Genomic DNA, 72,089 nt, shown 5'->3' with positions numbered 1-72,089 from the left:
GATGGTTGCTTGGAGGAGAATAGACTAGTTCTACAAGAAAGATCTATGACCTTTTCCCTTGAAGTATTTTCAGCTGAGGTAGATCTGGGGGAGAGACTGACTCTGCCTCTGATCCACTGGAATACAACCCACTGACTTCCAGAGAAAAAACTCATGTGGCTTTTTAGCTCATTTATAATGAGCTCATGGAAATTCTGTCTGATTTTTTTTTTTTTTTACATGCAGCTCTTAAAAAACAAACCAAATGAAACAACAAACACCAAATATGAATGTTAGGGGAAAAATTTTAAAAGTAGACCTAAAGTTAGGTTTCTAGGTCAAGCTGTCCTTGGATACGTCTAATTAAGGAGCCTACCGAAGGCCACTGTCCCATCTCTTTTGCTGTTCGTTTGATCTTTTAAAATAAAGCATATTGCATTTGCAGGCTTTCTATGAACTAAAAGTGCTTTTTTTTCTCCACTTTTGCTGTTTTAAGTTTTGCTGTGGCTCTTTTGGTGACTGTGTGATTAGGTTTGAAGTTAATGACATGAATGACACGATTTTTATGATTCCTTCCAATGGTCACCCTGTCTGTGGTTCACGGATGATTACTAATGAGGATCAGCTGAATATACATCTGACATCATCATCATCACATGTTAGACTTTGAGATTCCCCAAACCGGGTAGAGTTTAATGAATGTGGTGTGGCGAATCTATTTAGCAGATTCAAAAGCCTGTTAAAGTGGTTGTGATTCAAGCATTTTATTTGTTCGGCAGATTTCTTGTGCAGCTCCTATGTGCAAATCCCGTTGTTAGGATAGAGCAGTGAGAAAACAGTCCTGTCCCTAAGAAGTTAAGTTTTAATTGGGGAGGGGGGAGTCAATTTAAATAAGCAGGTAATCGAGTATGATGGGTAGAAGAGGCTAGGGAGAAAATAAGAGAGGGTAAGGGGAGCAGAAAATAACAAGCGTCAACAAGAATGAGGGGGATGCAAAGTGGCACAGCTTCCATGGAAAATGGAATGGTGGGTCCTCAAAAAAGCTGAACATAGATTACCGTGGAATGTGGCACTTTCACTCGTAGGTGTGTATCTAAAAGAATTGAAAACCAGGGAGTTGAGCAGGTATCTGCACACCCTTGTTGACAGGAGTCTTATTCTTGTAGTCAAAGGTTGGAATAACCTGAGTGTCTCTTGATGGAGGAATGGATGAACAAAGCACGTGTGGGTGCAGTGGAAGATTATTTAACCTTAAAAAAGAAGCAAATTCTGACACGTGCTACAACATGGATGTAACTTAAAGACATAATGCTTTGGTGAATTCAGTCAGACACACAAGGACCCATACACATAACTCTATGATCCTGCTTACCTGGGGTACCTAGTAAGGTAGGAATCACAAAGCCAGAATATATTTTGCTGATTGGGGCAAAGGGTGGGATGGTTAGCAGAAAGGAGGGAGTTTGTTCAGTGGATACAGAGTATCAGTTTGGAAAAATGATACAGTTGTGGAAGTGAGTGGCAGTGACGGTTGTACGGTGAGTGCCCCACAGAATTGTGATCCTTAAAAGAAATTATGTGTGCTTTACCACAATAAAAAATAATAATAGCAACAACACAGGGAAAGGTGGGGCCAGCTAAAGGAGTACTTAGGTAGGGGTTGAGATCAGAAAGGGCTACTTACTGTGGTGATGTGTGAGCAAGAGATTTGTTGAAGAAGGTCAACCAGTTAGTCGCGGAGCTATCTTGGAAAAAGGATACCTGTTAAGTCTAGGCAGCCCGTGCAAAGGCCCTGCAGTGGGAGCAAGTGGGACCTGTTGAAGGCAGTGCAAGGGGCCAGGGTGACCACGGCTCAGGGATAGTGACAGGAGTTGGGACAGGCAGGAGAGTCGAAGTCCCCTGGTAAAAGGGCCAGATTCCTCAGGCCACCAGTGATTTCCTGAGGAATTCTAGCCCTGACAGAATTCTCAGTGTGGTTTTTCAACATGACTGGATTCCATCATCCTTTCCAAAGAGCCTCTGGAGAGGCCAGCAAGATCCTGTATCAGATGGGAACTCTCTAGGTGGGAAACCCAGACTTCAAGACTTTCTGGTTACTTACATGACTTACCTGGGATTGAAATTCAGTTTTGTAGGAAAAGAATCTTTGTCGATAAATAGGGAAACCTGAATTTGGTTTGCACTTCAATTTTTTTTTTTTTTACTTTTTATTAATTTTTTTTTGTAGTTGTCGATAGACAGATGCCTTTATTTTATTCATTTATTTTTATGTGGTGCTGAGGATCTAACCCAGTGCCTCATGCTCGCTAGGCAAGTGCTCTACCACTGAGACACAACCCCAGCCCTTGCACCTCAGATTCCAAGGATCTAATGGTAACACGGGGGTTTAGCATAAGCCATCTCTGCCCTCCTGCCACCCTGCCTTCTGTCCAGGCTCATTTTAAGTTTACAAGATGAAGACCATCATTGTTCTCTCCAACATTCCTGGGGAATAAGAAACCCCATATCAGTGACTCTTCCTTGTAACCCAAGCGGATATCTTCATAGGTGCAGACCTCAGACTGAGTTATTAGGGAAGAGACACACACACATATTTATTGTAGTGAAACATTAGGAAGATAAGCAATGGGATAGCAACAGTTCCAACCACCCAAGACTAGGTTCCTGGCTTTCTCCTTATTATACATATGTAAAAATTATGTGTGTATTTAAATTTCATAATGAGGGACTCAATTCAGTAGCTTCCATATGGAAACTTATTTTCTGCACCCAGAACATCTTGAATACCTTCTTAATAGACATCTGTGACTTCATTTTTCTGAAAGTTGTCTGTCCTGCTGATGGGATTTCATCTGAGTGATGGCAGGTATGAAATCCCTAAGGTGAGAAAAAAAAATACATCATTCAGATCCGTCACCACCAAGTGCAGCTTTTCTCACTTGGTTTATTCTGTTCTTTTCAGAAAAATAATTGGAAGATAAAACATTACTCATATGTTACTCTCTTATCACAGAGGTCAAGGCTGTATTAAGTATCACATTTCTCGTTTGTTCAAGTAAATTAATTCTGTGAGGTGTTACCAGGGACTCTTTCCTGTTTTCTTGCAACTAAAAGGAAAACTTGACCATAGGAAATTTTAAGACATGTGCCAGTAGCGAGTGGTCTCAGTATAATGAACCCTTTTTATTCATTATGCATCCTGTACCCTCAGCCATGATCAATGGATGACCCGTCTTGTTATCTTCAGACTTCTCTTGAGTCTTGGATTGCTTTGAAGCACACCCCAGATACAGCAGTTCATCTGTATTTTAGTAGGTAACTTTGAGATTCTTTATGTAGACAGAAAGAAATACTTAACAAAACCTACAGTTGTTCTCTCATCCAAATGCTAACCAGACCCCGCCTTGCTTAGCTTCCTAGATTTCAAAACCAATTTTAACTTTACTTGTAATTTAGTTAAAGCCACATTTAATTTTAAATCAGATTTCTTGAGATTATATGCACATAGGTATAAAACACACACAAATAGTAAGAATGCATATAATTTAAGCACACACCAGTCTGAATTAATATCTAAGTAAATACACTTCAAATGGTTATCTCAGTTCATGTGTTTCCACTGCACCTCTTTTTTCCTATGCAGTTTGTGGTTGTGGATGAATAGACTGGGTTTTGTATTTCCTATGGTTTAGATTTTGCCGACTTCATTAGTATGATTTAGCTGTGTTCCTCTGTTCCCTATGTTTGTCGGCATTTGGTAGTTAGATGTGTAGTCCTAATCAGAGTCAGGTCTTGTTTCTTTCTAAGTCTGCTTGGTGAGGTTTACTCGGGAATGATGTCACATTCACTCATAATGAATGTCTCCTATTTTGATGTTGGTGTCTGCTCATTGCCTTAATCCACCAGTTTGTTTCAACTTATAAAACTCCTCATTCTTACTTTTCCTGTTTTCTTTATTAGTTAAAATACTTTGCCTGGCACGCTGGCGCACGCCTGTAATCCCAGGCTGAGGCAGGAGGATCACGAGTTCAAAGCCATCCTCAGCAAAAGCTAGGCACTATGCAACTCAGTGAGACCCTGTTTCTAAATAAAATGCAAAATAGTGCCCCTGAGGCATTAAAAAAAAAAGGTTTTATAAGAATAAATTTTCATGGATACAATGGCACACACCTGTGATCACAGCAGCTCAAGAGGCTGAAGTAGGAGGATTGTGAGTTCAAAGGCAGCCTTAGCCACTCAGGAAGACCCTGTCTCTAAAGAAAATATTTTTTAAAAGGGCTGGGGTTGTGGCTCATTGTTTAAACACTCCTTGGATTCAATCAATCCCTGCTAACAACAAAAATAATAATAATAGTAAATTTAAAAAAAATTTCCACTGAGTTTTTGGTTATTGCAGGATAGAGTTCATATAGGAAAGATATGACCACTGCTAAATCTCTCTTTTTAATATATATATCTTTATTTTTATGTGGTGCTGAGGATCGAATCCTGGGTCTCACAGGTGGTAGGCAGGCACTCTACCATTGAGCCAAAACCCCAGCCACTTTTTTTTAATGTATTTTTTAATTGTCCATGGACTTTTATTTTATTAATTTATTTATATGTGGTGCTGAGAATCGAATCCAGTGCCTCACACATGCCAGGCAAGTGCTCTATCACTGAGCCACAACCCTAGCCCTGCTGAATCTCTTTATTTTAACAATTTGAAAGATACTGTGAAACCGCCCCCCCCCCTTTTTTTTTGGTACCGGCAGTTGAACCCAGGGGTGCTTTACCACTGAGCTACATCCCTGAACCTTTTTATTTTGAGATAGCATCTTACTAAGTTGCCCAGGCTGTCTGTGAACTTGTGATCCTCTTGCCTCACCTCCCGAGTCTCTGGGATTATAGGTGTGCACCACCACACCCAGTAGGATATCGTTAATTTTTAATGGAAACTGTAGCATGGACCCCTGAATCCGTAGCATCTTCATGACTCTGGTTCCCAACTGAGGCTCATCTGGCAATATCTGGGAAGATATTTGGTAGTCACAGAAGATCTAGGCCGAGGATGCTGCTGGCATTTTATGTTTAGAGGCCTGGGTAGCTACTGGATAGCAGACTGGTCAGCGTTTCCCATTCCACAGGATCAGTAGTGCCACCGTTGAGAACCCTGCACTGAGGTGGCCAATGCACATGGTTATTTGTGAACATCGTGTGAACCATGCATTTAAACATGTGTTCTATGCTTTACTTTGTGTAGTTTCCCCCCACCACCACCCCACTTCCGAGTACCAGGGTTCAACTCAGGGTTAATCACTGAGCCACATCCCAGCCCTTTTTTATTTATTATTTTGAGACAGGGTCTCACTAAGTGGCTTAGGGCCTTGGTAAGTTGCTGAGGCTGGCCTCCAACTTCCGATTGTCCAGCCTCAGTCTCCCGAGCGGCTGGGATTACACTGTGTCATTATCTTGATTAACACTGTGTCATTATCTTGATTGAAGTTCACATTATTTGTCCTTGGTTAAGGAGAGGGATGTCACTCAAATTGGTTCCTGAGACTTTGGATACAGCCCTAAAGGTCTTCAGTATCATTCTTGCGTTGTATATGACAAGATATTCCAAGTTTATCTTCTGTACTTCTCAAATCAGCCATTTCATTAATGGGCCCTCATTGTTTAAGAGAGAAATGGTATTTAGAGACTTCTGCTTATTCAAGAGTACAGACTCAAAGAAGTATACACCTAGTAGTGGTTCACTGATGAGGTTATAAGGCAAAGTAAAACTCTGACTGGGCATCTGGTGTATACATGGAATCCTGATGGCTCAGGAGACTAAGGCAGGAGGATCCCAAGTTTGAGGCCAGCCTCAGCAACTTAATGAGGCCCTAAGTAACTTAGACTCTGAAAATAAATTAATTAATAATTGAAGAAAAACCTGAATTGTTTTTCTTTGTAACTCCCGGGCTCAAGTGATCCTCTTTCCTTAGCCTCCCAGGTAGTGGGGACTATTGGCATGTTCCAATACGCTGTCAAACACCTAAACAGTTTTTTTTCTTTAATTCTTTTTAGTTGTAGATGAACATGATACCTTTATTTATTTTTATGTGGTGCTCAGGATCGAGTCCAGTGCCTCACGCATGCTAGGCAAGTGCTCTACCACTGAGCTAAACCCCAGCCCTACCTAAACATTTTTAATGAAAGCATTTCCACAGAAAATTTGGTACACCTTTGCCTGTTAGAATTCTGACATAATCTCAACTTCCTTAGTAATTGGCCTGAGTTTTAGTAGGAATGTTACCTTTTTCCACATGCTTGTTTTTCTAATTGTGTGACACTTTGCTAAGAAGTAGGGAAATCGATTTCATGGGCCTTGATTGACTTTTTAAAGTGGATTAAGTAGAATAGAAAGTATCAAAGAGTGTTGTGTTGATACAGGTTGAATATTCTTTACCTGAAATGCTTGGAACCCGAAGTGTTTTAGATTTCTGATTCTGGAGTACTCGTATACGTGTAATGAGATGTATTGGGATGGGACCTATGTCTTAAAATGAAATTCATTTAATTTCACATGCTCCTTATACACACAGCCTGAAGGTAATTTTATACAATATTTTAAATAATTTTGTGCGTGAAACTTTGTTACAGCAGTGTGGAATTTTCCAGACCCGGCATCACATCATTGCTTGAACAACTTTGAATTCTGTAGCATTTCAGATTCGGGCTTAAGCGTGCTCAACCTGTACTCAAAAAGAATGGTGTATGTGGGGCTGGGTTGTGGCTCAGTGGTAGAGTGCTTGCCCAGCACGTGTGAGGCACTGGGTTTGATCCTCAGCACCACATTAAAGTAAATAAATAAAATAAAGGTTAAAAAAAAAGGAATGCTTTACCTTTGGGGGAAAAAAATGAATGGTATATGTTGCAACAAAATATTCTCCCCCCTCCCTCTTCTCTCTCACCCACAGTGAACGTGGGGTTGTGATTTTAATATTTTTTTCTTACTGTGGGTTGCACCCAAGAGTTCCAACAACACTGTGCTGCATCTGTGCTCCCCACTGTGCAATCCCAGGCCGCCGTTCCTGGCTTTCACCTAGGAACTTGTCAGCAGCTGCAGACTCTTCAGGCCCCACTGAGTCAGAACTGGAGGTTTCCGTACTATCTCCAGGTGATGAGCTCACCCTTGAGATGCTGTGCTGGGGGATGCTTGCTTGCTTGCCAGGTGCTTTTCTAGTACTGTCTTTTTATAGTTCCCTTGTTTTTCAGGGTTGCCTCTCACCTGTTGAGACTGACCTTTGAACTTCCCCAGCAGCCTTCTCCTTTTCAGTGAAGTGGAAAGGGAGCCCAAAGCACAGCCACGAGAGGAGACTGAGCAGGGTGGTCATGTTCCTCCCTGACCAAAATGGAAACTTCATACGTTTAGTGATGCTTTCATTGGCTGTTCAGGTAGCTGTGGAAAGATACGGCCACCTGGGGAACCTACGAGGGCTGCGAGATCTCTCTCTCTCTCTCTCTCTCTCTCTCACACACACACACACACAACAACAACAACAACAACAACAACAACAACAGCAAAACAGCTGCATTTCAACCTGCTGTTTTCAGATACTGTGAGGAATGGACAAATTATGTTTTAGGACCCGTCTCGTCAGCCAGATTCATGGACTCAGTACTGTTAATTACTACTCATCAGGAAAATCTGAACATACGAGAAAATGATCACTAGCCTCCAAGTTCCTTGGTGGTTATTGGTTATTTGCATTTCAAGAAGAGCTTTTTGTCTAGGAAGTGATTTTTGTTTTGCAAAAACAGCCAAGAAGCATGCCAGGCACCTATTTTCTGAACAGAAAAACCTGATAGGACACCCAGACTGAGGGAGGTCCATCTCTTTGCCTTGTGGTGTGTCTGTGCACATTCTGCCTGTTTCTCTCTGCCCGCTGTGTTCTTCCACACCCTCTCTGGGTGCCCTTTGCCATGTCCTTCTGTTCCTTAGCATGCTGCCCAAATAATTTCTCCTCTAAGAAGTTTCCTGATACTTGAAACTCTATTATTTGGAATTCCACAGCACTTGCACTTGATCTCTGTTTTTCTCAAGGACCTTCAAAAAAATCCACAAGTGTACCTCGTACATAGAAAGTACTCATAAAATATTTGTTGAAAGAAGTTTTTTTTTTTTAATACTGAGGATTGAACTCAGGGGTACTTTATTACTGAGCTACATCCTCAGCCCTTTCTTAAATTTTGAGACAGGGCCTCACTAAGTTGCTCAGGACCTTGCTAAGTTTCTCACGCTGGCCTCAAACATGCTATCCTCCTGCCTCAGCCTCCACTGCTGGACAATGAAGTCATCTATATACATGTTTTTTCTCCTTTTGAAGATTGTAGGCTGTTTCTCAGAAGAATCTAATTTTTTCTCTCTCTGCTGATGAAATGTTTCTTTTGTTGGCATTGGCTTTCAAAAGCCCCTTTGCTATGGATAGCAACGTGGGGACCAGGTAGAGTGGTGTTAAGCTGTTCTTTTTGATGTGTTTTGAGATGTTGCTCAGTACCACTCTCTAGGGCATGTGTGGCTTTGGGGAATTGTCAGTGTTAATAACAGGGGAAGGAATGAGTGCCGGGCTGCAGGACATATACTCCTGGGCCCCCATTGTCGGCTGCTTTGAAGGTACAGGCAAAACCAGAACATCTGTGTGCCTGTTTCCTTTTCTGTAGATGAGGTACAAAAATACCTGCTTCAGGTCATTGGTGCCAAGATGTCTAGTGATAAATGTTTGCAAAAGATCTTAGAGGAAAAAAACAAAGAAAGCTAAATCTGTGTGCCACATCAGTGGCTCTCCACCAGGGCGGTGGTTCTGCCCTCCAGGGGACATTTGGCATTGTCAGGGGACTTTCTGTGGCCCTATCCGGGGTACTAGGTGGAGTGCTGCTGGCATCCAGTAGATAGAGGCCAGGGAGGCTGCTCAGCACACTTCAGTAAACAGAAGTTTCCCCACGACCAAGAACTAGGGCTCCAAAGTGTCAATAGTGGCAGGGTTGAGAAACAGTCCTGGAGTCGATTTTTATCTTTCTGAGGACATTGACCTAATTGGATTTACTGGCTTTTTGTGGTTTAGGCAGAAGGGTATCTTCTTAGGCTGAGATGGACTTAAACTTTCTTTCCTTTTTCTTTTTTTTTTTTGTGGTTTTGGGGATTAAACCTAGGAGTGCTCTACCACTGAGCAACATCCCTGACCCTTTTTATTTATTTATTTTTTTTGTTTTGAGATGGTCTCTCACTAAGATCCTGAGGCTGGCCTCAAACTTGCCATCCTCCATCTTCAGCCTCCCAAATAGCTGAGACTGTACACATGAGCCACTGTACCTTGCTTTTTTTTTTAAAGAAGCTCTCTATCTCTATTTAAAAAAAAATTAGTTGTTGATGGACATTTGTTTATTTATTTATATGTGGTGCTGAGAATCGAACCCAGTGCCTCACACATGCTAGGCAAGCGGTCTACACTGAGCCCCAGCCACAGCTCCCTGTATCTTGCTTTTTAAACAAAAAAATAAACATCCTCTTCCCACCTCCTACAAGCACTGGTCTTGGTGTGGGGAGCCCTGTGGTACTGGACTAGCTCTCACCGCTAACGGACCGTGTGACCTGTAAGAAATCACTGGACCTCAACTTGGTTGGTTAGTTGGTTTTTCCACCTATAAAATGAGGAATTTTGGCTCAATGCTGTCTACCCACCAAATCTTAAGGTTGTCTTAGTGGCTAGTTTTGAGCTTTTGATTGACTTCTCTTACTTTGGTTCTGAGAAGTTAAGAGCAGATGTCGGTTTGGGCATCTTTTTCAAGGAATAACTTCTGGCAGGAGGTGTCATCTGTTATGAGAACAGACTACTTAGCAGACGTGTATGTGAATAAAAGTAGCTTTGTGTGTCTGGGTGTGTGAGCATGTGTGTGTGTTTATAAGGAGCAACACTGAAGGTAGAGAATTGCTCTGAACTTGAGATTTACAGTGGCTGTTTCTGAGATTGTCGTAAAGGGCCCTGCTTGAAGCCGAAACTTCTGACTTCCTTTCCGACTGGCTGAAAATGAAAGCAGAATATGATGTGTGCTCTGAGAGAAGCGGTTTTTCACCATAGAACCAGTTATGTCGTGGTGGGGACGGGCTGTGTTTCTCAGGATGGTCTGATTGGCAGCTAATGGGACAAGAAGGCCCAGGAGGGGATTGAGTGTGGGTGTGTCTGGTGGGAAGAGGGTGGCACCGTGTCCAGCCCAAAAACGTCCTGCTGCCGATCCTCATTTCATAAAGCAGATGATATTGCCCAAGCATCTCTACTCAAAAGGAAGTTCTGAAAATTAACCCCGAGGGAGCCTAGCAGCAGAAGCCAATGCTATCAAAAGGAAAACCTTTTTCTCCCTCTTGAATGAGTCCAGCATAAATGTGCAGGGTTTGCGCTACCCTGTATTTACAGCTTATGCCCATATATGTACCTGGGCGAGGGCGACTTAAGGAGACTTGTGCTCCTCCAGAGAGGGAGCTTCCTTGGCCCCTTCCCCGGAGGTTGGTCAGACGCCAGTGGCTCTTCCTTCTCATGGGCATGCCTTTCCTTTCTCTTTGACAGACTTCATGGTTTGTCTGCTCTGCCCGTCACGAACCTGCCCCAGTGGCAGATGCTCCACCCCAAAGTGAAGTGGCACCTTTTAGTGTGGGTCCTTATCTGCAGTTCTCAGGGGCCAGCTGCCTGACAACCTTCACGCCTGAGCCCCTGTCTGTGATCGCTGATGTTAAAGAACCTTTTTGATTTTGTTATTTTTAAAGCAAGCAGTAATCAAAACCAGCACTAAAGGACTTTCCCAGGGGCCCTTAGTGTTTCAGAGGATGCGTTAGAATGGAGAGGCCAAGACAGAACAGGGAAGCTGATGGACCTTTACTAGATACATGTTTCCATAGAAGAAAGACCGTCCACCTGCAGGGTGCTTGAGGCCAGGTGGCAGAGCAGTGCTCCCTGAGTGGGATGCAGGCTCCTGTTCCTCACCTGGCTGTGCTTTGGTGGCTCTGGTTATGTTAGGAGGAGAACATTCCAGCTTAATGCATCTTATAATGGGTCCCTTTTCTACTTTCACCCACTTGGACTGGCTGTTGGGTAGGGATGATCCTCAGCTGACTGTGAACCCTGAGATGTTTGGAAAGAGTAGTTTGTGAGAACAGAAGACAGAGCAGGTGAGAAGGCAGAGTGACGGCGACCAGGAGAAACTTGCTCTTTTGGACTTCTGTGTGCTGAATGTGCACGTCACCTTCTCTCGTTTAACCCTCAGCATAACTCCAGGAGGCAGCCCCTCGTCATCTCCATTTCATAGCAGAGAAGTTGCAGGCCAGAAAGGAAGTACCTCGGTCAAGGCTACGAACTGTCCATCTCTCTCTTAGAATAAAAGGAAACCTGTGTTCAGCATGCACAAGGCACTGAACACCATCTCCAACACAAAGCAATAAAATAAGGCGGCAAACATTTCAGGCCTTTGTAAGTTGTCTGGTGAAGTCCTCTGGCCCCAGCTTTCCTCTTCTCTGACCTTACTTTGTACCTTCTTGCTTTCTTCATCAATTCTGCAGACTCTGTGGCCAGTCGTCTTTCTTGAACTTGCCAAGATCTTGCAAAGCCTCTGCCTTTGGGTCTTTGGACTAGCTGTATCGTCTGTTCACAATGCTCTTTTGCCTGAATTTTTTAAAAAAATTTTTTTTGCATAACTTTCTTTGTTTTGACCTTCAGATCTTAGCCTAAATGTCTCATCTAGTTTTTGTTTCTTCCTCCTGACCAGCCAAAATTAAGTTGGTGCTCAATCGTATCACCCCGTTTTAATTTTTTGTATCTACTTCTCATATCTGATCTGCCTTGCTTGTTTTAGCTGGTCTATTTGCTGTCTATCTGTCTTCCATAGTATCAGGAGGGCAGGGACCTTTTCTGGTTTTGTCCTGTACCCCCAGCTACTGCAACAGTGACAGCACTTGGCAGAGATCACTATGTGTGTTGGATGAAACAGAAGATGTAAGTTTCATATTGAGGGTCCCACTCTCTAAACCCCTGACTGTTTAGTGTTTTATGTTTTGTATTTTCCTATACCTAATTTTTCCTATTTGATCAGTATGAGTCCTAAGCACTCAGCCATTGCTAGAGCAAATCCCAGAGGAAAGTTCATAGCAGTGTTTTTCAAATGTTTGGATCTCAGGATGTCTTCACATAATTAAAAACTACTGAGGAACCTCAAAAAAATGTTAATTTTTACATTAGAAATTAACAACACTGTAACTGAGAAAACCCCTGACCAGTTAACTTAGTAACATTTCTCATGAAAAATAATATTTAAAGAAAGTTTTGAGATGAATGACATCATTTTACATTTTTGCAAATCGTCATAAGGTCTGGCTTAATCAGGGATTCGCTCAGTGCATATCTGTACTGCTTTTCGTGTGTCATAACATAGTCTTGCAACCCCTGGAAAAAGCTCCACTGTATGTGTGTAAGACACTGAACAAAAAGGCAGATACCGTCTCGGTGTTTTTAGGAAAAGAGTTTTGACCTTGAAATTCCCCTGAAGGAGTCCCAGGAAGCTTATTGAGAGCCACTGGCTCTTGGGATCCATGAGTCATTAGAAGGCTGGATGGCGGCATGGAACGGGTGAGAGGGAGAAGCTGAAGGCTTTAGTGGCAGGGTGCAGCTGAATGTCCCTGTGTCTGGATATTGTATCAGATCTTTCTGTTCAGGAATACATGTACAAGCAATGCTTTTTAGCTATTTTTTGCAAAATTAAAAAAAAAAAAACTTCCCAGCTAAATCTCCCCTAAAATATAAAGGAACACAGAGAACTTGAATGCCGATGATACTGGTCTCGTGTTCATCTCTTTCCCACAGCAAGATCATATCAAGCAGCCTAGGTGTTCTGCAATGGGAGGGGACATGAGAAAATGATGGAGCATGGGTTCCTCGCTGTGAGAATAGCAGCTTCAAGTGTAAATTCCTTGATGGCTGTTACTCTGCTGTCCCTCCAAAGTTCTTCTTAGAGATTTTGGTCTCAGGTGAGGTGGGTCCTTCTTCTGAAATGAGGTCATCTCACAGCTGCTTTGCACTTGGGTGTCTGTTACAACCAGTGTGGTAGGAATCCAGGTGAAAACTCTATAACAGAGGACATAGCCAAATGAGCCACCTTGACTGTTTAAGAGGGGTCAATGATTCCCATTTGGGCCTCTGGAGACTATGTCTTGGCTGAGATACGACTTTCTCTGGTCATAGGGCCCTAAAGCACCCATGATAAGCTTGGTAGTCAGGAAAGGGTGCAGATGTGGTCAGAGAGTCCTCAGTACCTGACTCCCAGGCCTGCCCATTTCTGAAAGCCAGACTGCTCATCCACAACAGCTAGGTGCCTTCATCTGAATTGAAGGAAGGAAGCTTGCCTCTTGGTGAGTTTCTGCAGGTCTGTGGCTTTGAGGTCCTGGAGCTGGATCTAAGACATCTTACCAATTCTCCCTCGTCTGTCCACCTTTAAAGATGAAGTGACACGTGATACCTTAGGTAATGTCTTAGTTAATGAAAGTGTTCTAATTTAGTCTCAGTTTCAGGAGTTCCTAAACTCTTAAATGCTGCATGGTGTGTAGGCGAAAGTTAAAAAGTTTTTTTTTTTTTTTTCCTTAGGAAAATGAATATAATGTAATTAAAGTGTGTGCAGGATAAATAAAAGATGAGAAAAAGTACAATAAGTGATTTTTCTGCCACAGTCAAAGCTTTTAGGGGGGAAAAATTTTTCCAAAACTTATCTTGAGCTGTTTAAAAATTAAATGAAGCATTTCTTTTTCAGCAAAGCTATGCTTCTGCCCATTTATAACACCACAATGGGAAAGAGTCTAAATAATTGAATTATCATCCCTTTGAAGATGTCCCCACCCTCCCCACCCCCTGCAGGGGACCCAGTTTGATGTTAAAAGAGGGAGTTGGGTTGTGAATTCGGGTACCAGAAAACTACAGGACTTGGGCCATGCTGTCCCAAGACTAGCTACCCCATAGGCGTCCAGAAGATCTAGAGGTTTCTGGGGTCCATGTTGTCTTAGGGTCAATTTCTAGCAAGTAAGAAATGTAGATCAAGCATAGGAATCACAAGGTAAAGGCAGAGGTGAGTGAAAACTTTGAAGCAACAGAGTAAATGTTTTCATTTCAGTCTCATTCTAGAGTACAAAAATGAGCTCTTAGTAAGGTTCAAGCATGGCATTGAGCACATGATGGTGGTGGTTGATACCTCATAATAAACCCAGGAGAGGTGAAGGATCGCCCCCCTCCACCCTACATATAAGGGAGGTAAGGTTCAGAGAGGCTCTCGAAGTTGTTTAAGGACACACAGCTGGTAGATGATGAAGCTGACAGTCGCACTCAGGGTTCTGAGTCTGTGTCTCTGTGTATGCACACTTGTCAGCATTCATAAGTTGTTTTAGAAGGATGGAGGGGATGGCCAATGGTGTTACTGTGTTAGTCAGCTTTTCTTCTCCACTGATGGGGACTGTGTTAGTCAGCTTTCCCTTGCTGTGATTAAAATACCCCATGAGAACAACTTAAAGGAAGGAAAGTTTTCTTTTGGATCATGAGTTTCAGAAGTTTAATCCGTGATAGGCCAACTCCATTGTTCTGGGCCAAGGTGGAGCAGAGCAAAATGACAGAAGGTTGTGGTACAGAAGTGAAGCTCTGCTCATGGCAGCTGGAAGTAGAAAGGGATGAGAGAAGAAGGGACAGGGCCACAGGGAAGATGCACCCTTCCAGGGCTCGGCCCCCAGTGACCCACCTCCCACCCCGCCCTGCCGGTCTACCATCCCCACCAGTCCATGTATTCAGACTTGGATGGACTGCTGAGGTCACAGCTCTCCCAGTCCCGTCACTTCTCCGGTGACTATTCCTGCATCAACAGGAGCCTTTTGAGCACAGCCCAGATCCGAATCATAACAAGGATGAAAGTTGGAGTAGATTTCCAGGGGTGAAATTTAAGAATTTTTGTTTCTTGCTCCCGTATTTCTCAGAAATTTGCTAAAAAAAAGGCCTGTAGGCTTCCGTTCTCTGTCCTCAATTCAGTGATGTACAACTTGGCTTTTAATTTGCTTTAGAAAACAGACTCCTAAAAAAAAGTCTCAACTCACTTAGGCAGTAGATAGGCTGGTACTACTGTTCCATTGAAACCAGGCTTGGGGGCTGGCTTGGCGCAGGCGCTAGGAAGATGACGCCAGTCCCTGCCCTCACGGGTTTGTATTCAGTGGAGAAGAGAAGTAGGTCAGCAAAGAAGTGAATAAGCCACGCTGGGACAGTGGTAGTGAGCTCAGGTAGGGAGACAGAGTGGGCTTCCTAGAGGTGGTGACATCAAACTGGGGCTGTAAAGATGAGCGGGAGTTAGGGACAAGTCGTGTTGGCATAGGAGGGAGAGAAAGCTCTAATGCCTTGGGGATAGCGTGTGCAAAGCCCAGGGAACAGAGAAGCATCCAGCATGTTGGGGGGGGCCTTGGAGTATAGAGGATGGAAGGGAAGTAGAGAGATGAGGAGCCAGAGGTGGGCAGAGCCGGATCCTGCAAAGCCCAGAGATTGCAGAGGGCAGTGATGTGGTCTGATTCATGTTTCTAAAAGGTCATTCTGGCTCTTATATGCAGAATAGATTTTGATAGCTTCAAAGAGATGAATAGGAAGGCTGTATAGTGAGTATCCAGTTAAGAAATGGTAGACTCAGGGGGAGGTGAGAAGGGGTTACAAAGAATTGGAAGGTTCAGCAATATTTGAAAGATTAAAATCGGTGAGATCTGATGGTCACTTCAGCTTCTTCATTTTTTCCCCCCATTGGACAGATATTGACTGAGCACCTACTGCGTGCTAAGAATTGGTGTTGGGGATGTGATTTTTGTACAAAACAGATCCTACAGTGAATCTCGAAAATGAGACATGGGCATTGAGGGTGTCAGGCCAAAGTATCACAAATATGAACCTGGAACTGAAGCTGGGTTGGAGTGATTCCCAGGGCAGAGAGAGTATGAGAGTGGGGTTTGTCTTAATGGGGGTGGGATGGGGGGGTGGGCTGGGGGAGCGTTTCTGGTGGAAATGGCAATTGATGGAGATCTGAAGGGAGACTCAGCCTTCACTAGAGCCAAGGGTAGGGGCAGAGTTGAGAATGCTCTGGGCTCAAAATATGGGCAAAGGCCCTGCAGTAGCCATAAGGAGAGAAGGAAGATTGGAGGTGTCACTTGGCCTTGGTGTAGGCAGCTGAGACAGTGCACAGGTGGAGGAAGAGAAGCAGCTGGGCAGGCAGGTGGGTGCTTTTTTGCAGCTGAGATGCTGTGGGCATCCAGTAGCAGAACCCTGGTATGTACAAGCTGTGAGATGTAGACCTAGGAACCCTGGACACGCAGAGGTGGCTGGGGCCGGCAGAGTGCACCAGGAGATGCAGGGAAGATACAGAGAGGGCAGAGAGTGACACAAAGGGGAAGCCCACCCATCCCTGGCTTCTGTTTGCCCAGGAGATCTGCGACTGTGTTGTTCTTGCTCCCTGCTTAGGAATGGACTCCCATTTCTCTTTTCTTCAAACATCGCCCAGGGAGACATTTCTCCCAGGGCAAAGGGGAGCTCAGCCAGTGGGCAGGATGGCTGCTGGGGCTACATCTGTGGGGTCCCCTCCCAGGGGCAGCACTCCATCTTCCACTGCTCTGGCCATGCCCCTTGGGAATCAACCTATTTTACCAGGGGCTTCAGCCTTCCCAGTGGTAGTGGCTGGTGGCAGCTGTGGTCTCAGAGTCAAAGCTTTTGTAGATAGCATGTCCACTGCATGCAGGGTCCTTTGCCGAGTGCTTGGTGAATGTGATGGTGGGTAAGTGGCAGAGTTGGGTTGGATGCAGTCACTTTGAAGACGTACCATTGGCTCCTTGGGGCAAGGGGTGTGTTCAGAGTTCCAGGAGACGCCTGTCCTTGTGGTTGTGTGTGTGGCGGGGGGACAGTAGAGGTATTCCTATCAAGGTCAGATGCTGAGCCAGAACTTGAGTCCAACCAGAAGGGATGCTGTGGGGGGATTGCCCTGCTGGATGAGAGATGTCACTGCATGCTTTATACCAGCATTTTTTCTGCAAGTCTGTGTATTTTGCAAGGCCAGAATCCTTTGGTAGGGAGCTGCATATAATTCTGTGTTGTTCAGCTTTTTCCCTACAGGGAAATTAAAGAGGATGATTATCTTCCCTGAAGTAAAATACATGTCATGGGTCAGACAGGAGACGATTTGTTAAAATACCCAGCTGACTCTGTATACAGCAAATCCTCACTTTTATGAAGAATATTTGAAACCCTGGAGTCTTCCACAATTTCACTTTTTTTTTTCCCTCACTGAAGAGAAAATAAGTAGTGTTGAGCAGTGCAAAGGGCCACTGTCCCGGGCCCTTTGCAAGCATGCTCTCCTCTTTTGCTGAGACACCCCCTTGAAGTTAGCATTATCCCCAAGGCGGAGGAGAGCTAATTGCAACAGCTTACCTATAGAGCACCAGGCTGGCCCTCCCAGACTGATCACCCGGCCTGTTCTCGTGTGTGTCAGAGCTTGTTAGCCAAGAGCCCCAGGTGTGTCCCCAGAGTTGGAGGCACCACAATAATGCAGCTCCATGGCAGGCTGGCTCTGTTTTTCTCCCGTGTGGTCCCCAGGCATTGTGTGAGTGACACCCAGCCCTGAATGCAGCTGCTCCAGGCTTGCAGACACAAATGGTCCAGAATCTGATAAAGAGTCAGGCTAGCCCACCCAGCTTTCCAACAACAGGAAGTCTTCCTAAAGATTGCTCTCAGGGCCTTGCTTCCCACCTCTTCCCCTCAACCCCAGCGGCCTGTTCTCTTGACTTTCCCCGGCCTTTGTTTTTCCTTCCCGGACTTCACTGATAATTGCACCAGCCCCCTCCCTCCTGTGCCCTTCATTAAAGGTAGGCCAGGGGAGACCTCCAGAGGTTTCCAGAGAGACCGGAGCCTTCTTTCTGGTCCTCAGCAAGGGGGATTGTTGCCGATTCCCTTGGGGAAGAATCTGTCTCCTACTGGCTGCTTGCCCGGTTGAGGACTGTGGGGCAGGCAGGGGCCTGTGTTTTCAGGGGAAAATGTAAAATGTGGCTAAAGGTTACTTGTTCAATTATCTTGTCAACTTAATAAGCATATTGGTGAGTGAGAATCTGCTTAATTTTTTCCCTTTGACCTATGGAAATGTACATTGAAAAGTTAGGAGATGTCACAGTAGAAAAATCAGGAAACTGAATTGTGCATAAAGAAGAAAATTGGTCCCCCATAATCTCACCATCCAGGGAAGAAAAATAGTGAACAGTTTGGCCTGTGTTCTAGGGATTGTTGATGAAGACTTCATTTAAGAGTCAGACTCGGGTTAAAAACCCTGGTCCACCTGCTCGCTAATTTTATATGCTTTGGGCATCTTAACCACTTTGGAGGTCATTTGCCCAGCAAAAGATGAGAATAATGGCAGTGCCTGTCCCGGGCTATGGTGGTGAAGATTCAGCGAGAGAACATTTGTGGGCATGAGAGTGCTTGGTTGGCTATGGTTAGCTCTTGCGATCAGGAATGCAAGTCAGGCAGAATCTTGTTGTCGAAATTCAGTATCTAAGCATCTGTTGCCATTATCAGCTGCAGGCGACATTGGTGATGTCACACTTTGTCATTCCAGAATCCTGGATTGTGTCTGCTGCTTCACGTTTTGGGCCCGGAACCTTTCAGTTGGGTACCCAGATGGTGATGAAAGTTCCTAACCCAGCAGTCTCACTGCTCTTTCCTGACCTGGTCCTCACTGGGACCCAATGCCCATTTGAAAGGCAGACCCAGAGGAGAGTGTTAGTCACCCTGGACAAGGAAGGCCCTGGTCGTCTGGCCCAAGCACATACCTGCTCTTTTGCATTTGGCAGTTCCCCCTTGTCCTTCTGGGAGGCTGGTGTGTGTAGACACAGATTTGGTCTGACTCAAAATTCAAGCAAATCGTTTTCCAGTAATTGGACCCAGGGCTGGGAATGTAACTCGGGGACAGAGCACTTGCCTAGCATGTGCAGTCCTGAGTTCATTCCTCAGCGCTGGAAAGAAAAATCATTTTGTGCCTTCATGATACATGATACCCTGTTTTTGTTTTCCTTAAAATATATCAGAATTGACTAGCGGTGTCCCCCACTGGTAAAGTCTTGCCTATCATGTACAGGGCTCTGGGTTTGATCCCTAGTACCATAGCAGGGGGAAAAATTGGTCCCAGAAATAGGCTGACTTTCTGGTCCTTTAAAGATAAAACTTTTAAATATAAACTCACGGGGCAAATATTAATGTCCATTGGTGTTTGTCACTCGTGCCACCAGCAGGGATATTGTTTAAAACCTTCCTGGGGAGGTTATTACTACAGCTACTGGGGAGGCCGAGGCAGGAGGATTGCAAATTAGAGGCCAGTCTGGGCAACTTAGTAAGATCCTGTCTCAAAATAAAGTTCAAAAAGGGCTGAGCACGTAGCTCAGAGATAGAGCACCCCTGGTTCAATTTCCAGTAGTGTAAAAATAAATAAATTAATTAATTAAAAATTCTTAAAAGTTGCCTTGCCCTTTGGTGTAGTATCTAGTTAAGAGGAAACAACCAGTGATTAACAGGATTCTAGAGGGCATCCCTTGGCCAGCCCTCTCTGTATCTTTCCTTCAGGTTCACAGATGCTGGCTCTTTGGTTTGAGTTTATTCTGTATTCTCAGTTGCTCTCTCTCTCTCTCTCTATTAATAAGTTTGTGTCTGGTGAAATGCTCTTTATCTCTCTTGCATGGTCTGCATTGTGTGGAGGGGAAAAATGAGTCCTCCCCTGCTTGCGAGAAGCAACAGGGTTTGAGCTGAAAGGGTTTGCTTTCAGTAGCTGGCATTCCTGCTAAGGGAGGAGAGTGCTTCCCCAAGTTCCATGTTGATCACTGCTGCCTGATTCTTCCTAAAAGAAAACTTGGCACCCAGAGAGCAGTTGAAGGGGAGAGAGCACTTTTCTACACCATTGCAAGTCCCTGGGCTTTGCCAGATAAATGACTCCTGGGAGGGGAGTGGGTGGTAAAGGTGTTTAAAGGGGTCTGGCTTGGGGTAGCCCTCTGTTTCTCTGTGCATCTACCCACCAGGTGTCTACCGGGAATGAGCTGCTGTCCATAGCAGCCCGCCCTCCTCCCACGCGAAGGAGTTTGTTTGGTCGATGTCAGTTCAGCTTTTTAAAATTGGCTCCCACTCCTCAGTATTCATGGCCCTGATGAAAAGCTGTTTTTATGAATCACTTCAATGTTTTTGTTAATATTTGTGTGTGTGTGTGTGTGTGTGTGTGTGTGTGTGTGTGTGTGTGTGTTTAATGATTTCTGGGTTTTGTAAAGGTTTTGTGGAACTTACGAGTATTTTCAAAAACTGCCTCTGACTAGCTCTGTCACTGGCCTTGGAACCTTCTTATTTTCACCAGAATACTGAAGGGTTTTGGAGCCAGGTGCTGTCCTACGACCTTTCTCTCTCTGGAAGTATTTTTGGTGAAGGATGCACCACCACCACCAACAACAACAAACCATTTAAGTAACATTTGGGTGAAGGGTGTACAGTTGAATTTTTAATAAGGCAGCTAGGGTTTGGGGGTATTTATGACACCAGGTTTCCTTTTGTTAATATCATTTTGTTCTTTGGTACCTTGGCCCTGGGCTAATAGCTCTGCCAGATTCAAGTTTTATACCAGGTGTTTCCTTCTAACTTAACATTCCCTGAGGCGCATTGACTATGTTAATGTTTCATAAGTCAGACTTTCCAGCCCCTTAATTGCTGCAAGTTCTTGGCCAAGTTCCCACAGTCTTTATAGTCACTGTTTATTATTGAGGGTCTGCAACTTGTAGAATCCGATTCAGGCTGGTTTTGCTAGAGACAAATGTTACTGTGGTTGGAATGTCCTGAGATTAAATAATCTATCTATGAACAAAACTGTGGTGCCTATGTCCTTTCTTGGCTCATGGAATCTCCTGCCTGTCAAAGTCCTATTTAAATTTGGCTTTTAAGTAAGGCACTTTGGAACACTGAACTAAGCCAGCTCTCGGTGACCCCTGCTAGCCCAACCACCTGGCATGGCTTCTAACCATGTTGCATATTTTATTTTGTCTAGGATTTTCAAGGAAGCCATGTCTGACAAAATGGCCAGTTTCCTACATATCGGAGACATTTGTTCTCTGTACGCCGAGGGATCAACAAATGGATTTATCAGCACCTTGGGGTAAGAGCACACGTTTCTTGTGTGGCAGGTTCTTGTTTAAAACATCATAACATCAGCTTAAAAAAAAAAACATGATTTTTTTTTTTCCTAAGATAAGCACGTTACTGTTTTACTCGGCTTTTCCAAGGGCGGTTGAAATCACAGATTCCAAATCCCAAGTTAGCCAAGTTTAACCTCTTACACAAGAATACTGTTTTCCATCTGTTTTGAAAGAACAAACCCCTCATTAGTTAAGACTCTATGAATTCAGAACTTCTTGGATGCTTAGGTCTCTTTGAAGCAGAACCTTCCTTAACTTTCCTAATCTAAATTGCCGAATGCATTTGAAAGTTACAAATGGCACCAAGTTGTGTCAATTGGGTTTCTCTGTTTGTGCTTTCTTCAATCTCGATTCCACTTTTTTTCTTTTCAAAATTTTTTTGTAGTTGTAGATGGACAGAATGCCTTTATTTTTGTTTATTTTTATGTGGTGCTGAGGATCGAACCCAGTGCCTCATGCAAGCATCCAGTGCTCTGCTTCTAAGCCATGGCCCCAGCCCTTGATTCTACTTTTAAGGATATAAATATATGCCATTATGCCCTCTTTGGATTATCTTCTCCCCTTTCCTCCTATTCCTGTTGTCTGAAAGAGGAAATGAGAAGCCAAGTGGCCCCCAAGGCAGACAAGAGCAGAATGAAGGATCAACATAGTGAACTCCAGACAGTCAGTAATGGTGTGTACTCTGTATGGAGGAGCACTTAGGCCTGGGGAGGCTTTGTTGAATTTGGCAAGAGCTGATCTCAAGTAAATGGGGAGAAGGCAGGTCCATAGTATCTCCAAAAACCTCTATTTTACAGCAGCCAGAGTCTTCCTTTTAATTACAGCTATTATGGAAATCAGGCTTGTTTTCTGGTGCTGATGCCATCAGTATTCCCAAGGCCTCATTCAGCTTACTCCACCCTTAAGGAGGAAAGTATTTCAAATACAGAATTACAGCTCAATTAGACCTGGGTTCTCACTGTACAGAAAGTTTGGTTTCCAGTCATTTGATAAAAAAGAAGTCAATGGGTTTGCCCGGTCACCAGTCTAGTGACTGCTTCTACATTGGATGTCCCTACCTGGTGGACCTCCTCTTCCTCTCTGACCGCCCCTTCTTTCATCTAGGCTGCCTCCTCCTCCTTTCCATCTGCCATGGTTGAATTTTTCACCCTCTTATTTTTCAGCAATGGCGACAGTAATGTACAGCAGCGGTAAGCCCTGCGTGAGCCCCGTGGGTGTTCACTGTGTGCCAGGTGCTGTACTAGGTCCCGTGCCTACACCCTCCTCTTAATCCTCAACACCCACCTCTTCACAGTATCACCATGGTTCATGGAGGCAACACCTCTGCATTTCAGAGAGGTGCAGATGCTTGTCCAAGGAATCACAGTTTGGAAGGCTCTTGTCTCCAAGGCCAGGGGTCCTGACAGTTACCTTCTGTAGGGCAGCCTTTCCCTTCCCAGCTTCCCAGAGCACCCCTCCTCGCTGTCTGCCCACAGCTCTGGTCTGGATGTCAGGGCTGTCAGACTTCTGCCCCACTGTATGCTCACCATTCCTCAGGGTCCCTTGTCCCACCAAGTCATCCAGTCTCACATGCATGCGGGTCAGATGCAGAGTCCCAGTCAGCCTCTGAGATTGTACCTCTTTTTAGGGTCCTACCTCTTAAAACTCCTCCAAGGTTCGAACTCTTTGCTTTATGTTTTCCTATTAAAAAGTATTACAAACTAATTAATGAATGAGTCCCCCTCATCCCCTGAACACACATAAAGTGAAGATATGGATTGATCCCTAGCACTGCAAAATTAGTCTTTAAATAATATTCCTAGTTGTAGTTAGACACAATATCTTTATTTTATTTATTTATTTACTTAATGTGGTGCTGAGAATCGAACCCAGTGCCTCACATACGCTAGGCAAGCGTTTTACCACTGAGCCACAACCCCAACGCTGCAAAAATGTTTTAAAAAATTAAAAAGCAATTAAGAGAGGGTGGCTGTTCTTTAAAATTTGGATCTCTAATACTTTTTTTTTTAAACCTGGGGATTGAACCTAGGGGCACTTTATCACTGTGTCACATCCCCAGACCCTTTTATTTTTTTCATTTTGAGACAGGGTCTCACTATGTTACTGAGGCTTGTGATCCTCCTGCCTTGGCCTCCAGAGTCTGTGGGATTGCAGGCATGTGTCAGTGTGCCCAGCTCTGGTACTTGCTTTGGATGAATACTGTGTTCACCTTTTTATCTGCACATATTGGAGGATAGTTGGCATCAAAATTGATTTGGAAAACTAAGTTTGAGCCCACCTTCTTCCTTTTTGGTATGTTTAATGTTATTTTATGGAGGACCAGTCATGGGGCTCAGTGGGACTTGGTATCTGGCTCCTTGGCCCCCTCCTGTTGGTGGAGATGGGTGTGCTCACCTCCGAGTGGCTTCATCTGCTCCTTGAGCTTTAGAACTCCAGCCCAAGGAGTCACAGCTCAGAAGAGAGAGAGCCAGTGTGTTCACAGATGCTAACTAGTGACACGCTTCTGAGTCACCTCCAGATCCTGTTGGAAATGAAGGTTCTTGGGTCCCTTCCCTTCCGTAAGCCTGGGGGATGACAGGGTCCTGGGATGAGTGTTATTTAGACAGAGAAAGACTGATGAGCGAAGGTGAGAATCTTTGAGACCAATTCTTCCGTTTTACAGATGAAGAGATTGAGATCAGAAAGGGTGAGAAGGACAGTCACATCTGCAGGTGGCAGAGAGCCTTCAGCAGTCTAGACCTGAACAGGGCCTTTTGTCTTCCTCCTTCCTCCTGGTTTGAGAATTGGATGAATGACAGCCCTGCCTGGGGTTCTGTGCCCACCTTTTCAAGTCTTTTGTTGGCTTTGGTGGTATTACCCCTAACAGGATTGAGGGTGGGTTTGTTTTATTGGTGAATTATGCTGTTGCCTAATGATGGGATTTGCGGTTTCATTTTAGTCCATGAACACAATTTAACAATATAATTTGGTCAATATCCATCCCTTGCACTTCCTCCCTCCGTCCCGCCCCTCCTTCCACCCCCAGGTCAGTTTCCTCTCTTCTGCTGATCTCCATTTGCTTTTCATGTGATTACACCCCAGGGTGGAGTTTTTATAGCCCTTTATACTCTTTTGAGTTTTTGCAAAAATAAGTAAATGAATGAATAAATAAAGAAATAGAAATAATAAAAAAAATGATAGAAAAAGATACAGAAAGCCTCAGACCCTGGACCATGTTGGTGCTCCTGTTGATGCACAGTGAGGTCTTATGCTCTGAAGCCTGAGGAGGACAGATGCCGGTGGCTACTCTGGACACTGGTTCACTCACCAAATGGACACTGACTTCCAGCCTTGGGCATCTTCTGGGCTGCACACCAGGCTCCCACGGCCTCCATGGAGCTTGTAGCCTAGAGCATCTTTGCTTTCCGCCGGGGAGGTTGGGAGGTTGGTTGTTTATTGGTGACTTATTTTCCTGCTTTGTCCACTCATCACGTTTGAAGCTCCAAATCCTTCCCTCCTAATCTCTGTGGGTTTTCTCAGGGCTTCTGGCACCTAGAGACGTTACCTTCCTTGTCCTCCCACCTCTATTTCAACTCTCCCACTAATTCCAATGTGACTTCCTCTGCCTCCCGCTCTCATGGCCTCAGCCACATTGGGTTTCTGGCTGTATTTTCTTCCTTTTCTTATAGCCTTTTCAGTTACACTGTCCTTATCAGTTTGCTTTTGTGGCTTCTGCAGTAGCCTTAAGCTCACTAAGGGCTGGGGCCAGGCTCGTTTTCACCCTCACATCTCAGGGCCTCGTACAGTGCCTGGCGCAAAGTTGGCACCTCAGCTAACCATTCATTGGATTGCACTTGCCCTTTTTTTGATGTCTTCTGACCTTGGCAATATAGCAGATCGTGTCCACATCTATCACGAATATGGTTCAGGGCAGAGAACAGTCGCCTAATGCATCCAGCATAGAAACAGAACCTTGGGCTTTTGGATTAGATGGAACTCCGTTTCCTTTATTGCAAACAGCTCCCTGGCAGAAGAACACGAAGTCTACATTTTGTGCAGGAAAAGCCCTGGGATATTTAATTTTTTGCATAGCGCCGAAGAGTTTTATTTTCCTAGACTTAGTTTGATCTGGCACTCATCTCTGTTTTCTTTGCAGCCTGGTTGATGATCATTGTGTTGTACAGCCAGAAGCTGGAGACCTTAACACCCACCTAAGAAATTCAGAGGTAAGGTGGTGGCCTTCCCGATAGGTCACCTTGACTTGCTTGAAGGGCATTGGCTCTGTGGGGGCTGGAGGGTGGAAGGTGGTAAAGCAATGATAGGTTTATTTACTTACATATTTCTTCTATATAGTGTGAGGCATTACAGCTTCTTGAATAAGACATAAATAAATTTATTGTCAAGATTTGGATGGGTTCTCCTAGGGCTTTCACATGCCTATTAAAAAATGTTGGTGCTGATTCAGTTTAAACTTTTCATTTGTGCATGTATTCCTCCAGCCGAATAGGATGTATGGATCCAGTTACAGGAACATGGGTTATTTCAGTAGATCTCATTGACCCTTTGGGGGGGCCCTGATAGTTTTAGATACCTGACCTGAAATGAGCCACTCTTAATTATTGCGCTTGCTTTTAAAGTGAAAAGATAAAGCCAGGAAGCTTTCCCACCAATGTTGGATTTTCGTTTCTTTTTCTTTTTTTTTTTTTTTTGCCTCTTGGTGTCAGTGTCTTGAAAGGTAGCTTAGTTGAATGAAGAAGGTGTATAAAATACAGTTGCAATCTTCCATAATAAGCACTTTATTTTTTGATGTGGAGGAGTTTGTTATAACCACCTACTGGAATTATCTGGGGAAACTTTCAAATTCAGTAGATGCTCAGGGCCCCCCTCTAGGTCAATTAAGTTAATCCCTAGAGGTTGGGGACTGGGGTACTGGCGTTCTTTGAGGCTTTCTTAAGTGATTGTTTTATGCAGATGGTGTTGAGGACCCCCTGGGTTAAGCATTAGACTTTGGGCCTCCTTTTCAAAGGACTGAAATCTTGCCATTTGCAGATTAGATCCTTTAAGTTATAGGTCCTTATTGCTGAGTGATTTAGAAACTGGCTTTTTGGTTGAAGGCTAAAGAGAGGAGCCTAAGAAGGCAGACATTCAGATCGAAAGAAGCCATTTGAGGCCACTGGTGTTGACCTGTATCCAGTTGGCACGAGGCTGTCAGGAGAATGTTTTTATCTGAAGATGCAGGGGGCGGGGGGACAGGGGGACTTTGAAAAAAGAGTTGTTGAGGCAGGCCCTCAGTAACAGGAGCCAGAGGTGGCTGTTGCCTTGGCTGCCTGTTCAGCCTTAATCTCTGCTCCGTGTCTCCTTCCAAAACAAGACCTTGAGTGCAGAAGGGAGAGATTTGATCCCATGATCGTGATGCAGCCACTTAGAGAATTAATTCCCTGCTCCAAGATTGATTGACAGTGCATGGCAGTGCTGAGGATGCTGCCTGCGTTAGCCTAGGGAGTCCGCCCTGCACCCTGGGAGGGGATAGGTATCCTCAGGTGCAGATGCCTTGTCTGGGTCATGTGGATGGAGATGGATGATTCTCAACTTTGGCTGCACAGAGAAAGCACCAGGAGAACTTTTCAAAAATACAGTGTGTGTGAATTACACTCCCAAGGATCCTGTTTCCATGGGCCTAGGGATTTTTAAAAGCTCCTTAGGTGATTCTCTCGTGCAGCCAAAGTTAAGGACCACTGTTAATGGTGCCTGAGCAGTAAGCTGCCAGCTTTATTGCTTGGGGGAAGAGCTCATCCAGGCTCAGCTTTTGTGTTGGGGACTCAGTGGAGCAATGTGCATCAGGAGCCTGTTGCCAGGCTCCACTGTGGGTTCTTGTCCCTTTTCACGCAGGTCTTGGGGGCGGGGAGTGACCCTGGGAGAGATGGCAGTGCAGTGTGGCTGTTTGTTTCTGTTTGTAAAAATAGTGGAGAATACTGTTTCTTTTCTAATTGAGAAATAAAAATTGTGTCTAATTATGATATTTTTAAATATGAGTACATTGTGGAATGGCTAAATGGCTAAATTGAGCTAATTAACACATACATTTCTTCCCATGCCTTTTTTTTTAAGTGAGAGCATTTAAAATCTTTGCATGAAAGATTTTTTCAAGTAGATGTTGTATTATTATCTATAGTCACCCTGTTATACAGTGGACCTCTTTTTAAATATTTATTTTTTAATTGTAGGTGGACACAGTATCTTTATTTCATTTTTATGCGTTGCTGAGGTTTGAACCCAGTGCCTCAGGTGTGCTGGGCAAGCACTCTCCCACTGAGCCACAACCTCAGCCCTTATAGTCAACCTCTTGATGGAATCCTTCATAAATGAGATTTTGTATTTTGGACCAACTTCTCCCCAGTCCTTTAGCCCTTCCATGGCCTCTGGTAGCCACCATTCTGCCCTCGGATTCTATGAGCTCCGCTTTTTAAGATTCCACATGTAGCTGGGCTTGGTGGCCCACGCCTATAATTCCAGTGGCTCAGGAGGCCGAGGCAGGAGGATTGTGAGTTCACAGCCAATCTCAGCAACTTGGTGAGGTGCTAAGCAACTCAGTAAGACCTGTCTCTAAATAAAATACAAAAAATATGGCTAGGGATGAGGCTCAGTGGTTGAGTGCCCATGAGTTCAATCCCTGGTACCCAAAACAAAGAAATAGGACCATTGTAGGGGAAGTGAGAAGAGAGATGTTTTCCTGGTTCTGGGGGGTAAAAGTCCTCTTGCTTGGATGTCTTTTTTGGTGGCTGACTTGAAGGGACCGTTTTGAGATGAAGGCAGCAGTCTGATAGAGGTCATTTAGAAGAACCAAACTCCTTTCATGGCCTGGCCTGTTTCTACAGGTGGTCACATGGCAGTGGCTCGACTTGTTGACCGCCTTTCTCCATAAATTAAAATAAAGGTTTCAAGGTTGTGAGCTGTTTTGTTCTGGTGGGAAAATGTGGTCCCAAGCTTGCTGTGCAGCGGGCTTTGTGAATGTGGGTCAGGATGTCCTGATGCCACGTGCTAGACCAGAGGCCCCTGAACCTTGGTGAGAGCCCCGGGCACACCTGCCTTTGTAGCTGCTGCGGTTGCTGGGAGGATCGGCTCTTCCAGGTGTGACGTGAGCATTGAGGATTTCGCAGTATCCCTTCGGCTGACTTAAAACTTTTTTTTTTCCCTAAGATGAGGGAAAACCATGTCTCTTTTGGATGAGAATGCTGCCCTTTCAAATATAAGCATATTTTGAGGTTGAAGTCATTTTGATGTTTAGAAATGTCACAGAGGGCAATTTGGAGGCATTTCTAGACCATTTCCGTGCAGTGCTGTTGCTCCCTGGAGTTTAACAATCACATGGAAAAGAGAGACGCTGGCCTCAGCCCAATGGGATGATGGAGCCCTTAGGTCAGCAGTTGAAGGAACTGCCTTTAATCATTGGGGTCCCCTCCACCCATTTTACTGTTTCCTTATCAAATCATTTTCTGCACGGAGAATCAGCGTACCCTGTTCTTAAGTCGATGGGAATCAGGGTCCTGTTTATGCCGTGCTCCCCTGGCCTCACTCTAGGGCCTTGACTTTGGCAGCTCCTCCTGAGGTCTGCAGTGCCATGGTTAATAACACAAGTCCTTGGCCCGGGCTTCCTGGGTTCAAGTCCAGGTCCCACTACTGCTGACCCATGTGGCCCTGGACTAGTGGCATCTGCCCACCTTGGTTTTCTCCTCTGTAAAACAGAAGAGAATTGTCCCTGCCTCATAGATTTACTATGTAGGTTAAATGTGTAAGAACTGATGAAATCCTGTCGTTGGTGACAACGAGGATAAACCCAGAGGACCTTGAGCTTAAGTGAAACAAACCAGACGCAAAAACACAAATACTGCATGATCTCAACTCGTGTGGGGAATCCTAAAAGTTGATCTCTTCAAAGTTGAGAGTAAAATAGTGGGGGATAGAGAGAGAGTGGTCAACAGGTACAGTGTCACTGTTAGGAGAAGTAAGTTCTGAGGTTCTCGGACACAGTAGGGGCACTCTAGTTAATGGTAATCCATTGTCTATTTCAAAATAGCTATAAGAGAGGATTTTGAATATTATCACAAGGAAGAAATGATAAGGTGCTGGGGATGTAGCTCAGTGAGAGGGCACTTGACTGGCATGCGTGAGTCCTTGGGTTTGATCTCCAGCTCTACAGAAACAGCAGAAGAGCTAGGTACAGAGGCACACACCTGTAATCCCAGCTACTTGGGAGGTTGAGGCAGGAGGATAGCAAGTTCAAGGTCAGCCTGTGCAACTTAGTAAGACCTTGCCTCAAAATAGAAAAATGAAAAGGGCTGGGATGTTGCTCAGTAGTTACGCACTCCAGATATAATCCCTGCTACCGAAAAAAGAAAAATTAAAAAAAAAGGTAAGTATCATTTAAGGTGATAGGTTAATCATTCTGACTTGAACATTCACAAATGCATAGATGAACTGAAACATCACATTGCATCCCAATCATGTACAATTACTATGTCGATCAAAAGTAAAAATGATTAAAGGTAAAAAAAAAGTGCTGAGGAAGCCTTGGCCCTTGTTAAGGACTCAGTAAGCCATAGTTTTTCTTATCTTTTCATTCCCAGTACTTACAACAGTGCCTGGTACTCATAAATGGGAGCAGAAAGAAGGGAACTTTGTAATGATATGGTGAATCCTGTAATGATATGGTGTTATTCTTGTTGTCTTTAAATGGTTTGTGGGTAGGGATGTGCACATAGACCCCAGGGGCCTGGATTTGAGGACCAGTGCTCCCCTATACGAGCTGAATGACCATTAAGAGGTGGTGTAAGTTTTATGAGCTTGTTTTTCCCGTCTGTAGAATGGGAAGAAAAAATTGCTTCCTTACAAAGATAATAGGATTAAAGATAATGTTGATTACAAACATCATAGAGTCCTGGGGACCTGGTATTTCTCAGTGATGGGCAGCTGTCGTCTTTCACAGTAGATGGAGAAGGGTTAAAATGGAACACACTGGCTTTTCTCTCATGGTTTAAAGTGCCTATCCAGAATGAATTGGTTCTTTTTTTTCCTGATTTCTTTGAATATATCTCCTGCCCCTAACTTTGTTGGAAGAAAAGATTGGCTGCACATCTGTTTTCACATAAGCCAAATCTTTTCCATCATCTGAATGAATTTTGACCAGTGTCATTGCCCTCCAAGTGACAAGGAGAGCTGAGATGTACACTAATTCATTTACTTTCGTTCCTTCGTTAAGGTGTCGTGGAAGATGAGGCAGAATCTCTGCTCTCCCTGATTTGCATCGGCTTTGCCCATGATCTTACGTGAACAGGAAACGCAGACAGATTGAAATTAGGAATAGAAACTCGGTGGTTAGCGAACTCTCTTCTCTACATTATTTTTCTTTCTTCCCACTCCTGCCCACCCCTCCCCCCACCAAGATGCTAAATATAAAAGGTGTCTCCTGCAAGGGAAAGATGGAAACTGACAGCCATCTCCATGTTGATCCCAGAGTCTCTGCTGTTTTATGCAGAAACGCCAGGGGTGTGAGAGTAGAAACGAGGGACTAAGGGGAAATAAAATTGGTTTCAGAGTTGCTCAAGCCATTTGTTGCATGATCTCCTTTTTCAGATTTTTTTGCCCTCAAAAGTTGATCTTTCCAATTTACTTCAAGAGACCAACCCTGGCCCCAAATTGTTGACTTAGGAGAGGTGTTACCATATTCATGTTCAGAAGAAAAGCTGTTTGAAAGGAAGCCGACTTTTAAGTTGGCGAGAGACAGCCAAGGTGACAGGAAGCATGTTCCATCATCAAGTGGTCTCATGAACGGGGAGGACCTGGCATCGAACTTATAGTGCGCGTCTTCTCGGTAAGCGCCTGCCTGGTCACCTGGGTTCCTGCTCTCTTCCAGTGAAACAGGCTTCAAGCACAGTTACCCAGTCTCAGATGGTATGTTGTTGAGGCCCTACTGTGTGCCAGCAGCTTGCCTTTGTGATAGGGGCAGGCACAAGACGTGCACAAATATATCCCTCTGACTTTCAGGAATTTTAGGGAGAGGTCTGTGTTGTAAGTAACAGTAGCTCCCATTTTTAATGTTGATTAAAAAGCTCATAGAGACAGGTAGTTTCTCTGGTCACCTCTAAAGTCTCTAAGTGAGGAAGGGCAAGAGCCGACTTTTCCGCTCTCATCTGCTTCCTAGCTCTTCCTACTTTTGGATTTAGTAGGATGTCTTGATGGAAACAGAGAAGCGTTTCACATCTCATGAGAGTGCTGTGTAATTGGCCTTAAAACCTCCTGATAGCTCCGAGATGAGCCTAACTAAAAGTGACCTCTTTCAGGGTGCAGCAAGAGGAAATATTGGAGTGTCAGTAACCTACATGTCTGATCATGGTGCTGCCTGAAGTTTAGTTGAAGGCAGGGAATACTTCTCGACATATGTAAGAAAACTGCCAAGACTGTTGAAGAAGTCAGCTAGAGTCGAGCCCAGTGAGTGCTGCCAACAGTTCTCATACTTTGGGGGAGTCATTTCCTCTCTCTGGGCCTCAGTTTGCCTATCTATTCACTTGAGTTTATGTGAAGTGACCTCCGGCTTGATACTTTGCAGTCGGTGGCAAAAATCAGGCAGGTTGACCTTGCACAAGAAAGCACTGGAATTCAGGAGCCTCTTGCTGTCCAGAAGTAGGTTGTATGTTTTTTGGGATTACAGGTTGTCTCTGTCAAGATGAAAGTGAAGGAAACAGCCCTACCAGAGGCCACATGGGGACACAGCCAGGATCTTGGATCATGCAGATCCTCAAGGGTGTCCGTAACCAACTTGCTGGCTTAGCTTGCTTTCAGATCATCCTCCTTGGCTTCACATTGTTTTAATTGTTGCTAAGCAACATTTTCTTTCTTTTTTTTTTCTTTCTTTCTTTCTTTTGGCAAGGCCTAGAAGGAATGAACCCATATCTTATTTAGTTTTAAATACCCACATGCAAAGAGGAGGGCCTAACTTAAATGTTGTTTGCTTTTTGGATTCTAATCCTTGAGGGGCCTTTCACAGCAGGGGTACAGGACTTCATTTCTGCCAGTCTTGTTAAATAAGGCAGAAAAATCAGCTATTTAAGGTGCCTGTCAAGCGGATGCCTCGAGGCATATTTAAGGTTTTTGTGCATGCGAGAAGTTGCCTCACTGGAGATTCTTTTGCAACTTCTTCTGTATTCACAAAATCACTTCAAACTTAATAAAAAGATTAGTAGGTTTTTTTTTATGATTTCATTTCAGACTTACTAGCGTATCTTGATCTTGCACCAACAGACTCTGTTTAAAGGAAATAAAACTGTAATTTAAATTGATTCCCTGGGCAGCATGGAACGCTCACAGCATGTTACACAGTCACTAGGGATGTTGCTTGATTATTCAGGAGTCTCACACACGCAGTGCGTCCCTTAATAGAGTGCTACCCACTTTCTCAAAGCTGAGATGCATGGCTGGGGCTCTGGGCATGCTGAACGTGGGCTTTATGCGTGGGTCCATTCATTTTTGGTTTAGGCACTGGGGATTGAACCCAGAGGTGCTATTCCACTGAACCATATCCACCACCCTATTTATTTTTTTTATTTAGAGACAGTGTCTTGCAGAGTTCCTGAGGGTCTCAATAAACTGCCGAGGCTGACTTTGAACTTGTGATCCTCCTGCCTCAGCCTCCTGAATTACTGGGATTACATGCATGAGCCACTATACCCTGATTCACATATTTTTTCACTTCCTGTGACACCTTTAGAAAATTGACCTCAGACCTCTGTCTTATGTTGATTTATTCTCTGCTTAACTCAGTGGCGAATGAAGATCGGGTTTCAGCTCTGTTTGCATAAAATACCTGCAGTGCAACAAACACATTTATCTTGTCATCTGATTATATCTCAGAATTGCTGTTGTGCCTTCTTCCAAGGCAAAAATGGATTTGGAAATCCCAACGTCATTGGGTCCCATGTTCATATTGCTACACGGTTCTCCTGACAGCAGCGTGTAGTGGTTGATGAAGGACTTTTCTTTTGGCAGAGGGTTCTTAAGGTCTGCTGAGCATTGACGAAGACGTGCAGTGAATGGCTTGCACTCATGATAACTCTTTCTCTTCCTCATTTGACAAGTGAGGAAATTAGAAAGATTTAGGAAGTCTGCTGGAGTCAAAGAGCAACGCTGGGTCAAAGCTGGGGTTGGGTCATACTTCAAGTTTCCTCATACACTTTTGGATCATGGGTTAAAACAAATATTTCTTGGCCCCATCTCTCTGTGTAACTTATGATAATCTATGATAATCCGTTTCCTATAAATGCATATAATACTGACTATCCAAGTCCTTACAGGCATTACTTAATTTAGTTACTTAATTTGCATAATTTGTTTCTTTTTTCTTTTGTTGCGGGTTTTTTGTTTTTTGGTTTTTTTTTTTTTTTTTTTTTTTTTAATTTGCTGTGCTGAGGATAGAAGCCAGGGCTTCACAGATGCTAGACAAGCTCTGGACCACTGAACTGAACCACAAGCCCTGAGTAGTTCCCTTTAGTCTGTTTAAGCTCATTACAACCCTGTAAGGAAGGGACCATTTTATGGATGGGGAAACATACAAGATGCTGAGCAATGGGCCCAAGACTGCACAGCTAAGCAGTGGCCAAGTTGGGATGGGAACCTAGAAGCCCTCCTCTTCACACCTGTTCTAAACTTTAGAAGGGAACTGGCTTCAAGAAAAACCTAAACAAAATTACTGGGTTTCTTAATCATTCTCTCCTATAAAACCCCTGAACTTGTCATTCTGAGCTTGCAGGGAGCAGACATCCCTATGCTAGAAATGCATGCTTACTGCTAGCTTAACCTGGAGCATAGCATTTATCACAGCTGGCTTTTATTTTTGTCTCGTGGGCTAGATTTTGAGCACCTGGAGGGATCACATCTTGCCCTGCACTTCTGGCCTGGTGCCTGGCATCATGGTGGTACCTAGTTAAAAGTCAGTGGAAGAGGAATCTGTGTCTTTTCTGATGTCATTTTAATGGTTCCTGGTTCCTAGACATGTTTTGGGGGGCACTAAGTTTTTTACTTGGCTGTCTAACACTTTACCGAATCTTTGTCCAAACTAGTGGAGCCTGGAAGTTCTGAGAAGGCTGCGGGTGTAACAAGCAATTGCCTAGTGTTCCCAGGGCCCTGGGTTGGATCCCTAGTAACTGAAGGTTGGAAGAGAGAAAGAAAGAACAATGTGGATTCTGATTGGCTTCATCCTGGACTATAGGTTGGGTCTTGAATGGCCCCCAAAGACCCGTGTGTTAAAGGATTTGTCACCAGGGTAGTGCTCTTGGAAGGTGGTAGAACCTTTAAGAGGTTGGGCCGAGTGGAAGGTCTTCAGGTCATTGGGGGGATGTGCTCTTGAAGGGGATTGTGGGGCCCTGGCTCCCTCTTCTTTATCTCTCATTTCCTGTTGATGGATTGAGTGGTTTTGCTCCAACACATGCCCCTGCTATAAGGTGCTGCTTTGATCCAGACTCAACGCAACAGGGGCAATTGATCATGGGCTGGGACCTCCAGAACTATGAGCAAAAATAAACCTTTTTTCCCCCATAAGTTGAATATCATGGGTATTTATTATAGTTTTGGAAAGCTGACTAACTCATTCTCTCAGAGCATTTTCTTTTACCCCATTGTGCATGGACAGCATACCTTTATTTTATTTTTTTTATGTGGTGCTAAGGATTGGATTGAACCCAGTGCCTCCCACATTGTAAGCATGTGCTCTATCACTGAGCTACTGCCCCAGCCCCAAGTTTGATCTTGATTTCCTCCTTCATGCATGTAGTTTTGCGATTCCTTGGCTACAGTCAATATCTGATAGTGAAAAAAAAAATTATTAACTACCTTTCTCCTTTGTTCATGGAGTCCTGGGAGGGTCATGCATGCTTTTGCTCTTCATCATCCCCACAGTTGAGCACTCTGAACCCAAAGAGAGTGGGGCTGGACTCAAGTCTGGAGGACTGCAGATTGTCTGCTAGCCACGGGAATTCATAGAGTTGTCCTCCTCAGAAGACATCTGGGGTCTCTTCTCACCTCCTGGGTTGAACATTTACGAAGCATATTGCCCTGTGGTAATAAAGCTAATGAGAGGGTCTCTAGGAAGAAAGGTCTCAGATTGATAATACAGATGAAATTTTAGGGTAGCGGCAGCAGACTCCTCCTTTATTTTTGCATTTCTGCCTTTTTTCCTTGTACCAGAGTGTGGGCATCCCCTGCACCATCCTTCAGTGCACCAGAGCGGTCAGTGCAGAGTTGAAGGTATCACTAGGCCTCCTGGATTCCCTCACAGTCCCCAGTTGTGCTTTGGATTAGAGACATCCTGTGTCACAGGGATCATAGAACTCTGCCCAAGTCACCCCACTTGCCTCTCTTATTTTTTTGGGGGGGTACCAGGGATTAAACTTGGGTCTACTCGACCACTGAGTCACATCCCCAGCCCTATTTTGTGTTTTAAGAGAGATAGGGTCTCACTAAATTGATGAGGCTAGCTTTGAACTTGGCAATTCTCCTGTCTCCGCCTTCTGAGCCACTGGGATTACAGGCGTGTGCCACCACACCCGACTTGACCCCCAGTCTTTCTAATGCCCACTCATCCTTCAACACTAGAAATGTCCTCAGAGCTATCTTGCAGACCACTGCCCTGCCTTGTGCACAGACAGATGCCTAACTCTGTGAATTTGGCTCTGAGATCTGCTTTTTTACTGGTGAAGTCATCTCGGACAACTGTTTAACCTCTTGCTTTCTGAATTTCCTCATCTAAGGATGGAGGAGATTGAGTTAATCTATGTAAAGCTTAGGACAAGTGCCCAGTGTTAAATGTCACAACCCTCTTTTTGCCAAGTCTTATTTTTTAACTTTTGATTGTTGCTTGCTCTTTTTGTGGGGGTAGGGTGGGGGGGGGTACTAGGGCTTGCACCTGAGGCTGCCTCAGCACCCCCTGCCACTGAGTGGGCCTATTGCTGATTTTCCCTTAGTCCTTATTTCACCCCTTTACATTTGAGGGGTTAGTAGCTGTGCCTGTCTCCCTAAAGCTATGCACAGGTCCTGGCCTACAGTAGACACTTGTGGAATAGATGGAGAGACAGCCTTTAGGCATTGCTTCTGAAATGTGTGTGCATGGGAACCTTCTGGGGGCTTGTTAAAATGCAGGTCTCACTTTGGGTCTAATTTAGTAGATCTAATCCAAACAACCTCCTGCTCCTGGGAGTCTCTCAGAGAACCACTGACATTTGTGTTCCCTTATTTTCAGTCTGTCATATAGAAGACAGATGTTCTGAGTCCAGAGCAATAGAGAATGAGGGCCAGTGGATAAAAGTGACCAGAGTTGATATAGGTGACAGGAACTTGATTCTGACTGTAAGTGCTGATTGGTGACCCAAGAAAGAATCCTGCATCAAATTATTGAGTTTCCCCAAGTTTTCTCCTGGTTTGCATGGGACTGACCATCTGTTGGGGATTTTGAGGAGGGAATTTCTGTTCTGGGGCAGAGGTTAGGTGGATGATCCCATTTGACTGTAAGTGTCTGTGTATTCCCACCACAGGACCCAGCTGTTCTGTTCTGGTTTCCGGAGGAAGTCCTATGTTTGGGCCTTTGGGTCACCAAACAGCTGGGGGAGTGCAGATCCAGCACTAGATGAGCAGCTCTCAGGAAACCAAATGTGTTCTGTGCAGTAGGTGGAGAGCATTGCAAAGCAGTGGAAAGATGGAGTTATTGAGTGCTTTGAGAAGATGAGCAAATAGAAAAAAAAGGGTCTTTCCAAGTTGAGGTCCTACCAAGTCTGGTTTTAATGATTAGGTGGGATGCTTTGGGGACACAGGGCACAGTGGTTAGACACACTGGCCCTGGGGTCAGACACAGATCCAGGTCTCTGCCCTGTCTTCTGTTGACTAGATATGTGGCCAAGCACATGTCACTGAATCTTGCAAAGTCTGAGTTTCTTCACCTGATAGTGGTAATGGTTTACAATAGCAGGGAACTGGTGGGAATTATTTCAAGATGAGAGGGTGCATGTGTCACCCACCAACACAGGTAGCACAGCCTAAGCATTCACTGAGTAGTAGCTATTGTGACTGAATTTGCAATTAGCAGCCTTTAGGACATCTCTCAAGAAGACCCATCAAGGATCCTGTTATCTCGTCAAACATTGGTTATGTCTAAGAATTCAGTACTTGGAGGTAGCTAAAGGTATTCATGGGCGGGCTAACTGGATTTCTGAATTTCTTCGATTTTCTCCAGTGTGGCTGGAAATCAGGACATGCTAGGCCTTGTGGCTTTTGGAAGAGAAGCCATCAGACCTTTACTGTCCTCCCACAAGCCTTGTCAGTCTGAGTAAGTGACTGATGGTGAGGCTGCCTTCTGTGTAGAGCTGCAAGCCCAGAGTTAGGAAGTTGTGTTTATCTTACCCAAACAGCAGCCATTCCAGAGACTCCTGACACACACTGAAGATACTGCCAGTCTGCTCTCCTTAGAGCTGCCCATCTCTGCTCACCACATGGGGTGATTTCCCCCCCTCCTTTTTGCAAGTTTGGAGAGGTTCCTGCCAGGCAGGATGCTATTCTCCACCTGACTCTGAGGACAGCTGTGCTCCAAGAAGTGATGTCCAGTGGTTACATCTTCATTGGCATTTGAGGGTGGCAATGTCTCTTCAAGGTGAGAGGTCAGCAAGGCTCCATTAGGTGGCAGAAATTGTGTTCGAGTGATTGACACCGGAGGGGCGGGGGAGATGAATGGGGAGGAAGGAGCCACAGGTATGGAGAAAAGAAGGCATCTCGTCCAAGAGCCAAACCTTTTTCCTTTCCAAAGCAATAAATAGCTGGAGATCTGTGAGGAAAACCTCCAGTTTGAGCAATTGTAATAGTTGGGAAAATAAGTTGGGCAATTATTCCTCTTTCCGAGATTTAAAAGTTCCCTTTTCCCATCTGGTATTTTGCAGGGTACATCTGAGTTCCAATTTGGGTGCCTCTGAAATGTCTGGATGTTTTGTGCTGCTAAAATTATGTGTGTCTAAAAATGTTATTGGTGATGACACATGGATCGGTCGCACTTGGACTTGTGCTAGCAAAATCTCTGCCACCAAGGTTTCCTCCTCCCTCTCCTCACCATCCCCACCAACGTGGCATTTGAGGTAAAGGTAGGAAGTGAAATAATCCAGCCCAGGTTTAGGCATTATGCGGAGCACGCTCTTGAGAACTTGAGTCTTGACAGCAAAGAATACCGGTGTTTTGTTGCCATAGTTTCAGTGAAAATTTTGACCTTCGTTACAATAACATACAGATAGAAAGAACCAGCTAATCAGTTTTCTAAAATTAGTGTTCTCTAGTACATAAACCAGTAGGAACAGAGTATTTAATTAAATATTATACAAGAATACAAAAGCCCAAGGGAATGCAGTGCCCTGGTCTGGGCACGGGGAGGGAAGAAACCCATAATCCTTTTGGGCTGGGGTTTTGCGAGCCTGAAGAACTTTACTTTTTAAAATTTGATGTTAGCATTAATTTTGTTTTCAAATCTGTCAGGAATGAATGTATTACCGCTTTCCCAGAGAGAGAGAGCAAAACAGAACCTCCAACATTATTTCCAGTTGTCCCCCACAGGGTACAAAGTATCGAGTGCAAGACGTGGAGATGATGTGGGGTCAGCGTTCTGACCATGGGCAATTCTTGGTGACTTGCAGGCCGCTTGGTGGGAAGTTCTTTCCTAGCTGAAGTCTGGGCATTGTTCGAGCAAAGTGTTTGTAGACTCTTGATCCTTTGAATGCTTAGTGTGTCATTAAGCAGAGCCAGCATCTCTGCGTCGTGAAAGCAGCTGGGCTCTGCTCCTTCCAGCTCCATGGCCCATTCGTCATCGGGCGCTGATGTAGCCTCAGACAGCGAGCTCTGTGTCAATTACGTAAAACTTGGCATCTCTTGTCAACTACCTATTAAGAACGCTTGCAAGAGTTTGTCCTTCTGATGCTGGCTGAAAGTGTCACCAGTCTTGTGTCAGCTTGGAAGCCGTTGGTACTGTTTGTTCTTGGAGTGAAGTGGCTTTCAAGCTTGTGGCTGCAGGACAGTGAGGTTTCTGGTCTTTGATTGACATTCTGGTCTACAAGTTCATCCCATGCCATGAATGCCGTGAAGGCGAGATGTGTTCATCAGTTTTTCTGGTTTAACATGGATGGGAAATGTGGCCCTGGCTTTTCTGGAATCGTCATTCCTATAGCTCCATCTCAATGACATATTGATGAATGTTTCTCTCCAGTTTTATTTTGATGATGTGGCTTCTTGTTTTGCCTTAACATGGTAACTTAGTGGAATTTGGAAGGGTGAGGTATATTTAAAGAAGGCTAAACTTTTTCTCTTCCACTCTTGTACCATTTTGCATGTTTCTGTGGCGACATCTTAACTATGGCCATGGAAAGTATGTTCTTGGCAAGGCTCTCGGAAATGCAGCGCCAGAGTTCGTTGTTGTGCAAACTTGTTGACTGTGTACATGCTCATCCACCTGACGGTACAGAAATGTTCCCTGCCCTTAAGGAATTTGCAATCTTAGGAGAGGAGATGAGTGAGAAGTTCTTTGCAGATGATTCTTGGGAAACGTTGAATTCCAGACACGATTTTACTCCACTGATGTTTGCTGTTTTCATCTGTTCCACCAGGTCCCTGTGCCTAAATAATTTGAATTCATCTAAACGATAGCTTAAGAGGATGCAGATAGAGAGCTCACAGGAAAAGTGACAGCCTGCATTTTGAAGTACTTCTTGTCTCCTTACCCATGCATTCTCAGGCCTCACGTTCCTGATCAGAGGTGGAGTCGGTGCCATTTAGTATATATGATTGGAGAGGTTACATGTGCCAGGCTGGTAGGTGGCATGGTGAACTAGTCAGGACTCTCTGACTTTTTTCACTTTAAGAAAGTGCTTTATATGGGGCTGTAACTCTGTGGTAGAGCACTTGCCTTGCATGAGGGAGGCACTGGGTTCGACCCTCAGCACTACATAAAAAGAAAATACACAGAATAAAGGCATTGTGTCCAACTACAACTAAAAAAATTGTATGTAAAAAGGTGCTTTATAACTTATTTGTATGTTAGATAGTAGGATCGTTGTTTTATTAGTCCTTTAAAGCATAAGGGACTGGCTTTATAGTCTCATGTAATCAGTTTTTATGCACATTCCACTGTGCTTGGCAGTATTTATTTATGGTCTGGGGTGCAGTATCCACTATGTGATTTCACTTTTTTTTTTTTTTTTTTTTGGTCGGCTTGATTTATCAGTTGTTGAAAGACATTTGCTAAGATTTTCTGCTGTTAACTTTGTTGTTGCGAGGCTGCTCTATATCCTTATTATGGGAGTGATTACATGAATTTATGTTTGCTTTTAAACTCATGGAACTGTGTTCGGAGGGAAAAAAGTGAATTTTGCCATAAGTAAAATGTTGAAAAAGATTAAAAAGTTTTCCACCATGACAGTGGATTTGCTATTTTGCCTTGTAGTTTTAATTTTTTTTTTTTGAAATGTATAATAAGGTTATGTTAGTATTGGCTTAGACTTAGAAAGTTGTTTTAACTTCCCAGTGAAGCAAATGTTTATTATTATGTAGGGAATTTTTATCTCTATTGTCTAATGTCATGAAGTCTGCTTTGTCTGATATTAAAATTAGAATATTTTTAGTTAGTATTTGTTTTTAGATATAACTTTTTAACTTTTCAGTTATCATTATATTTTAGAATATGTATGTGTATAAAGTATGTCATATTTTAGTCACGTACATAAACTGTATGTAACCAGATCTTTAAAAACCATCCTGGCTGACTTTGTCTATTGATTGGAATATTTAGTTCTTTTATATTTGTTGTAATTACTAATGTATTTGGATTTATAATCTTAGTTTATTTTGGACCCCCCCCATTTTTTTTGCCTGAAATAAGTTTCATCAAAGGTTGTTTTGGGGCTGGGGTTGAGGCTCAGCGGTAGAACACTTGCTTAGCATGTGTGAGGCACTGGGTTTGATCCTCAGCATCACATATAAAGAAAGAAAGTATTGTGTTCACCTACAACTCAGAAATATTAAAAATAATTTAAGGGGCTGGGGTTGTGGCTGGGGCTGGGTTTGTGGCTCAGTGGTAGAGTGCTCATCTAGCACACATGAGGCACTGGGTTCGATCCTCAGCACCACATAAAAATGAAATAAAGATACTGTGTCCACCTACAACTAAAAAATTAATATTAAAAATTTAAGAAATAAAAAATAGATAGTTTGTCTCTATGATCAGGAGACCATAGAACTAGTTTGGTAAAAGATTGTATTGTCTTGCCACTAAACAAAACAAACAAAAAATGAAAACAAAATTATTATTACTGCTCTCCATTTTGTCCCCTCTCTTAGCTTGGAAGTCATACTGTATCTGTTTATTTTAGCAGTTATCCCACATGTTTTAATTTGTTATTTGATTAAGTCTGAGATTGATAACTATCATTATCTCCTGCAGCATCAGGAATTAGAACATTTATACTCATTTCACCCTCTCTTGGTATAAAACTCTGGTTGTTCATAGTAGAATTGCTTATTAATTTAGACTTTTAAGTTAGATATGATGTTTAATATCATTTTTGAAAATTGACCTACATATTAGTGTTTACTAAGAGCTTTTTCCTTGGATAATTTTTTTTTCCTTCTTTTTTGGTGCTGGGGATTGAATCCAGGGCCTTATGCATGCTAAGGAAGCACTCTGCCTTGGTTGGTATAGAATTAAATTTTGAATTAATTTAGAGTTAAATTAATTTTGCTTGGTATAGAATTAAAAATGGGTACTTTCTCTCAGTATTACTTTGTTTGTATGTTTGTTTTTTGGGTTTTTTTTTGGCTACCATTGTACCTGTTAAGAGCAATAGACAGAATATGTACTCTGTATTTTTTTCTCAGGATCTTTTCTCTATCTTTAATTTTTTTTTTGCAATTTTATGAGTATGAATTGAGGTGGTGTTTTCATTTCTTCTGCATAATATCATAATATTTGTTAGATTTCTAGATTTGAGGTATATTTTATTTTTTTTGTTAACAACCATGGAGAATTCTGAACCATTGTGCAAATTCAACCTTTTTCTGTACTCTGTTACCTTCAGGAACTTTAGGCTGTTTTTTTGTCTTTTTTTTTCATCTTTGCTTTCTAGGATGGACTTTCAAGAATCTTTGATCTATTTTTTTTATACCTTTAGTTTATTTATTTATTTTTTATGTGGTGCTAAGGACCAAACCCAGGGCCTCACACATGCTAGGCAAGTGCTCTACCACTGAGCTACAGCCCCAGCCCCCATAATAAGAATTTATTCTTATTTATTAACTCTGTTCTAATCTGCTCTTTATTCTTTGAGAGTTTAATTTGAATTATATTTTTCATTTCTAAACATTCCATTTGAATCTTCTGAAGATGTTCCGTCACTCTTATTCCTCTATATTTTCAAGCCTCTTTTATTTCTTGCTACATAAAAGGCATACTTTCAAAAATGTTCTGTCTCTATAAATTCCAGTGGGTGAAATCTCTGTAGATATCATTCTATTTTCTATCTTGACTGTTTCTAAAAATGATTTTTTATTTTTCTTTCATGTTTTGTGATTTTTATTATCAGCTCATGTTTTTTTGGGAATTTCATCTGTGGGAATTCTTAATTCTTTGAGGCCTGAGTTAAAGCTATGCTCCTTCACAGAAAATTGTTTTCTTTTGCTGGTCGCCTGAGGTTCTGCCAATTCAGGACTTCTTTTAGTTGAATTCTCAGCCTAAGTTTTTGAAGTTTTGTTGTGCTTATTTTCTTCTTGAACTTTCGAGGATTTCCAACAGCATGTGAGCCATGGTGACAGCCCAATATGGGGGCCTGCCCGGGTTATAAATTGTTGATTTTTCTCTCCTAAACCCAGTGCCACATTCAGAAAGAGAAAACTACCTTTCCCTTCCATTGTTCAGGGTGAATTGGGGTGTTATTCACCATTGACTTGAAGGTGTAGTTTTCTGGGGGTCTGAGATAGATACAAGGTTCTCTTAGAGAACTTTGATCTTGAATGGGCTCAGAGCCTCTCATCTTTTCTGCTCGGCATAATATCACAATGAAAGCTGAGGGTCCTTAGGTTTTCCACATGCCCCCAGTGTCAGTGCTAGCTCTAGGACTGACACCCTCCCAGGGTGTCAGTGGTTTAAAGCAAAATGACTTTACTATGCATTAGAAATTCAGTACTATGCATTATAAATTCTGCTTCAGTACTGGCCTCTCCAAATTCCCTACTGGCTCACTCCTTCAACAGATCTTTTTAAAACGTGTTGTAATAGTTCATCCAGCTTTTTGCATTTTTAAAAATATTTTTTAGTTACCAATGGATTTTTTACTTATTTATTTATATGTGGTGCTGAGGATCGAACCCAGGGCCTCACACTACCACTGAGCCACAACCCCAGTCCCTGAGCTTTTTGCATTTTAATTGAGAGTCTCATTCTGGATATCTTCTGTTGCACTAGAAAAAAAATGGAAGTGTATACCTTCTACTCTGTCTCACTGAAAACTCTCATTTTCTGGGTGATAGGAAACATGGCGGCTAGTAGCTGTTGAGGTTTATTGTTTTATAGTTACAATCATGAGAGAGAAACAGAGCTCTTTCATTTGAAAATTTAAATGATAGGATATTGTAAGAAAGGGACTTCAGAGTTGAGCTTGGGTCAGATTTCCACATTGGGATTAGCCACCTTAGGGTTACCTGTGTTAATATGGAAGTTCCCATGAAAACCATCTGGGACAGATTCAGTTCCTAACAAAAGAAGGTATGACCCAGATGTCCCCTGTGATGGTAATCAGAGAATTAGGAATAATATTTGAGTATTGTCAGGAATGATTCTGACTGCAGGTGAGAGACGAATCTACCTCACAGTGGTTTAAAGCAAAAGGACATTACTATGCATTAGCAAATCAGAGACGGGCAATAGCAGCACTTGGCTGCATCCCCAGCCCTTCTAAATTATATTTTGAGTCTGGGTTTCACTAAGTTGCCCAAGCTGGCTTCTAACTTGTGATCCTGCTGCCTCAACTTCCTATATAGCTGGGATTGTAGGTGTGTGCCATGATGCCTGGATAGCCCTTAGTAAAAAACTACCTTCATGCTCCGGAAGTCTCCTTTCACGTCATCCATCAGAGCTGTGTATTGCAGGCTGCCAAGAGTTTGTGTGGGAGCAGGGTTTTGTTTTCTTAGGCTCCATGTAAGGAAGCAACCAAAGAGAGAGGTATTGGAAATTGTTTGCACAGACAACAGTTTTCCTATGGTGATGTATTGATTGTACACCGAGGGTTCCTCCTGAGTTTCTATTTCAGAGTGTTGGTGATTGAAGAATACTGGCCTCTGTCAGTCAGCAATATCCATAAGAACAAACAGATCTTTGTCTAGCTCAAGTTACCCCTGAGAAGTACTCTTAAACGGACACAAGCAAACAGTGTGTTCGCAGGTTGCTGGCATATACCATTAGTAGTGTGACTGTTTGTGACAACGGAGAATTTAGTGAGTAATGGCCATTTTATTTGTTTCATTGATTGACATTGGAGAAGTGTGCCCTAAGCTAATAATTTCTGCTTTTTGTTTGTGATTCCTTAGTTGAGTTAAATAAGTCGGGCTAGGTAAAGGGAAGCCTTTCATGTAAGTGACTGGGTTTCCACCCATCAAGTCTGGGAATCATTCATCTCAATAATTTTGGAAGACACTACCAGGTTTGCAAAGGGAAATGGATAGACGAAATCTCCTCTTGGTCTCTTGTCCCTTTGATGTGATGGTCCTTCCTGGGGGGTCATTCTTCAGCTTGCCTGTAGGTTTGCTTGCCCTGGAGCTGCTTTGTTAAAACCAAAGCCTCACTTGCCGTATCCAAATAGTTTGGTTAATAATTTTCATCCTCAAAAAAAAAAAAAAAAATGACAGAAAAACTCCAAGTAAATGAGATAATCTATTTCTAATTCACTGTCTTTGCCATGTCTTCCTGACCAGGAGGTAGTTTTTTTTTTGTTGTTGTTTTTTTTTTTTTTTTTTTGCTGGTGATTGGTAGAGAAGCCTTTCTTTTTTCTATCTATACTTATGTGTAAGTGGATGCATATATTGTACGAGTGACTTTGGTTCTGGAAGCATCTTTTATTGGGTTCCAATCATGACTGGTGAGCTTTCTTGTGCAAAATACCTTTCTGTCTGTACTTACATTTCAGTAAGTGGTAACAATAGCACGACACCTTTTGAGAGCCTGGGAGACTATGGGTATGGGGAATGTTCTTAGAACAACGTGGAGCAGATTTTGAGTGTGCAGTTCCTGTTCAACAGTCTCATGATGATAAGGATGAGGAGTTTTCTTTCAGTCTTCTCTTCTTTGGAAGGATAGAGGAGGAGAGCAAAAAAGATCTTGCCTAGACACTGGAAGAAGACCCAGGAATGAGGGTGCATGGGAATGTGTGTGTGTACACAGACTTCTCATTAATTATTTTTTTCCCCTCCTCTCACCTTGATAAAGTTGGAATACACCCATTTTTCTAGCAGAGAGAAGCTCATGGCCTCCTAGGTGATAGAATCTTCCCTCAACCCCCGCCCCCCCCAAAAAAAATTCTAGCAACAGGTAGAGCCTGCACTTGAACTGAAGCTAAGGAATAGTTCCTGAATCTTCCCTCCTCTGCAGAAATGCTTGCCTCAGAATTCACACTCCTCTGGCCTCTCAGAAGCAAGTGTGTTCTCTGCCTTCCCTCATGAATCTACAGGCAGTAGGGTGCTTTTTGTTATCTCCTTGTAAGGATCATCTACTAAAACAAGGGTCTGTCTTCAGAATGGACAGATAATTGAACGGCAGAGGTGTAGGATGCTTATAACTCAGTGGGGAAAAAGAGAAAGGCGTTGAGAGAACTGTGGCTCTTCCCATTAGAATTGCTGGGTGCTGCATTCCGATATGAATCTTGACAATTGGACAATGATGGGAACATGCAATTAGGTCTTATACAATTGATTAGCATGAGTTAAAGAAACAGCATGTTGTTTGTTTGGTTTTGCATGCTGTAATATATTAAAGTGCAAGTATTTAAGAAATCTAATATCTATCTTATAGAAAGCAATGTTGTAAAAGTAGACAATGGAGAATGTTTTTTTTTTTTTCTATCTATTCTAGCTTCCAGTCAACTTTTTTCCCCCATATTTCTCTAGAAATTGCTTCAGTTATGGTTAATTTACAGGTAGTTAAGTTTTCAACTCACAGGTATATTTGACTTTAAGGGATAGCATGTAGAACTCTTAAATTATATTGCACATTGCATAACTTTAGTTTATTTGGGGGTATCACAATAGATGTGAATTATTTCCCCCAGGCTCTCATTAGGATATTAAAGGTATGCACTTATTCAGGATGAATTGTTCTTTCCAAAATAACTGCAGTTTATAAAGCTATCTAAGTTTGAGGATCTAAGTTTTGTTGCATTGATTTTTTCCCCAGTTCCATCCAAGCCATAATTCAATCTGCCTACAATTTGTAATCTTCTTTCATTCTTTCTCTGATTTCTTTCTTTAAGAAACCCAACCATCTAGATAGTGCATAGGAGAAGCCCTGAAAGGCACTGAGTGCCTGGGCAATTGGTTTTGATATGTTGCATTGCTAATTAAAGAAGATCATAGAAAAGCACAATGTTTAAAATATAGACTCTGGAGTAAGACAGCTACAAGTCTCAGCCTTATCACTTGTAGCCATAGGACTTTAAGCAAGTTACTAAGCTTCCTAATTTGCCTTATGTATAAAGAGGGATAACAACAGTGTTTAACTGGAGAGATTGGAGGAAGGATTAATTAAAATAATGTATGTAAGATCACTGAATAATATCTGTCAAATTAAGACCCCAGAAACAATTCTAGCAGTTGAGGTTGTGGTATGTATGGAGAATGCATAAATTTAAACTCCTCCATACATAAAAATTTTATCCAATTACACATATACTGAAGTCTGATTATTTTATTAACCATTATTTTATTAACTCCATTTTAGAAAATTTGATCTGTGTGTGAGCATATTTAAATATACATTTAAATCCCTGTTTAAATATATATATATAATTTTATATATTATAAATATTATATGCCTTTATATATTATAAATATTATATATACATATTTAAATGTATATTATAAGTATGATACACATATTTAAATATTATGTATTTAAATATATATTTATTTACACAAAGAACAAATTAATTATATTTAAAAATATACATATATATTATAAATTATATATATTTATTTATTTACTTACTTTTAGTTTTTAAGTAATTAAATCAATATAGATATGCCCATACTTATAACAAATGGATATGGACGTCAGTATATTCTAACAGTTATGGAACAATTCCAAACATATTTATTTTACTATTTGAATATAGCATATTTAAATACAAACAACTGAAGTATAGAGCTGTTAGAAATGATATAACCATGTAAAACCCCATATGTTGCATTCATTTATTTTTTCAAAAACAGTACGATATTTTTTCCTAGTGTTGGGGATGCAAAGGAAAACAAAATCATTTCTATCAAGGAGCTTATAAATTAGGAGTAAAATATATATAAAAAAAGTGGTCAGACAAAAAGTAATCCCCAATTGTTATTAATCTTATAAAGTAAAAAATGATAGGAAGGGTGTGTTTTGAGGTGGAACCTAATGAAACTGTATCTCCAAAGAGAGAACTTTCCAGAAGAGGTGGCATTGATCCCTGATACCGAGCAAAAGAGAGTAAGAGGAGGAGTACTGGAGCAAAGAGAACCTTGTGTGCAAAGGTCCTATTATGCCAGAGAGCTTCGCTCATCCAAGGAACAGAAGGAATATCTCAATGGCTAGAGGTAAAGTTTAAAAGGGAGGCAAAGGCTGATCCTTTTGGGCCACAGAAACATTGACCTTAGGTTTTAATTCAAATGTTTTGAAAAGCTTTCAAGGTAATTGGGAAAGACACTGAATGGATCTGTTATTCACTCTATGTTTGATGGGTCTGTTGAAGGAACTAATCAGGAACTGACCAGGCAGGTAGTGTTGACATAGAAAATGCTGAAACTAGTTCACAGTGTCTACTATTATATCATCCAAGTAAACGGTCCAAGATGATCACTTAGAACTGAAATATGTTTGAACATAGAATTTACAGGGCATTAACACTAATACTTATAAAAATGAAAAAAAGATCAGCAGTTTTAATTTGCTACAGATATGAGTTAATAGAAACTCACATACACATTGATTAAAAAGTATAATTTGATAACAATATTATGAATAATAACTTGCTGTTTTCTTCCCAAAATGTGCAAACTAAAAGCATTTTATTCAATAATTCTTTTTCTAAAACCCTGAAGAAACTATTACATATTGAGGGTAGAAATAAATATGAACTTCTCAATAGTCTTGTTGTGGTAGAGAAAAGTAAGAAAATGTCAAAATAAAGTAACTATCAACAGAATACGCAACTATTTTTCAGTGTATATTTGTAATAGAATGCCATAGAGTAGTGAAAATGCTTGTCAGTAGCATGCATGGATACAAATAAACTGTGTATATGATAGGGAAGTAAAAGAAAAAAATGACTGAATAATCACAAGAGTCATAATTTATCAAAGTGTAGCACAGGCATATCAGAAATATTTTCATGGCAATACCAAAATGGAAGGGAAAACCAGAGAGATTAAAAGAGGAAAAGAAATCGCACCATAATATCAAAGGTCTCAGCTAGTTAGCATAAAATATTCAGCCTTTAGATGCAAAGCTGGTCCTCAGCTGATAGCCAGCAAGGAAGTTGGACTCAGCCTTACAACCGCAGAAACTGAATTTGGCCATGAACTTGATTGAACTTGAAGTAATTTCTTCCCCAGGGCCCACAATGAGGAATGCAGACCTGCTAACAACCTGATTGTGGTCTAGGAAGAACCCAAGCCCAGGACCCAGCCCAGCCAATCCAGATTTCTAGATTACAGAACCTGGGAAGCAATAATTTTTTTTATATATTTTAAGCTGCTATGTTTATGGTAACTTATGGTTTCAATAGAAAAGTAAAAATTTACCTATAATTATTAATGCAATCTAGTCTTCTACAGTTTAGTGATGAACTCCCCATATAAAGCTATGATCCTGAAGGTCTTCAGTAATTTACACTGACACAAATTAAAATATGAGATTTGATGAGCAATCTTAGCCCCTTTTCCACAGTTGGTGATTGAGGGAATATTTACCCTGAGAAATGTGACCCAAAGACAGACAGTTATTTCTAAGTCTTGCTTCCTAGCCAAAACCAAGGATAAATTTTCTCAGTAGCCAAGATTGAGGTCCAGTCATTTTTGTGAAGCAGGAGAAAAATATGGCTATGAGAACTAGTACAAAAATAAAAATGCATTATGACTCCCAGATGTCAGATCCAGGGTTACCAAAACAGTGAAGAAGCCTAGCAATCCATACCCAAGGTGCTCATCCAAACATTCTCTAAGGATGCTGCCAAATGATACTACTGCACAAAATGTTCTCTTTTGTGGAAATCCCATGCTCTTTTTTAAATATATATAAATTCTTCCACTTTGGAATGCAACTTTTTATTTTGAAGAATGAATACAGGATTGCTACCATTAACATACTTAGACATATTTTTACTCACAAGCAGTTTTCAAAAAAAGACCAAAACAAAGTTGCATATTATATTTTATTTTCTGAGGGGAGGTTGTCTGACTTTTGTAGCACCAACTCATTACCAGGGCTTTCATTTTTCTGCTGTCAATTATGAATAGTAATGTTTCTAGTTATTTAAGTGCAAGTATTGTGATATGCATTTTAGCCTTTTCCCTGACTTTCCACAATACGTACCAACACATCTGAGCCTTTCTAAAGCTTTTAAAAAAATCTATTGTTAAGACACTGCTTGTGTTTCATATGTTAAAGTAAGAATCTCAAATCTATTTGGAAACAAATAGAATACAGAAATTGAAACTAAAAAGTGTATCTGAGCATAAACAAGGCCCTGGATTAAATCCTCAGAATACATAATGAGAAAGGCTATGGGTACATTGACTAGACAACATATTACTAAAATTTGATTGATACAGAGAAAATTAGCATGGCCTGTACACAAGGATGACATACAAATTCATAAGGTTCCACATTTCATACATTTGTCAAAATTAGCAAATATACTCATGATTTGCTTTCATTATGTGTATACCTTGCATCAGAGAAAAACCACAAATGAAAATGGCATATCAGAGCATGTGGAAGAAATATTATAATGCTTTTTTATTTACATTGCAACATATCTAAGTGAATGAAAATAGGTTGGACAGAGAAACACATAAATGAAAGAACATATACCAACAAAGATGTGTTAAAATGTTAATGCTAAAAGGAAGATTGTGAATACTTGAGTATATTCATGGTAAAATTCAGTGTTACTTCATTGTTGGTCATTTTATTATGTATTTATTATATGAATCATCATATGTGTGCCTCTGTACATGCATGTATGTATGTGAAAACAGAATATGATAACATGAACATTTGAATAAACTGCATATCCAACTCTGTGAATTTTTACTTTTGTAAAATTCACCAAATGGCCTTCTATCTCTTCTTTGAGCATTTTTTCATCTAAACAAAGAAGGACTAAGATCTTGGTAAGATTAACTAAGATAAATTTGGAGATGCGATAACTGTGGTGAGGTGTAAATAGGTGGTTAGGACGTGGACTTTCACTAAGCCAGGTTGGAACAGATGCTTCTGAGTACAGCTAAAACTGTTGGAAGGGTGACATCATCAGCAAAATCAGAAATGCGAAAAAAATGTTCACATATGAAAAATGAGAAGATGAAAATCCTGTTCACTGCAGCCTCAGTTCCAATGGTACAAATATGTCCACTATAATAATTGGTGAGAGAAACCTGATTTTAGAGAAGGTTGAAATCTGATTTTAAGGTAACTGAAGTGTCTGGAATATCCCAAACCAATCAATTAACTTAAATAGGCCTGAAATTGTAAAAATTCTGATTTATCTTTCAAAAACTAATGGAAATCCTCATTGGAGAGATGAGTCCTCAAAACAAGTCTCAAATGATTCTCAGGGATGAAGTCTGGCAAAACTGGCAATCTAAAGTTCCCATGCAAATAAAAGCTCTGTGTCCATAAATAACATCCACAAAAACTACAAACACTGCAATTAGACCATTATTGACATAAGAAGTTGAAATCATCAGATGCAGAAATTTAATGAATTTTCAATTCATTAAAATGAATGAATTGAAAATATAAGTACAGAACATGAAACAATAAAATGCATGAGGAGAGTATGGCATTACTTTTGTGGTATCCTTTATGGTCTGATTAAATGGTCAAAAAAATCCAAATTAGTAATTATGCTACATAATACCTGAATAGTTCTCTTCAAATTTTTGAGTTAAAAAGATCACAGAAGATAGACTGGGAGACAAGAAAGAATAATGAGCAAAGAAATTGATACACACGTAATTACAACCAAGTTATCTATTAGATAAAGGGGAATAATTGAATTTAGAGAAATGTACATTTGGGGTTTTTTGTGAAAAAAAAGTTTTTCATTTACTTTAGGGTGGATAAGAAAGCATTTCACAGTTCAATGGGGGGTTAGCCTCAACGTGTCTCCTCAAAATTCATATGTTGAATTTGTAGCCCCAAAACAACAATATTAGAATTTAAGTTTGTTTGGGGAGGAGGTCATGGGGTGGAGCCCTCATGAAAAGAATTAGTGTCCTTTTAAAAGAATCTCAAAGCTCCTTTACCCTTTGGCCAAGTAAGGATACAGCAAGAAAGCACCATTATGGACAACAAAATGGGCCAGAGAGGAAAAAGGAAAGACAGACAGACAGATTCAGAAAGAGAGAGAAGAAGCATTCAAAATATAGAAACAAAATTTTTATTGCAGCATTGCTAAAAGAACAAAATATCCATTAAAAGATGAATGAAAAATTCAATTGCAGAAGGGCATATTGACACCACCAGTGATTTCAATCTTTTTTTTTTTCTTGAGGTGAGCACTGAATGTATGGTCTATGTTTTCAACCTTTTAGAATTCTAAGGTAATTCATAAGTATTGAAAACACAAAAACAGTAGTTAGCATAAGATGAAGGAGCAGATGACTCATAATGGCAATGAGGAGGGGAGCATGGGAGGAATGAAAGAACTTTAGATAGGGCAAAGGTGAGGGAGGGGAAGGTAGGGGGCAATAGGGTAGGAATGATGGTGGAATGAGTTAGACATCATTACCCTAAGTACATGTATGAAGACACGAATGGTGTGAAAATACTCTGTACAATCAGTCACTTGGAAAATTGTGCTCTATATGTGTAATATGAAATAAATTGCATTCTGCCATTGTCTATAACAAATTAGAATAAATAAATAATTAAAAACAAATATTAAAAAAATATATATATCAAACTGTTTTCCCAAGTGGTTGCATACAGATCAACTGGCAATTCTAGTTTCTCCACATCCTCATTTTCAGTCTATTTGTGTCTATGAATCTAAGGTATGTTTCTTGAAGCTAGAATACTGTTTTTAATCCAATCTGGTTTTAGTGGGATATTTAATCCATTCACACTTAGTGTAATTATTGATGGCTGCTAACAATAATTCTGTCTTTATTTGGGGAAAAAAAGATAAAGAAGCATAGATTCTGACTTTAAACTCATGTTTCCTATTGATAACTTATAGTAATCTGAGGGAAAAAAAATCACCTACCATGTGCATGTTTGTCTTGTCATTTCCCACAGGTGCACTTTGAAATTATCACATCTAGTCTGCTACTAACAGAATTTCTGAAAAACTCAAGAAAAAAATATGTGTAAAAGGACTTTAAAATTTAAAAAGACCTAACAAATATTGATATTTTAAAATTATTTTGTTGTTTTTACAATAAAAATAATTATTGGTAATACCTGAGTAAATCATTTACAAGGTTTAGTGTTTGAAATCAGATTTTTTTTAACCAAATGTCTTTTCATTCTAAACTTGACCTAAGGCCAGAATTAAATGTTGACAAATGATTCCTATTGGTTTGTACAATGCAATGATAAGCACTGATCATGAGTTAAGAGTTAATTTAAACAGGTGATAGTGGCACATTTATTACTAGGCAGAACTAAAATATTATTTCAATATCTAGTCTTAAGAGCTTGAATTGTTTGATGCTTGAAAAATCAATCAAAGAAGTTGGACTTAATTGGTCAATGTGAGAGATATAAAGATACTACTGAATGATGTTGAAGAAGTTCAATGCATTTTAAAAGAACCTCTAATTCATTGATGTCAGAACTTCTAGGATTATTAAGATGTTGGGTGATATACTATTCTTTATCCAAGAGTTAACTATGAATGTTAACAGAACTAAACTTACTCATTGTGGTCAAAAATGAAGACTATCACTACAGAGAGTAGTTTTTCTGACCATTCATTAGGGGGAAAAATTCTTCTCAACAGGTTCTGGAACTTAAATATGAAACCCAGAGGACACATGGTTTCTTTGAACAGTTCATCCAAGAGACACTCTAATGAAGCTCTGCTTTGCATAATTTGATCAAAGTTGACAACCTCTGGTTCTATTTACTAATATATGGCAACCACAAAATACAAACACAACAAACTAGGAATCACAAAGTACTTAAAAGTAAGGGGTCTGGAATGAGTCAAAGTCCAAATCCTGTCACCACCATTTCCTGGCTAGATCGCAGTAACAACAGTGAAAATCCTCCTGTGTATTTCTGCAGAATCTAAAGAGGGCATGTAGGTTGCACATTCAAGCAAGGTTGGGCATATCCTCTCTCTTCAACCTCTCAGAAATAACCAGTTGCAGAATTCACAATAGCTAGACTGTGGAACCAACCTAGATGCCCTTCCATAGATGAATGTATAAAAATAATGTGGCATATATACACAATGGAATATTAGCACTAAAAAATAACAAAATCATGGCATTTGCAGGGAAATGGATGGTATTAGAGCAGATTATGCTAAGTGAAGTCAACCAATCACTAAAAAACTAATTCTGAATGTCTTCTTTGATATTACTTTTGACATGACTCAAAACAGAGCAGGGAGGAAGAGCATGAGAAGAAGATTACCATCAAACATGGATGAGAGGTGGGAGGGAATGGGAGAGAGAAGGGGAATTGCACATAGATGTAAGGAGACCTGAATTGTTATACAAAAATACATATAAGAGGATGTGAGGGAAAGGGGGAAAAAAGAGAGAGAGAGAAATGAGTTAGGGTAGATGGGGTAGAGAGAAGTGAAGGGAGGGGAGAGGAGGAGAGGGGAGGGTGGATAGAAAGGGGATAGGAAGGGCAGCAGAATACAACAGACTCTAGTATGGCAGTATGTATAAACATGGCTGTATAACCAATGTGATCCTGCAATCTGTACATGTGGAAAAATAAGAATTCATACCCCATTTGAATCAAATGTATGATATATGGTATGTCAAGATCAATGAAATGTTTTGAGCATCCAATAAAATTCTGATGTTTAAAAAAAAAAAGAAAGAACCAGCTGCTACCTGTAAAGGGGTGAGAAATTACAAGATAATGTGAAATTTTGCAACTAAAACCCCTTAAAACTCAGAATTCTCCATCATCTATTTAAAAATTGTAAACTTCCTTCCAGGAGCCTCTGAATCACGGATGGTACTGGTTGTAAAATTTAGCGGGTGTTGGGATATGGCTCAAGTGGTAGGGCACTCGCCTGGTATGCGTGCGGCCCAGGTTCAATCCTCAGGACTACAGACAAACAAAGATGTTGTGTCTGCCGAAAACTAAAAAAAAAAAAAAAAAAAAAAAAAAATTAAAATTCTCCTCTCTCTCTCTCTTAAAAAAATAAAAATTAGCGGGTGTCCTAGCAGCTTTCTCTGTAGCCCAAGGCACATAGTACCTTTGTCTTGAAGTACTTAACTAAAATTCTTAAGCTGCATATTTTTTCTTTTTACCTCTATTTTTTTTTTACATCCAACAGTGCTTTCCAGAATTTTTCAATGATCTGTTTTGGAATTTTTTTTTGTCTCTAGATAGACTAGATTTTATTTATTTTTTTATCACTGTTGAAAACATACCTATGTTTCTTCTCCTAATTTCAAATCCCTTTAGCTAGTTTTTCAGTGGTTACACCAGTGTTTAAAATGTATGATTTATTAATGACATTTATGTTCAAAACTAATTTGTGTGTTTTACCACTAAAGATGGTAATGAAAATGAAACACTCTGACACAAGGCAGAGAGATGTAAATGCAATGCTATCCAACTCCACTCCACCCAAATTCCCAGAATTTTTGTTTATCAGCATCAGTTTCAGAATCACTGGCTTTAAAAGTCCAAGAGAACTTAGCAGTCATCTAGACCTCATGTTTGCATAAAAATTTCAAAATCTGCATTAGTTAGCTAAGTAATCAAGAGGAGAATGTAAACCACATCTGTGGACCAAATTCTGAGCCATTTCTGCTAAAACACACCTGAATTTCATCATATGAATAAGTTCTTATAAAATATGGAAAGCAAATTGATAAGTAGGAAAGTTTATTTAATAAAGAATATCATACATTATTATTTTAATTTGTTTTAAATTTGCTTTTATTTAGCTAAAATATTGACATAATTTTTTTAAATTAATTTTTATTGTAGGTTGTTCAAAACATTACATAGTTCTTGATATATCATATTTCACACTTTGATTCAAGTGGGATATGAACTCCCATTTTTACCCCGTATGCAGATTGCAGAATCACATCAGTTGCACAACCATTGATTTACATATTGCCATTCTGGTGTCTGTTGTATTCTGCTGCCTTTCCTATCCTCTACTATCCCCCTCCCCCCTCCCCTCCCCTCTTCTCTCTCTACCCCCTCTACTGTAATTCATTTCTCCCCCTTATATTTTCCCCCTTTCCCCTCACTTCCTCTTGTATGTAATTTTGTATACCCCTGAGGGTCTCCTTCCATTTACATGCAATTTCCCTTCTCTCTCCCTTTCCCTCCCACCTCTCATCCCTGTTTAATGTTCATCTTCTTCTCATGCTCTTCGTCCCTACTCTGTTCTTAGTTACTCTCCTTATATCAAAGAAGACATTTGGCATTTGTTTTTAAGGAATTGGCTAGCTTCACTTAGCATAATCTGCTCTAATGCCATCCATTTCCCTCCAAATTCTATGATTTTGTCATTTTTTAATGCAGAGTAATACTCCATTGTTTATAAATGCCACATTTTTTTTATTCATTCATCTATTGAAGGGAATCTAGGTTGGTTCCACAGTCTTGCTATTGTGAATTGTGCTGCTATGAACATGGATGTAGCAGTGTCCCTATAGTGTGCTCTTTTTAGGTCTTTAGGGAATAGAACGAGTAGGGGAATAGCTGGATCAAATGGTGGTTCCATTCCGAGCATTCCAAGATATCTCCATACTGCTTTCCAAATTGGCCGCACCAATTTGCAGTCCCACCAGCAATGTACAAGAGTACCCTTTTCCCCACATCCTCGCCAGCACTTGTTGTTGTTTGACTTCCTAATGGCTGCCAATCTTACTGGAGTGAGATGGTGTCTTAGGGTGGTTTTGATTTGCATTTCTCTGACTGCTAGAGATGGTGAGCATTTTTTCATGTACTTGTTGATTGATTGTATGTCCTCCTCTGAGAAATGTCTGTTCAGGTCCTTGGCCCATTTGTTGATTGGGTCATTTGTTATCTTATTGTCTAATTTTTTTAGTTCTTTGTATATTCTGGATATTAGGGCTCTGTCTGAAGTGTGAGGAGTGAAGATTTGTTCCCAGGATGTAGGCTCCCTATTTACCTCTCTTATTGTTTCTTTTGCTGAGAAAAAACTTTTTAGTTTGAGTAAGTCCCATTTGTTGATTCTAGTTATTAACACTTGTGCTATGGGTGTCCTAATGAGGAATTTGGAGCCCGACCCCACAGTGTGTAGATCATAGCCAACTTTTTTTCTATCAGACGCCATGTCTCTGATTTGATATCAAGTTCCTTGATCCACTTTGAGTTAATTTTTGTGCATGGCAAGAGAAAGGGATTTAACTTCCAGATAGTCCTAATCTCTTTGTTTGACACTTTCTAGAATTTGGACAGTTTCAATTCTAAAGTCATATGTTGTACTCATCTAGAGATCAATGAGATACTTTTGTTTAATGATTCAGTGGAAAATGTCTTCAGAAGATTTTCCAAGCACTAAAAGTTTCTACAAAAAGTTGATTTGCATTTTATGTTCTTTAAAAATTAATCAATGACCACTTGCCCTAGAATATACCCAGTGTTTTAGTAATATGTGCTATTCCTAAAATTCTAATGTTTCAAATGTTTTGGTAATGTGATAGGTTTTAAATTGGGTTGAACTTTGAACTCACAACCATGCAAAGAAGATCAGCAGCTTTATTCCTTCTTTAAATGCAAAGGTGAGGAGGGATTTTATTGCCATATTTTCTAGACAGGAAAATAAATAGGAAAAAACTCCAGGAATAAAGTGTTCTGAACTCTTAATGAAGAAGCATCTTACTGCTGGCATGACTTTTCTTTAGATGGTCATAAAAGAGCAGTATGAGATTCCAAGATTTTCATCTGTCCTTCTGAATGTTCGTAATTCATTGATATAGCCTTTGAAATATTTCATCACTTATTTTCCAAAAAAAAATCTTCAAGTATCAGACTACTTGAAAGTATATAAAGAGTCACAAGTAATGCTCTGAATGAAAGTTTCTAGCTATTCTTCTTCATTTCGGGGCTATTCATACTCTTCAACTTGCAGATCGTTTTGTTTTTAGAAATGCAATATCACCTAAATATTTATTTTTCCATCTATTAAAGAATTGGTTGACAGTGTTTTACATTTATTTTCTACTTATTATTTTTAAATTGCATTCTAAAGGTTATTTCCAAGCAACTTTAAACTCTATTTTTATTATTTTTAAAAAATAGATCCAAAGTGAAACTCTGATTTGAAAGTCATAGACCACTCATCATTAAAGTTGACACATACATAAATCACAAAGATAACACATAATCATCTCTACCAGAACTCCTTGCTGCTGGCTCAAAGGTCTTAAGTCAATGTTGATATCTGTGTTTTGGAAACTGTCAAGCACTGTAAGTGGTTTTTGCCTCTTGCTGCACCCATCCTAGGTGTAGTCTTGGCAGTAAGTTCCCTTTGTGTGAATCACAAATCGATGTTTTAATACTGTTTTGTTTAGTGTGCAGAGGGGGAGTAGAAAGGCAGATGGTGGTAGTGAAGTTAAAAGAAATGGAATTTGTTTTTAAATTTACCCTTAGAAGTGCCAGCAATGTCAATCCACAGCAAGAAAAAACAATATCTTAAATGTCTTTCCCAAATCCTGAAAGTTATAATATGACACCAACACCTGTATAGGTAAGGGTTTTCTTATTTCTCCTGCCTGGGCATTCTTCCTTTGCATTCTGGTATGGTTTGAACATCCTCATCTTTCAGGTCTTAGGTAAAATGTCACTTCTTCAGCTTACTCTAGAGGAGAACAATAAATAAATAAAATAGAAAACCTACTTTTGTGGTTAAATTTCTCTCACATGACTCCAATTTATTTTATTTATAGCTTTCATGATAATCTAAAATTATCATGTTTACAAAATAGACTTATCTACTGTCAGAAATGAGGTCAGGTGCTTTTCTTTGTTTTTGCCATTGTACTCAACAAATTTTACAGTTATAATTTTGCATTTCATTTACATTTTACCATGGGAAAAGGTAATATGTCTGTGTATAACCTTCCTTGTAAATTGAAATTTTGGTATGTGTATGTCAAGGTCATTCTCTCTGGGTTGAAAAGAAAAAATTCAAGCTTGAAACCTGTGAAGTTGAAATATGGTTTCTGTGCTTTCATGGCTTTCCAGGAACTGTGGGTTTCCAGACCTAGCTATCTGCATCTTTGATCTCACTCCGAAAAGTATTTTCTTAATAGGAAATATAAAACTGGACGTCAGCCTTACCTTTGGTTCAGGTCCTACTCTTGACATTTCTGGATGAAGTTGACATTCATTGACTTACCTATTTTCTTCCAGATTTCTTCAATCACTATAGGTTCTTTGAGTCTTACTTTGCTCCATGAATTAATAACCTTCTGCCTAGTTTCACTTTTTCATTATCATAATCCTCTAAGTTTTCTGATTTCAGTAACTCAAAAGGGATTCCCACAGTACTAACTGTATGCTTTACTGTAGTGAGGATGCCAATCAATCCAGCTCCTTTGTTAAGTACTGGGTTCACATTTGGGCAGATATGTAACCAGAAAACATCCTTTGCTTAGAAATAAAGTAAGTGAATTGAACATATATATCATAAGCTAAGATAAGGAATATCAGCTGAAATTGTGACAAATTAATATCATGGTCATATTATGAACTTTATGCAATGCTACTAGGAATCCAAGCACTCACAAGCAAAATTGAACACATCTGTTTTTAGCTTGTGATGAGGAATGTGGGAATACTGGAAGTAAAGGAAACAAGTCAAATGAGATTCTAGCCACCTTCTAAAATATAGACCTCTCCTCCAGCTGGCATGCAGGCAGCATCGGAGCCGAGTCAAGCTGGTCAGGATGATCACAGACGTGCAGCTTGCCATCTTCGCCAACAAGGTGGGCATGTCTGTCTTCTCACTTGTGGTTCTCTATCACAACGTGACCGTCAACAACCCCCGGAAGCAGGAATGAAAGTGGTGCTTTCTCCACCTCAGGGTTCCAGGACACAGTCTCAGGCAAGATAGAGGGTGTGAGTGGCCTTCACACTTCACTTCATCCCTTCTACCCATCACAACATACAATGCAACTACACCTGGATTCTTCCAAACAACTTTTATTTCTTCAAAGTCTTCCTTAAGCATAAGGAACAAGAAGCTGCTACTGAATAGGGCCCAGTATAGGAGCTGCTTTTCTACTGCCTCTCCTACACCCAATACAAAATGTATATATTATACAAATATATATATATATGTATATATATATATATATATATAATACAAAGTATATATTATTATATATATATATATATATATATATATATATATATATATATATATATATATATATGTAAAACAGGTGAAAGAGGATTCCTTATTTTACAGAAAAGGAAAGACCAGGCATTTTTTGGCTGCATTGGAAATTTGAGGAAAAGTTACAAAATAATTAATTTTCAAATTTATAAAACCTTCATAAATGCTAATCTGACTTTATATATTTTAGAGTTGGGGTGAAATTTAGAAGAAAACAGAATATGTGGGATTCATGGAATTCTAATGGTAAAATGCTTTTATGACTTTGTTCCTATTACTTGAAGAAGATCACAAGTGTTAAAATATTATGGCAGCTATTGATAAGGAGAAATGACATTAGCATATCACATATTTTCTAATTTTAGCTATTTTTAGATCAATCACTGTCATTGTCTAACATAGGAGGCACTAATGTCATAACTTGTCTGAGGTCAATTCCATCATGGATTGAAAGATCTCTGTTGTCTTTCTTCTGCTTCTCTGGATCACTTTGATCAGAAAACCAAATAAAACTCCCTTTTACTTTGATCTTGGCCACATGCTTATTTCTAGAATTCTGAAGACATCCATTCGAAATAGAATAATTATACAAATGTATAATCTGTGGTCTTTGATTCACTTTTCCTATGTTGTATTGTGATGTAGTTGCTGTCTTCTCATTTCTTTAACTTGCAAAGGAAAAGCACAGCTATTAATTGAGAAAATTACTACTAAACTATCCTTCCACATGGGCTTTTGTAGCTTAATAACTTACAAATGATGAAGTGGCATGTCCCATCAAGGCAGTTAAGTATGGTTCTTGGTCATTTGTTTGGTCCACCAGAAGCACCAGGCTGGGTTGCACATTTATCTTTCACCATAACTTTCATTGCTCTTTATGGAGATTGGTAAAGCAAAGGTCTTGCTTCACTACTAGAAAGTGACTGTCACAAAGTTCTCAGCACTTATACGATACAAAAATGAATGGAATGGTGATTTCATAATAAAAGCTCTTGATAAATGGACAAATTAACACACAGCAGTGGAAGTATAGAAATAATTAGATGAATCTTCATGCATTGAGGACATCAAAGTCAAAGTAAGAATGAGAAGGCCTGTAAGCAGAAGAAAAATAGCTTCAGAGGAAACACCACCAAAGTAGTCAGGGAGGTAACATATAGGACACAGGTCTTGACAGATGGATAGGCTATGGGTAAGTGTTGTACAAGAAAGGATCCTCACCACAGTGATACTATGAAAAACAATGAGGAAAAGCAAGTCAGCAGGTGAGATGCCCATCAGCAGCCCCAAGAAGTACAATGCAAGGGACCCTAAAATGGAGGAGGAAAGGGAAATTAACACTGGAAAAGCAGATTAGCAAAAGAAGAGAAAATTGTTGCAAATCCAAAAAACTATAGAAGAAAACATCACAAGGAGATGTTTCAACCCAGAGAAAATGAAATGTGTAAACACACAAAGACAAATGCCTTAAATTTACAAGAACCCAAAGGAATACGAATTAAAGTAGCAAGTTTTCTTTGTTATTGTTTTTTTTTTTGTTTGTTTGTTTGGTTTTTGTTGGTACCAGGGATTGAACTCAGGGGCATTCTACCACTGAGCCACATCCCCAGCCCCATTTTGTATTTTATTTAGGGACAGGGTCTCAATGAATTGTTTAGTGCCTTGCTAAATTGCTGAGGCTGGCTTTAAACTCGTGATCTTCTTTCTCAGCCTCCCCAGGTCCTGGGCTTATAGGTGTGCACCACTATACCTAGCCTAAAGTAGAAAGTTTTTAAAGCATATTTAGGTTTTTGGTTTTTAAAAAAATTCTAAACATATCCTTCATGCCGTAAGAGATTGGCATGTTATTTTTTTTGTCATTTTCAAAGAGTATTGATTTATTTAAAAAAGAAAAAAAGCAGAATTCAAGTAAAATCTTAGAGATGCATTTGGGGGAGCAAGAAGGAAGGGACAGATAAGAGGGTGAGTGGTAATAAAGGAAACATAATTAATGGTGATTAAGCAAACACAAAAGTAAATGGGCATCAGTCTCATATTTGGGTTTCACAAATAAAAGTGTTATCAGAATATTTACAAAGCAAGGAGAAACACATTTTATATATGTTTTTTGTCAATAATGGAATTACCATTTGACAAAAGATGATTTGACTTAGTAAGTCTTCAGTTAGGTTGCCAAGCATATTAGTCATCACAAATAGCAAATCTTTCCCTAACTCAAAGAAAAACTTTACAGTAACTGCCATTTTTTTTCACCATAAAAACCAAGATTTCTTGCTTCTTGCCACTTGCTATAAATCAGCTACTTTTGTAAGTAGTGATATACTCCCTTTGGAAGAGAGACATTGTAAATCGTGATGTTCCATTGCTGACAGCAGAGTTTTTCATACAGCTTAGTTATTATGCACACAAAAAACAATATCGGGTCATGAGAGAGGTTTGTAGCTGAAAGCCCTATTCATTTCTATGATGTTTCCTTGTTACACTGTATCATATTTATGCTAATTAAAATTTTTTCCATTTGAAGAAAAAACTCAAGGAATGTGCTTTCTGAACAAAAAAAATACATAAGAATAATTGCTACCACAGTTTATCAATTTATTTCTCTGTTGAAAAACAAATCATTGTTGTGCTCACCAAGCACTTAAAGCAAAACAAGGCTTGAGTTGTCTCAGAAGTAACAATCTAGAATGTTGGATAACTCTGAGTAATAAAAAGAAAAGAATACAAATTTGCTTTTAAAAGGAGAGAATAGATATAAAGCAAGAAAAAGCAAGAAAGTAACAATTCTTCTAAGTTCCTTCATCACAAGCAGCTTCCTATTGAACAGTCAAAGCAAAGTCCTAGTGACTAAAAGGTTCTAAGACTCCACATGGAGCAATCGATAAGGATGGTGACACAAGGCAGTTGCTAACAGAGGCTTTCAGATGTTATGGTTTTTGTTGTTTTCAATGCATTGTTAAAACTATATTTTAGGTGTAGAGCTCATGAGGCACAAAGTTATTTTCAAAAAGTGGCATTTCAGAGCTCTTATTAAGTAGATGAACTTAGTGATGATGTAATATGAAAATAATCTCATAAAATTAAGCCTAATATGAAGAGTCAAACTCCAATAGACTTTTTCATTTGACATTTGAAATTTTAAAAAAACAGAGACAAACGAAGTAAGAAAAACATGCTTTTAAAATCAAAATATGTGACAAAATTCACAGACTAGGAACAGGTTATCGTTTGTGAACCCAATTGTCATCAGAGTGGGGAATGACCTCCACTCAATGCTTTAATGTGTACAGCAGTCACCTGAGGATGTTGTCAGGGTGCAGATTTTTTAAATGCAGATATTTGAAAAGTCCTGACAATCTGAATTTCTAACAAACTTCTAGGCCATCCCAATTCTGCTTTTCTGTGAACCCAATGGTATGAAGAATTTCTTTGTCTAGTGTAAACATTAACCATGGTATGGAATTCATTACTTCAAGAGGAAGCAATTTCATTTGGAGAAAGTCCTAACTGGTGTTTTCCTTGTATTAACTAAAAATTTGCTTCTCAATAGCTTCCATCCATTAATCTTATTTGTAAGCCTCCAGAATTACAATTATGAAATCAATTTTCTCTTTTACATGAAAAATAAAATTTGAAAAAGTATATTCCATTTGAACTTTTTCTTTTAAATTATATATATATATATATATATATATATACACACACACACACACACACACACACACACACACACAAATATGTACACATACACACATGCCAAAACAATAAAAGTTTGTGTTCTCTCTGCTGTTCTGATTTTTCTAGTCTGGATTTGCAATATGTGGAATCTGTCTGAAATTGCGACTCCAAGACATGAACACAAGTCTCCATTCCACTTTGGACTGGTGGTATCATGCTTCAATTCATAATCCTATGTTTTCATAAGGCATATCAAATGTCTAAATTGATCAAAATGGACACTTTGCAGGGTTAACAGTTCCTCAGCCTCCACTTCAATAGAAATAATAGGTAATTTCTACCCCTACCCTTTCTTATATACCATGGTTAACACTTATTCCATACTGGCTGATTCCTGCATCACAACCTCATCCTCTCCTTTCCCTGCTACCATACTCACATTGAAGCCTTCATATTTCTTTCAGCCGTTGAACTCCTGTGGCCTCCATATCCACCCATCCACCCACGTGTTGGCATATCCACAGCCTCGTTGCATCATCCTTGGAAACTGATTTTCTTCAGGTCCTTAGATACTAACTGCTGCTTCAACCTGAGCATCAAATGTTCCTTCATTAGTCAAAAGGACCTCATCTGCACCTTTGTTGGGACCTCGTGCCCTCCATTACCCCCATGCTGCAGCAGCCACCATGCCTCTCTGATTTCACTCTGCATTCAACCCAATTTGCAATTTCTTATTAAAACAGTTTGGGAAGGCTTAGCCAGTGTATCTATAATGCCTCCTGAAGGTTTCACACTTCTTTTCCCAAATTCAAGCCCTGGAAACTTCTTGCTGTTTTCTTCACTCCTTTCTGGGTAAAAGTGCATGCCCGGAGGAAAATGTCTTTTAACTTACTAATTTCATTAGAAATGCCAGTGATTCCAACTTCACTGTTGATTCTGTATCTCATTCCCTATAGCAACAGATCCAAAACATCAACATCCTAAAGTTCCCAACCTCCCCAGGAGCATAAATTTTAACAGATGAACAAATGATCTCACCAACAATTCTCAATTATGACCACAACTAGGCATATGATTTCTTAATCTGCCTCCTCCCTTAAGGTTCTTTATATTTTCTTCATTCACTTTATTCTTTTTTACAAAAAGAGTATCCCTTTTATAAATGGCAAAATCCTCAGATTACCACACAATGTCTTGCTGCCTATAATAATGTTCTATCAGTTGTACAGTTGACCTTGTATTTTCAGTCTCTCTACTAGATTTATATTCTTGACCCACAAACATTCTTGAATTTCTGAACTCTTTAACTAGATTTCTCTTAAGAACAGTTCTTTTATGCTTTCACCCATATACTTGGTGAAACTAGCTTCTTAATACCCACAACAGGCAGTAATACTGACTTTCAGTAAGTGCCTGCAAGCCCCACTCTGGAGCATCAGTTATAGTTGCACATGCCCTTGCTTTTGGTGTCCATTTAGATTCTAACCACCCTGAGAATTTCCATTCTGAAACATGCCTCTGGAATAATCTTTTATCCTTGCTAGATGAATTGAATTGCCTCTTAATGACATTTTATACACTATATGCAACATTCTGAATGTGAAAAATATCCAGAAATAAAAAAAACTGAATATGACTCCAATTCTACCAAAAGAGAAAAAGGTGATAGTTGAAAAGGAAGAAAAGAAAGAAGACAGAGAGGAAGAGAAAATAGGAAGGAAGGGAGTGAGACTGGACACTCAAAAGAGGGAAGGAAGGAAGGAAGATGGGAAGTTAGAAGACAGGCAGAGGAGGACTAAGAATTTGATTTTTCTGAGTGCAGAGATGGAGAGACTGAGGCAGGAGAACTACAAGCTCAAGGAAAAGTTAGCAAGACTCAAAATAAAAAAATTAAAAGGTGGAGCACCACCTCCACTCAGTGGGAGCATCCCTGGGTTCAATCCCCAGTATCACCAAAAATAAAAAGGTCCAGATGGTGACATTCTTCTTTTTCTTCTTTAAATTATTCATTCAGAAACCTAAAGCCAGATCCCATACTGGTGAAAATACATCTAGAAATGAGAAGTTGCAGAATATGAAACAACTTCAGATAAAACATTAAAAAAGAGGCCAGAAGTTGATTTATTTAGCTTCCCCTACATAATTTCAAATCCTGCTATAGTGAGTCATAGAAGATCCAGGATAAAGAAGGTATGACATCTTTTCTCCCATGAAACAACATGAGCGTTGAATAAGTTTTTTTAGTTGCCAGAGGGTAATAATGATATTGCTTTTACTTTTCATTTTGAAACATCCACATTATTAAGGACAACTCTTACTTACTTTTCTAATGCTATTAACAGAAAATCAATACATCATTGTTTTGTTACTATTCTGCTTAGACCACTTTCTACTCCTCTATTGGAGTCTCACAAATCACACACCTAATGTTGCCTTGTATAAATGGAGGTGGTATATTTCTGCTTCTTCCCACTTCCTCTTAGAATATATAGTGTTGGTACAGGATTCTAGATATATTCTGAAAATGTTGTACTTTAACCATCCCAGAGAGTTCATGCATTTGTTCATATGTGTGTGTGTGTGTTTGCATATGTGTGCATGTGTATATGATTAAATATATAGTAATAAGAAATATAGTAATGAGTGTACTTGAGTTTTTTTAGTGCTCATCAAATTGAAAAATAGAGCTTTCTTGTACCCTGCAGAATGCTTGCCCTCTTGCTGAACAGATTTACCTAGATTTGAGCTAGGAAAAGTCTGATAGACTAATTCACAAGATCCAAATTCATGATTGGCCTTAACCTAAGCTTATTACACTTAACTACACTCCATCAATTATAAATGAGTCTCTGAATCCAGTCCTCTCTCAAAGGGCATGGACACCTACCTGTCTCCCAGGAGTAAGGAGCATGTTGAACCCTCTCAGAAGGCACCTACCTACTCCATAAATCATGTAGTTACTCACAGTCTCTGTGTCAACAGATTCCACAGATTCCTTGAATGCCTCTTCTTTATAAGTTGACTCTTTCAGGAGAAGATCAATTCAACTCAACAGCATCTCTTCTGAAGAAGGGGAACAGAGAAACTGATCTGATGGAGCAAAGGCACCCTGAATCCCATTGTGGTGTCCTTCAAAATCTACATGGACTACTACAGAGTTTATCAAGGGAACTTGACAGGTGAGTTAGTAGTTTCTGTATCATGTGGCAATTTAAACCCCTTAAAAGGCAAAGAGATGTCTGGGGAGGAAAATGCAATGCTTTCACTACATATATTTGAAAGATCAAGTTGATTGACATTTGCTCTATAGAGAATATGAGAGTAAGACACACAATCTGATGAAGGTTGGTGGTGTGGTCCTCTTCAGTTTCTTTCTTCCTAAAGTCATTCTCCATTAACCCTTTTTGTCAAGATAATTGATTTTCTCTGATTCTGGTACAACATATGGTATTACACTTAACTACACTCCATTAACTACAATTAGGATAGGATTATAATTCTAATTACAAATAGGAGAATTTCATGAAAATAAGATTGTAGTCCGTGATGGTTTGTGTTTAGGCTTCAGGATCTTGTCACTGGTTTCTCAATATACTCAGCTGAATTTGTGTGGCAGTGGCTCAGAGACTGATCTGACCTCTGGCTCCTTTTCCTATGACCTGTGTGTCATGCATGTTTCTTGCCACAAGGCCACCCAACCATACTTCCTTTCACTTTATCTGCCAGCCTTCATGATGATTTGCTGATCTCTTTATGTGTGGCTGTATCTACTGAAAGTGAAGTTCCTTGAAAACTTTTATTTATTTGGCTCCGTATGTCTAGTACACAGATTATATATATATATATATCTCCATTACTTGTAGAATTCAAATATCCAAATGTAGTAAATATTGCTTGCCTAGGTGATAAATATGTCTTTAAAGATTTTTTCCAAAATTAAATACTTGGTGTTAGAGTTTTGATATGAGGTGTCTCTCAAAAGCTCAAATGTCAAACAGTGCAAGAAAGTTGGGTGAAATGACTGGGTTATGAGCATTTTAAACCAGTCAGTGCATTAATCCACTGGAATGAATTGACTTGGGTGGTAATTGTGGCAGGTAGGGTGTGGGTAGAGGATACATATCTTTGGAGTATATTGCCGCAGTCCGGCTGCAGCAAAATAACCAGGGGGTGACGAACAACTTGTGTAGATTGATGCAGCAGGAGTGGAAACCGTTTATTGTAGGATCTGAACGATATTTATACATTCTACACAGCTTATCTAATTAGCATAAAATAGATACAGCAGTCAACCAATAAGGAATCTCCACACTTAATGGCTTGCTTTTGTTACTTTACAAACCACTCCCTCTGGCATTTTGCCAGGCACCATGCAGACTTGTTTACAGACAAACATTTCTCTGGCAAAATACCAGGTGCCATCCTGACTTGTTTACGTACCTTAACATTTCCCCCTTTTGTTTAATTTAAATAAGGACCATAGTGTTTTTTACAGAAACACCATAAATAACCTGCTAGAAACAGAAAAGGAGGATACAAAATGTTACAATACCAAGCTAATTGATGGCTCCATGCAAGAAGCCCTTGGAAAAGTTATACCAGCAATGACACCATTAGCAAAGATATTGAGTTACAATTTGTTGTAGATTACAGTTTGTTGTCTCAGTCCAGGTAAAACAGTGTATCAATAGATTAACTCACAGTCCAGGTAAATCACAGTCCAGGTAAGTTCTGTAGGCAGCTAGCTTAAATCACAGTTCTGCAGGCAGCTAGCTTGATCTGAAGTTTGACCATTCCTCAGCTGAAGTCTTGTCTGGTTCTCAGCAACACTGTAAATTCTTCCACCTTTGTTTTCACCGGCACTGGGACGAAGGCAGGAACTCCGGATGGCTAAAAAAATCCTGTAGCATTTCACTAAGAAAACAACCTTCTGAACAATTTAGTACATTATCTCAAGGTTTTTTACATTTGAAATAAGCCTTAATAGTACTCATTACTCATCAGCCTCCAGGTGTGGGAGACCCATTGTAGTTTAGTTATTGGCATTGAAAATGACCAAACATCAGGGACGATGTGGTAGCGTCTTCTGCCAGCTGTAGCATCCCAGGCAGCCCCAGATGGCCCTGGAGAGAGTCCCAGATTCAAACTGCTTCCAGGCACAGGGAGCAAAAGCCTGCGAGACTGTGCCTCTAGGTCAGGTCTAGATTTGGGCTCACAGTGGCGATCCGCTCCCCCGGGCAGGGGAGCGGGGTAGAGCTGGCAACTGCCCCTTGGAAAATTCTTGCTGCACCATGATCGGCTTGGGCAGGTGGCAGCCGACTTGTCGATTAACGCACCCTCCGGTATCGAAAAGTATTCAGTAATAGTCTTTTGATGCAACTTTTTTTCTGATAATCCTTCTTCTGAACTTTCTTTTTCTTTCTGACTAGAGTTTCTGGGCTTTTTTCAACACATGCCCTAACTATTCTTGGTTCCACTGGGGTGCCTTCTTCCCTTAGTAATTTACTTCTCACCCCTTCCATATTTTCGTCACAAAGAGAATACAACATTTTAAGACAAAATAAGACACAAACATACTGTATCAATCTTCTCCATTTTCTCGAAATGGCCATTTTTCCTCTCGCCCTATCTGCCTAGGGACGAGCAGATTGCTCCCGTCCTATCTATGGATGGGCAGCTTTTTTCGTCACTTACCACCGAGTGTCCCGGGGCTCCCCGTAATGGGCCAACATCTGCCCCAGTCCGGCTACAGCAGAATAAGCGGGGGGTGACGAACTACTTGTGTACGTTGATGCAGCAGGAATAGGAGCCGTTTATTGTAGGATCTGAGTGATATTTATACATTTTACACAGCTTATCTAATTAGCATAAAATAGATACAGCAGTCAACCAATAAGGAATCTCCACACTTAATGGCTCGCTTTTGTTACTTCACAAACCACTCCCTCTGGCATTTTGCCAGGCGCCATCCAGACCTGTTTATAGACTCTAACATTTCTCTGGCAAAATAACAGGTGCCAGTCTGACTTGTTTACAGACCTTAACAGTATATTTTGTCCCTGGTGAGTGGAGCTTTCCCTCTGCTTCCTGATGGCCATGTTCTGATCTGCTTTACTCCAGCATGCCTTCCACCATGATGTTCTAGCCCACCTAGGGTCCAGAGCTATAGTGTTGGACTACTGTGAGACAAAATAAAAATTTCCTCCTCTAAATTGTTGTTGTCAGATGTTTTGCTCAAGGTGACAAATGACATTTTGCATTTGACTAGTATATTTTTAAGATAGGCCACTAATAGTAATTTCCTTCTTAAATAACCCCTGTGTTAAAGTTTATCTTAGAATTTTCACATCTGTTCCAGCTAGAAACAGAACATAGCAAATAGAACCAGTGCATTAAGTTCTTTAGTTGGTGGCTTCTTGAGTCATCTGAAGGATTTTAAGAGGATTTTTATTTTATTTTTATTTGTTATTTTTGGCTTTCATGTCATACATTAAAAATATTTGTGAAAACATATTGATTAGAAATCAAACAATTAAACTATTGTATTTACACTTTAGAATAAATATAAATTAATGGTATAAGCAAGTTTTATTCAATATTTTAACTGTATGTAAAGTAGAATGTATAATTTTCCCTAAATAGAGTACTTGTCAATGAGTTCAGTCCTATATACTTAATCAGAAAAATGTTAAAATTGCTTAATAATCCAATAAAATATCGCTGCTAACTTTTTAAAAACCTGTCCAGTTCAAAGAAAGATTTGTCCAAAAGTAGAAATAAACTCTACTTATATTTTATTTCTATGTGAACATGACCGTATCAGCATTACATTTTAAAACTTAAAAACTGCCTCTTTAAACAATTCTCAAATTTTCTGCTTTCAAAAACATATATGCTCAAATAGAGTTTTTATTTATTTTTATTTTTTGGTTATTGTTTGTTTTTTCTGCCTGAACAATAAGAATATTTGCCACGGAAAGAGACCTTGAATTTAAACTTAAGTGGTTGAAGTAAAATGTACAAAATGGATTATCTACAACCTACAGAGCCTTTTCTTTTTTTTTCTGAAAAATAGCAAGTCTCAGGTTTGCTTCACTTTCCTTCCACATGTACTTTCTTCTGTGCCTGCCCATTTCTAGCTGTTATTTTTCATATTCCCAAGTCTCAATCTTTATTTTTATCTTCAAAAAAATACATTTCCAGAACTCACTAGTAAATGGTTCTCTACTTTTATTAAGTAGAGATATTAAAGAAGAACTTCAGACTCATGCATTCCAATGTGTCATTTGATGGGTAAATCAGGAACTTTGGTTATATTAATGAATTATACAATAAATGAAAACATTGGACCATGCCATGTTTTAATGTTTATTATTAGTTTCTTGAGGTTATTAGAGCAAATTACCGGAAACTAGATGTTGTAAAACAATAGAATTTTGTCCTCTCACAGTTCTGTAAAATCCAAAAGTCTCAAAATGATGTTTCAACAGAAACCTGATGGTTTTGGAGGCTCCAAGGCAGCTGCTCTCCGTTTCTGGTGCTCACTGACGCTGCTGGACTTGGAGAGCACTCCAAGCTCTACTTCTGTCAACATGTCACCTTCCTCCTGTGTGTGTCTTCTCTACATGTCTCTTCAAAGGGTCCATTCAGATAATAGAGAATGATCTCATGTCAAAATCTTTAACTCCATTTCTTTGGCATACCCCCTTTTTTTTTCCAGAAATAACTTTATTAGGATCTTAGGATTGATATGTCTCTATACCCATTCTCTGGACCACCATTCAACCTTCAATGGCCTAGATGGAATATAATTGATTACAACCCCCTTTTTGCAATGAGACAATGATACTGAAAAATTTATTTCAGAGTCACAGGATAATTAATGGCAAAACAGTTTTACCACGAAGTTACTGCAAACTTTTTTTTTTCCAAAATTTTGTTTAGCTTTAAAAAAATAAACTTATTTGTGCAGGAAATATTTTTTCACATTTGCATGTCCATACTAATGTTCTAAAAGAGTTTTCTCTTAGCATTTTGGAAAGAGCTACTGTTTGCAAAACTCTTGAACTTTG

General features: G+C 40.4%; 1 protein-coding gene, 1 long non-coding RNA gene and 1 other non-coding gene across 3 annotated transcripts; all 3 read left to right on the top strand.

Annotated features, from left to right (window-relative positions):
- Positions 1–21,107: 21,107 nt before the first annotated feature.
- On the top strand, positions 21,108–67,094 carry LOC143388988 (uncharacterized). Its single transcript, XR_013090092.2, has 3 exons — positions 21,108–21,207; positions 25,383–25,452; positions 67,000–67,094. It is a non-coding gene; the product is annotated as an uncharacterized LOC143388988 (long non-coding RNA).
- On the top strand, positions 50,313–50,416 carry LOC143389102 (U6 spliceosomal RNA). The gene has a single exon (XR_013090103.1). It is a non-coding gene; the product is annotated as a U6 spliceosomal RNA (small nuclear RNA).
- On the top strand, positions 59,888–60,001 carry LOC143389025 (dolichyl-diphosphooligosaccharide--protein glycosyltransferase subunit 4-like). The gene has a single exon (XM_076842377.1). It carries the CDS (start codon positions 59,888–59,890, stop codon positions 59,999–60,001), a length of 114 nt encoding a protein of 37 aa, XP_076698492.1.
- Positions 67,095–72,089: the final 4,995 nt, after the last annotated feature.

The sequence above is a fragment of the Callospermophilus lateralis genome, unplaced genomic scaffold (genome assembly GCF_048772815.1).
Source record: "Callospermophilus lateralis isolate mCalLat2 unplaced genomic scaffold, mCalLat2.hap1 Scaffold_43, whole genome shotgun sequence".
Classification (NCBI taxonomy): Eukaryota; Metazoa; Chordata; class Mammalia; order Rodentia; family Sciuridae; genus Callospermophilus; species Callospermophilus lateralis.
The sequence above is the reverse complement of the archived record's forward strand: the minus strand, read 5'-3'. Positions and strand labels throughout refer to the sequence as shown.

Excerpts from the sequence above, each read along its gene's own strand:
- LOC143389025 (XM_076842377.1), top strand. The coding sequence starts at position 59,888 with ATGATCACAGACGTGCAGCTTGCCATCTTCGCCAACAAGGTGGGCATG.